Source organism: Squalius cephalus, assembly GCF_949319135.1.
Source record: "Squalius cephalus genome assembly, chromosome: 5".
Classification (NCBI taxonomy): domain Eukaryota; kingdom Metazoa; phylum Chordata; class Actinopteri; order Cypriniformes; family Leuciscidae; genus Squalius; species Squalius cephalus.
In genome coordinates, this window is record NC_137126.1 from 23,235,463 (window position 1) to 23,296,410 (window position 60,948).

General features: G+C 41.5%; 1 protein-coding gene across 1 annotated transcript; it reads left to right on the forward strand.

The window, feature by feature from the left end:
* The first annotated feature begins 2,922 nt into the window (after positions 1-2,922).
* npffr2a (neuropeptide FF receptor 2a) lies at positions 2,923-57,311 on the forward strand. The gene is made up of 4 exons (XM_079872325.1): positions 2,923-3,233; positions 4,131-4,468; positions 17,924-18,023; positions 53,138-57,311. The coding sequence occupies exons 2-4, from the start codon at positions 4,138-4,140 to the stop codon at positions 53,976-53,978; spliced, it is 1,272 nt and encodes a 423-aa protein (XP_079728451.1). The 5' UTR covers positions 2,923-3,233; positions 4,131-4,137; the 3' UTR covers positions 53,979-57,311.
* Positions 57,312-60,948: the final 3,637 nt, after the last annotated feature.

The following is a 60,948-nucleotide window of genomic DNA, read 5'->3' on the forward strand; positions in this document are numbered from 1 at the left end:
ACATTATCATATTAGTGCAGTGAGGCAAACATTGGTATATCCATTGGGATTGACTTTGAATATGCACCTCCTGAACTTTCATTTGCAACCAGATAAATCATAAATCTTAGAAATCATAAATCTTAGAAACATTATAGAGAATGAGATTTATGCTGTATGCAGTATATACTCACACACTTGCTCACTTTTAGATTATTTGGTATGAATGAATCAACATTGTTGCAAAAATACCATATTTACGTACATGGTAACATAGCTAAACCATTTATTTATTTGTTTAGACAAATTAACAAATACATTCTATGACACATTAGGCTAAAATGAGAAGAGTCAATACCAGTTTTCTCATTAGTTTGTTTTAGGCAATTAAATTAACTAAATAAATCTAAAATGAAAGAAATAATGTTCAGACATAATAATCATAACTGATGTGTCTGTCTCTCTCTCTTCTCTGGAAGCCCATTTTCAGCTAATTTCACTGCACTGACAGACACTTAAGACTTCCTTACACTTAAGAGTTCCTTACAGACTGTGAATGATGTAGAACACTTTTGCTCAATATTTATATCTTTAGCACATTCTATCCCTCTATTCAGTAATAACTATGTTTCCACTTTTAGATAGTTCACTTTAGACATTCTAACTATAAGTAACTTTGCAACTACATGTCAACTAACTATCATTAGAGTATTAGTAGACTGTAGACTGTCAGTAGACTTTTAGGTTATGGTTAGGTGTTAGGATTTGGGTTAGTAGAATAAGTTGACTTGTAGTTGCCAAGTTACATACAGTCAGAATGTCTGTTGGGGGAACATCACAATAAAGTGTTAGCAGATATTAAGCAGACAGTCTACTAATACTCTAATGAGAGTTAGTTGACATGTAGTTGCAAAGTTACATATAGGTTAGAATGTCTAAAGTGGACTATCAAAATAAAGTCTTACCATAACTATTATTGCAAATATTATTTTTTTATGGAATGTATCAGTATTTATTGTAAATAATATAGGCTATTCCTGCATGTCATTATTTTTTTAATTCATGTGCCCTCATAATATTTAATCTAAACAACTGCCTCCCTCTTGCAACGCCATCTCTTCTCTTCTGATTACATGGGTAATTCTATAATTGCAGTTACATGTGTCCAGTAATTTATTCCCTGCCATTTTCAAATGGTTATATTTGTAATTATTTTAATAATGTGTTACTAATTGTCATGGATCACAAGATTTACAGGCCATAAATATAATATTTTCTGTAAAAAGCATCTTATATAGCTGAAAATCATGATTTCTTGACATTTCTTGGCAGTATACTTTTTCCTTCATGTATCATTGTGTAATCAAAATATCTTATTTTACTTTTGGTAATATTTCATTTATTTTATTTATAAAAGCCCTAAATAGTCATTTTCCTAATTCTACAACATTAAAATGTTTTAAAATAACTTTTATCTTATAAAAATGTGTGCATAAATCTTGCGTCAATTCTATTACTGTACCATACTTTGAATTTAAATTGGTATCTCCCACAACTAAGATACAGGAAATTATGTCATTACCTCACTGATAAGATCCGAAGCACTGAAAGGTATGTGTGCTCTCTCTGAGGAAATATTTTAATCTAAAAAGTTCTTGCTTCAAGAGTTATTTTGTAAAACGTCAAAACTGTTACCACAATATCAAAAGGAAAACAGAATGTATCACTGATCACAACATGGCTTGTTTAAAAGTCTTTTAATCATGATTTCATTAGTGTCACACTGCCATGTGCTCTTAGCATTTATGCTAGCAAGTGGAGTTTTTAAAAGTTTAACATGGTCAATTCTGTTACCTTGGTTACTCTGTTGCCATTGCTTAATTTGTCTGTAACAGAGTTGACAAAAAATACTAGAAAGAAATCAGTTTTTTCGTTAAAAGAGAAAAAAGAAATAACGTTTTTTGCAAGCAATGATTAATTAAAATGGAATATGTTTTCAATAAGATACTGGAAAGAATTTCTGATAGTGAACAGTTTTTTTTTCTTAACTTTTTTGAAATGCAAAATGTATCTCCAATTATAGAATCACTCACATGTTTTTCAGTGTGAGGGAGGGACAACCTGTCACTTGTCACATGAGATCACAGCAAAGCAAACCACAATGGTCCAACGATCCAGTTAAACAAATTATAATATCCTTTTCACTTGGATATATAGCGAAGAAAAGACCATCGCAACTTCTTTCATGCAGATTTTAAAACAATTAGTTCACCCCAAAAGTGAAAACTCACCTCACCTAAAACACAAAATCAAATGTTAGACAGAAAGACAGTTACCATTCACTTTCATTATCTGGAAACAGATCCAGTGAAAGTGAATGGAGACTGAATCTGTCTGTTCCCAACTTTCTACTAAGCATCTTATTTTGTGACCCACGGAATAAAGAAATTCATGCAGGTTTGGGACAACATAAGGGTGAGTAAATAATAACAGAATTTACATTTTTGGGGAATTATACCTTTATGTAGGAAGGAACCAGTGGGAATGGGTGCCCTGTTCACAAACACTAGTGAATGGTGCCCCCTATTGCTGATACACATTGCTATGTCAATATAAATACGATCCCAGAACGGTGATAACATGATTATATAGAACCTTAAAAAGCACTAATACATTTGTAAATTAAATTGAAATCAATTGCGCCAAATACCGCGGCTTGATTAAATAAAGCAAGAATCTCAGCTTCAATGCAAAAAGGTCACAGTGCAAAATAAATAATAAAAACACTTTGTGCTTAACTGTTTACCTTTTTGATGTTTTGTGTGTCTGTAGTCCGAAGCTGAAACTATCACACTGGACGCAAGTAGAGCCCAGAGCACAATTCTATGCTGTGTCCATCACCATGCGCGCTGTGACGCTTAAAAGCGCATCATCACTCCGCCAGTCTCTCTCTCCCCTTCTCCATCGTGCTCGCGCATTGTTCACTGACAGTCAGCTGAAGATTGTGGAACTGACACCGGCAGCTTTGCTTCGCTTGGAAAACTTGCTGAAACTACGAATTATGGCACGCATAGGTCGGAGTTCTCTTTAAGAGGAAATGAAATTCATTCGTAAACAATAATTCAGGTGTTACTCGTTATAAAAATCTTTCAAAAGACGATGTCCTATGTCTCTCCTTGGAGGACCAGGCGAACGAGGTGTTCGTTTTTACCTGGAAACAGGTAGTACTTTGGGGAAACTGTGTATATAAAAAGGTAAGAAAGACTGATATTGACTGGTTGGCTACAAGAAGCACTCTGTCTGTGTATGTTTTTATTATTACTTGTTAATATATTTAAAAGTGACACAATGTGTAATGTTGTTGTGGTAAAAATAAGATAATATCAGTAGGGATATGCATATAATTAATAGACTAGCTCTAGTTGCTACTCTGCATTTTAGTATTTACAAGTAGCTGAAGCCCATACTGTATACATACTCTCATTGTAATTTTCTGGTAGATAAAACGGCCTATTATTTGCACTTTAAATGTATGTTTATATGTATTCTGTTCGATTTAATTTATCCTCTGTGAGATGTATGATGATTATGTAATTGAGAAAATAAAATAAATAGAAACTTTACTTCAGTTGCATGCCATATAAACACAATGTGAGTGTCAGGCAGAATTGACCCATGATTATTTGATCCAGACTGTATTTCACAACTAGATGATCTCTGACTCTGTTAATTGTGTGCTTCACAAATGAACTCCCAATACAAATGAAGTAGCCAATAAAATATTTCAGATGACATATAACCAGGCTCAAAGTCATCTGAAGTGTTGATGTGTCTACATTCTTATCATTTTTGAGTGATTACAGAGGCAAATGTGATTGCAGAGTGTAGATAACTGCAAGCCACTTTATGAAAAGTAGGTTAATGGTAGGGTGTTATTTGTCAATAATCAATAGCTTACAATATGCATAATTAATTATAAAACTGGAGGTCGGAGAGATAAATAGATAAACAGATTTGTTCAGTAGCAACTGTATGCGAGAGAGGTTGAAAGCAAAAAAGGGAGACAATACCAGAAAGACAAAGGCTTGATATTGTTTGAGGAGAACTGTGAGAATAAAGCCCATCTCTCAACTCTATTCTATTATCCTCAGATCTAAAATGAATGAAACACTGGACCTGAACTTTACCCTTGTGGATGATGGTAACTGGACTTTTCTCAATGGCTCCGGTGAATTCTTCTTACCTCAGAACAACATTACATATGTTGGATATTACCTGCATCAGCCATCAGTAGCAGCAGTCTTTATAGTGTCCTACCTTCTCATTTTCCTGGTCTGTATGGTCGGAAATGGAGTGGTGTGCTTCATTGTGTTGCGGAGCAAAAACATGCGCACTGTCACCAACCTTTTCATCCTCAACCTCGCCATCAGTGACCTCCTTGTTGGGATTTTCTGCATGCCCACAACTCTTCTTGACAACATTATTACAGGTCAGTGCAATGCCAGGAACCATATATGTAATTATTTGCATCTTCATTAAAGTCCCTTGTTCTAGCTAAGGTTATAAATGCTTGAATATTCAACTGACATTTATGAATCTCCCTAGGGCTGTCGTGACCAGAAAAGTGACCATCTATTCTAGTAGTATTCTAGGCATCAGTTAACACTGAGTTAATGTTGTGTGTGGCAGTAGAGGATGCTGTTCACCATTAGAATGACAGATTTAAGATAGGACCATGAAAAGCTATTCATGACAAGCCGGACCACAATTTTCATAAAGATTTACATTTAGAAGTGCTGCTAGACTATAAAAAAGGTTTTTGGTGCCACCCATTAGTGATAGGGAGTCACCATCAGTTTCTGAAATATAGTCATATGTTCTTGCATTTGTATCACATAACCATAGCCACAAGACAAAACTGCTACAAATTATGGATGCTGAGATAAACAAGAGATATACAGATAAAGTTGGTTCTTTACATAGTCTGTTTATTTCAAACAGACTGTGCCATTGCTTTAACTGCATTGACATGTCTTACAGATGTGTTTATGAGCTATTCTGAAACCGCTTAAAAAAGATCCAGCTCTGAATCTAAAATAAAATGCCATTGCATCTTGATTATGAGATTGTTGCTAGTTATGCAATATTTTTTTGTTGTTCTGGCAAATTGCTAATTTATCTGGTGTGTATGAAGTAACCATAACAAGTTAGTTAATTAGAAGCGAATGGATAATACCAAATCATAACTGATAAACTATACTTCTCTCATCTACTGCCACTATATTTATGTGAACATTACTTTTATGTAAAGAAATTTGAGTGTATATAAATTGAGTTGAGGAGGCAATTTACCTCCAGCACAAAATGAAAGGACACCAAGTGTCATACACATACATGTGTAACAACACAGCTGCTATATTCACTCACTGTCAAGAATGTTGCCTACAAGAACTAACACACATTTTTATTTAATATGCCATTGTGGTTCCAGCAATTATATGATTAGCTATTTATACTTTATTTTATTTTTTTATTTTTATTATTCTAAAGATTTGTTTTATTCTTTTTTTTTTTTTTTTTAAACTGCAAGACCATTGCCATATTAATAACTGATATACTCATGGCAATTTATAACTATGTTACGTTTGGGTGAATTGGTTACGAATTGTATGAAATACTTTCTCTCTCGTATGTGTTAATACAATCTACTGACGGCCATGCACTGACAGTTAGTTTTAGGGGTGGGGTTAGGAGTGGACCTACTAATCAAATCCCTATTAATACAAATTTGCTACCAATTTGCCAAAATGTAAAATAGTTTAAAAAAAAATCATGACAAGGCTGACAAATTCATGAAAATACTTTTAGTACTATTTTAATGCTGTAGGTAGAACCAGACATTGAAAGAGAAACAGATTCTAAGAAAGCACAGTCTTTCTTTGGAACTTCCTGCTGAGTGGTAGGAATTGTGTGTTTCCATAGAGACAAAGTCATTGGCAAGTTGGGAGTAGTGCACATTGGTGAAGTAACAAATTACAAATACAGAAATTGAAATTGTATTTCAAGTAGTTTAAAAATGGTGTACTTTTACTCGAGTACATTTTAAGTGATGTGACTATACATTTACTCTGATATTTTTTGCTCTGTTTGTGGTTGTCACATGCTTGTTTTAATTTTATTTATGCATCCGGGGAAGCATTTGTATCATGCAATGTCTAAATCAAAAATGTTCATTAACTGGAACATTGAGGTTGCATTTAACTCCACTTTTAGACATACTCACAAACTTCACCTCGGGGGAATCGCCACCGCCATTTTGAAGTGTGTTCAATTTCGTCAAGTGGACGAGGGAAGTTTATTTGGACAGAACCTCGACCCCTTGATTTTGACAGAGGGAGCGAGTCTACTCAACATGTACACTTCAGGCAGATCCTTAGACCACGATGCAACATGATTGTAATGTCACAGCAGATCACACTTAATTTACTTCCACCCCACATAATTAGTGTATGATATTGCCGTTATTTTGACATTTAACCGCATTTAATGATTGTACCATTAAGTTGACTGTTCTTTTTTTTAACACATATAGTTTATTGTATTATAATTTTTGTGTTTTTTATTTTATTTAATACAAATATATACATTTATTGATATTTAATATTTGTTTAGATTTCAATTTTTACCAGCCCAAGCATACAGGCCTATATAATGGTGCATAAAACAAATTCCTATGAAAAAAACAAAAAAACAAAAAAAAAACATAGCAGATAACAAGTGATCAAGGGCTTAGGGTGTTCCATTTTAACACATTTCAGTGCTTTCTGCCAGTAGTGAGTGCTCATGCAACAGAAGCAATGACATACATCTGAGTGAATGAGACGGAGGGAAGGGCATAAAAAAATTGGACTTAAACACAGCGTTATTATTTCAAAGTGATTTCCGTCATTCTGACAGACAATACGGTGGCTGAGAGCTCAGTGCGCTGCAAATGAAGAAAACGCATGCATTAGACATAGATTAAACATAGATAAATATTCTTGTTATACCGTCATATTAAAAATACCAAGCGTAATGTTCCCATGATGTCAGAAAATAGAGCATGAAGAAAATTGCACAGTTCATCCAGTCAAACTAATGGATAAGGATTATTTGTAGCGCAACCTTATTTTGAAATGATTTGTTTCAATCTTTTTGAGTGGAACTTCCCCAAACCGAAAGTGCCTCCCATAATCTTTAACTCTGTAGGCTCGGTAGGGAAAATGTGGAGAGAAGCGCAATCCGCCACGTCTCTCACTCACACACGTCCTGCAGATTCAGTATGCACCTTATTGGTGACCCATGTCATTATGTGCATCTCTGTCAGTGCGTGATGTAGATGTGATAAAACTACAGCTCGTTAATAATCAACATTTTTTGTGTGATCCATTTCATACAGTCCATCTTCATTTAGTGAGTGCACTTGCACTAGGGCTGCACGATTTGGGTAAAATGCCATACGATTATTGAGGTAAATATTGCGATTGCGATATAATAAAAAAATGGTTTCATGAGTGGTTCTCAAGGAAAATGCACTCACAGATTAGTGATAATGCTGAAATGTGTATTTCTCAACTCGTAGGCTACTAACAACAACAACAACTGATTGATAACACCTATAATGATCAATAAGCCATTGATGTCTGGATAAAAGCGATTCCGTCATTGCAATTGAAAGCTATCAATTTTTTAAAAACATTTATTAGGCTTAAAAAATAACTTTTAATTTAAGTGAACTTCAAACAATCCTCACATAAAGCCATAAAAAAAAATTAAACACTCACATAGGCTATCATATTTACCTGTGCCCTCTGTCTTACAGGTAGGACATACAGAAATTGAATAAAGTTATCAAACAGTCTGTGCTGCATAATTATAAATTATAAATTATATATAGACTAATCCTTATTAAAGTTACAAAAGTTCTTTAGTCAAGAGCAGTGAGTAATATTCTTTGTTCCATTTGTTCTTTGAATAACTTTAAAGGGGGGGGTGAAATGCTCATTTTCACTCAATCTCCTGTTAATCTTGAGTACCTATAGAGTAATATTGCATCCTTCATATCTCCAAAAAGTCTTTTGTTTTATTAAATTTTTAACAGAAAGATAGGCTGTACCGAGTCTTTCCGGAAAAAAACGAGCGGCTGGGGGCGGGCCGTGTGGGCGAAGCTTAGCTGTGCTAATGCGCCAAGCTAGTGACAACACACAGAGACATTTGTTCAACAAACAGTTTTACTCACCGTCCGGTTCCAACGCACGACCGCGAACCTTTATCATTGTGACTGCTCGATCCTTAAGCATTAGACGATCTGCAAATCCGTGGATCTGGGCTTTGTTTATAAAACAATCATCGTCGAAATGCAGGGAACAACAGTCTTACACAACTCCGTTTATGCTCAGGAAAACAAACTCCATCCACGGGTTCCTTAACGCTGGGTTCTTTGGGAATCTGTGCAGGGTTGTCTTGCCCTGGCAACCAAAAACACACTTCTTTGGTGACATTGACTTCCCAAAAGCCGGGCAGGGCGCTTTGATGGCGAACTGCTTTCACTCTCTTGCTCTAGTCTACGAGTGCGCGCGCGGCCGCGATCTTACCGGAGAAGTGCCCTTAGGACCCGTATAAGGAAATTCCGTTACATCTGACGTCACACATACCCATACTCGAAAAACACTTTCCGAAACTTGTGACAAACCGGAAGGAGTATTTTTGGAACAAAAATACTCCTTCAAACGTACAACTTAGTTTTTGAAACTGTGTCTATGTTTAGCATGGGAATCCAACTCTTTACCAGTGTAAAAAACTCAGTATGCATGAAATAGCATTTCACCCCCCCTTTAAAGAGAGAGATAATTAATGGCTACTGTGTACTGTCCCTTTAAGTCCAGCCGCTGCTGACAGAGACGCGGATCTCACGCGCGCTTCATTCTCTCATGAGTCACAACTCTTTACGTTCATCATAATGCTGCGTTCAAACGCGAATAGAGCGTCTGGCGCGAGTGATTTCCATGTTGTCAATGCCTAGGAGGTCCATCGCGGTGCGGTGGACGCGAATTGAGCGTCTGGCGCGATATTCGCATTATGCGCGAATAATTTTATTTGGTGCCTTTTGTGCATTCACGTGTTTGACGCGAATTCGCGTCTGACGCCCGAGTTGAAAAATCTGAACTTTGGCGTCAGTTCGCGCCGCGTTAAAGGACAAGTTCGGTATTTTACACTTAAAGCACTGTTTACAGATCGTTTCTGATGAAACAGAACGGTTAAGATTAAAATTTGGACACATGCTGTCCCGAGAATTTTAGGTTTCTTTCGCTTCCTGCACAGTCACCCAGATACACTCACACTAACAAAATGTATATGGGTGACTGTGCACCCCAACTCCAGCATTTACTCTCAGGTTGAGAGTGTTTTTGCAAATAATCATGAAGGTTTCCATGTCCTGGATGTTTTCAAAAATTAAGTGAAAGGCTCCATGGCATCGCACTTCATCGACTCCATCAGCACCCTCCACGCTTTCATTTGGTCATCATGATCCATCAACATGTATGATGGTTCTTGCACCTGGCCAGTGAAAAGCCCAAGACTGTTCCTCACGATGTAGGCTATTCTGCCTGGTACAAATGTTTCAGTGTGAGGGGCAGCTCCTCCACTTATAATGGGATTTTAGCAATATTGCAATTATATTTACCTCATGTAAACACAATACTTAATAATGTGATTAAGCTCATAATCGCATCAACTAAAATCGTATTAAAACAGGTGGCGTGGAGGGTACTGATGGAGTCGATGAAGTGCGATATGCCATGGAGCCTTTCACTTAATTTTTTAAAACATCCAGGACATGGAAACCTTCATGATTATTTGCAAAAACACGTAGGCCTACGCCGTTTTTAATCGCAGTATGCGGCCATGTAAACACTTTGATCGCACAAACTGAAGTGCGCGTGTGTTTTTGTCACGCACCTTAAACGCGTATTCATTTTAAACTTGACATTAGGAAGTTTTCCCTGAACTCTGTCAACACGACTCACTGTCAGCAGTCTGCCTTCATCCAGAAACAGCTCAAATAACGTGACAGCAGTGTATAAAACTGTTACAGGCATCGACATAATATTTCTATCTTCATCACGGCAGAGAATAACAAAATACGTCCATAAGAACCCGTTTGTTATTGCGTGGAACAGATCGTGCAGTTTCGTAAATCGTTGCAAAACAGAATTATCATTTGCGCATGTGCGTTTTCTACTGCGTCTACTACGCATGCGTAGAACGGATCGTGCAGGTGGAACGGATCATGTACCGACAGGTGTGTCTATTATTCAAGCTCTCAACGGAAGAATGTACGGGTGTGAGGTGTTTGGAAAAATAGGTCCACAGTTTTACAACGAAAGAAGCGAAAGAAACCTAAAATTCTCGGGACAGCAGCATGTGTCCAAATTTTAATCTTAACCGTTCTATTTCATCAGAAACGATCTGTAAACAGGGCTTTAAGTGTAAAATACCGAACTTGTCCTTTAACCAATCAGGAGCCTGCTTGCTGCTGTCACTTGGTGAAGTCATGTGATAAACGGGGGCAGTCCCGCTTTTCACTTTATAATTTTATTTTATATGTTTTGGCCTCAATAACTTATTTTATATGTTTGGCCTCAATACAATATTTTTGTAAAATAATAAGTCTGCTCTTATGTTATAATACTCGACAAAAAATATTTTTTTTGGCATATTGTGTTGATCAAGCGTGAAAAAGAACTGTATTTTGCCGTGTTGTCTTGTGCGCACGCACGACACTAGCGCGAGTCTTTCTGTGTCCTAGGCTCGTTTCCATTACAGATTAGCAAAAGTTTTGCGATTTTTTTTTTTTTTTTTTTTTTTTTTTTTTTTTGTAAATGTCAACAAAAAACTATTGCGAAATGATAGCGTTTCCATTAACCGATGTAATGCGACTAAAACTTCATTTTTTTTCCTCTTGCGATAAGTCATTACAAAAATTATGGCAACGGACGTTGGTAGGTCTATGCATAGACATGTCTATGGGTTTATGTATATCTCAGCCACTGCACTGGCCATTATTATTATTTGAAGGAGACCTGTGTGTTATCCAATCATTATTGGCAAGGAAAGACAAGGAAAAAAAATATTGTGAGGAAGATCACTAGGATTTATCACTAGGATGGATGACAGAAGAAACAAATCATTTTATTTGCCAGTCTTTGTAAAGTCACAAATCATTTTTGAATCATGGTATGAATATGATTATTTTATGTGTGCTATTGTAATTTTCTGAAATAACGACTGTGTTTCTCTTTAACATCTCTGTGTGAGATGCTCCATAAGGTTGATTTTAGGTTGTTGTAAATAATGTTTAAAAAATTTGCAATTTGAAATGTATTAAGTCAGAACTGCAAGAATGTAGTGCAATTTTCCATTAGCATTACAACACTTTTGTGAAAGTTCCCTTTTACTGGTGACGACTCGCACTACCCTGGTGTTGTTTGTTTGGGATGGAGCGCGCTCAGTAAGTTCTTGAGGGGGGTGACTGTGTTCACAATAAGAACTTCTTCCTCTTCTTGAGGGATCAGAGTGAGACATCTGTGCCCCATGGTTCAGGTCCTGCGTTTGCAGAGGTGGTGCGTTGGCTTTTGATCATGAGGATTGCAGGGTGAGTTGGTTCAAGTGAAGCTTGAGCTGAGTGTCCCCCCTTTCTCTTGCTCTTTCTTCCGACTCTGTATACCATTTTGAATCTGGAAGCTTGCTCTGTAAATTCTTCCGATCCCAATAGAGACTGTTGATAAAATGGATAATAAATGTAAGATTTGTACTGCCACACCCTTACTAATTTATGAGGGATGATGCTTACAATATGATGTTTTAAGATAGATAGACTGATAGATTCCAGCACAAGAAGAGGCAAAAGAGAATTTTTATTTGGTACTCGCGCGCTGTTATCAGTCCTCAGATTTGATCTGTGGTACGATTTGTCTCAAGGTTAACATTTAGAATTAGAGCTGCATGACTGACTGGTTTAGATGACGCAGATCCAAAATGGGACGCAACCCCCAGCCTGCTTGGGGCCTACCACTGTCAGTGGGCAGGACCCCAATAAATCTGGGGAGGCGAGACCCGAACTGAATTGTGTAACCCTTTTCAACTGTGCGCAGGACCTAAGGTTTCCTAACAGGTCAGCCTGGTAGACTTTCAGCCGTGATATTGTGTGAAGACCAGCTGCTGAATAAGCCTTACCCACCAAAGGTTTGGTTGGTTATGTCAGGGCCTTTAGGGACAATGCAGTCTGAGAGGAAAGATACCTGGCCAGCGTCTCTTCCACCTTAGGCATCTCCCCATAACCGTACTCTTTGTAGTTTAATATTGATGAATAGTGTGATGTTTGTGCACTATACACACAATAAGAGACTGGCTTCTTCCATGAACTCAACACCTCGGTGTGGAAATTGGGAAAAAACGGCAGTCCCAACGAGGAGGCTGTGACCTAGAGGGCGGGAAACGTGCATCTAATTTACTTTTGGGATGCATGTTCTGCTTCTTGGCTGGTCAGTCGATGTTTAACCTGGCAACAGCGCAAGTCACAAACTCCACCAGCTCCTCATATGCAGGAGAGTGTGGTGGCGAATCCTCAGTATCTCTTGCATCGATGATTAAAACATCTAACTCCTCAGAGCTAGAACTGCAGAACCGGTGCCTTACTTGGGGCAAAAGAAACCACAGCGCGTGCTTCCAAACCCTGAGAAAATCATTGGACTGATTTCTATCACGCGTTCCCACAGTGTCATTCAACGCAGCGCGAGTTCCCTTGAAAGGGAATTTCATTCAATATATATTTTAAATATAATACATATTCATTTAATTCAAGTGTTCAATTTGCACTTAAGTATATTATTTTGAAGTATATTATTTCTGTAATAAGTACTCTTTTTAAAAGTGTGATAAACTGTACTTTTTCACAAGGGGTATGACCTCATATAGATGACCTCAAAGATAAATGGATGACACAGAGACTAAAAGCTACAAAACTCAAATTCTGAATTCTAAATTCTGTTTTTATAAACATTTAAAATCCCCCTGTAGTCAATAATTTTATCACTTAAAACTCATGTTTGATCACCAAAATTACATATTTAAATGCTTTTTTCCTGTGAAAATAATTTATTCATGCCTTAAAACAGCTTGAATGTATCTCTGCACCCTTGCTTCAATTAGTATACGCAGTCCATGAATATGCACATTAGTCCCCGCCTCCACTTAATCACAGCAGCTCGGACTACCTGATCCACTCGGTCAACTTTACTGTAGTAAACACTGCAATACTGGTTTAATTTAGCCATATATGTTTGAACCAGAAACCGATTCAGAAGAAGAAGAGGAAGAGTTAGGCTCGTCTACAAGTCGATGTTTCAGAATGGTAACACGTTTTATGTATCGCTCTCAATGTCGCACACATGACTAATTGATATGAATAGTCTTTGACTACATTATCAAACATCAAGTAATGTGTTGCTAATGTTACACAAACGCTTTGAACAATTTAGAACGTCAGTGAAGAAAGGCATATAGTTCATCATAACATCGTTATATACATAATATACATATTTTACCAGCTATATTGCTAAATCCAAATTTTTCAGATCAACAGAAAAATATACTGGGATAACCTGGCTTCTCTTGATGCTATAAAAAAACGGGAATGTGACGTCATGATTGACAGCTGTGATTGACAGCTTCTGTAAACGAAGTAGTCACTGAGACACCAATGGACATTTTTGGGGATTTTTGGGAGGAGATTGGAGTTTCAGCTTTAATTTCTACATGCCCATGACTGTTTATTTCACGCTTACATAATGAGTTGATCTGCAGTAAACTGATTGATATCGCGGCTCCACTTCACGCTCACAACTGCGCAGACTCTGGTCCTGTGTTCACTACTGCACAGAATCAGGTCCCAAATCTGCGAAAGATGTCAGATGGACTTTGGCGGCTTCACTTTTCACCAATGGAAAAGAGTGAAGGGGCGTCGTCCATCTTTTTTTAGTCTATGATTTGCACATAATTTGTCTTAAAACATTAAAAACACCACATAGTCATATAAACAATGTAAGGCTGGTGCCAGTATGTCTGGTCGACCCCTTGATGAAACAAAAGGCCCTCCTGAAAATTAACACTTGAACTATCTCCTGCATATGTAACAGGGATTTCTGAGATGCAGCACACAGTCCAGTTCACACTTCACACACACTATCTCCCCTTCATGTACAAGAAGTATCTATGCATGTTTGATATCATTTTAAGTGTCTCAGTGCGCCTGGTAAAATGGTCTCATTCTCCCAACCAGAATGAAAAGCTAAAAGAAGTTATAAAATATGAGAAAAGTGATGTGTCCCTTAAAGGTGTTTCCCTCCCCCAGATCCTCCATTCAGACTATACCTCCTGTATGTAAAACAAGAACCTATTCAAATACAAATTCTGATCTCACAGTGTGAATCCCTGAATAGGGAAGCAAAATCGAATTATAATGACAGACGCCACCATTTGGTAAGAATATTGAATTATCTGGGTATATAAGGAAAAGGTGTAGAAAAGTTCGAGGAGTCTGTAGGTTGACTGCCCACACAACGCTGTGTGTAATTTTGTTGACAGGTCATTTCTACAAATTCCGTGATTTCTTAATTATTATTATTGGTATGCTTCACTGATGATTTTATTCTTTTAAATTGGATTTTGAATTATTACTTCATTACCTGGTCAATAAATTGGAAACGTTTGATCTTATTCTGACTGACTCTGAGATTGTTTTTTCCCTTATAGATTATAGGATCCGTATATTTCCACAAGCCTGCGCTAGACATTAGTGACGACTAATACTGATATCAGATTCAAGTGTACTTGAATGAGGGGGATGAGTTATTTCCATCTAGAATCAGCAAATGCTGTTTGATCAACCTGGATTCGGGTGTGTCCATAACCTCTGTTCTAATTTAATGTTCCTTAAGTGTACGTGGAAATACCATGGGCTTGACTAAACTAAAGCCATTTTAAGAAAAGTAAGTTGATCGACTAACGTCTTTTAATGGTGGTCATGACCTCTACTAAAGTGAAACGATTTAATTAAGTTCCTGAGGTGGCATTCAAGGGGGCTATGTAAGTGTCTTGTTATTTTGTACGTGTGAATACGGCAAATCTCAGATATTTAGGCAATTACCTCTGTTTTGATAAATCAGACTGGCGAGATTGTGATCGTGCAACCTCGAGAGAAGGACTGCAAAGCGATATAGTTTACTGATCTAAACGGGTAAAATATAATCAGAGTTTAAAATAATAATCAAATATTCGTTCACGTTTAATGATGCACAGATATCATTAAAACCTTTTCATTTATGGAGTCAGATGAAATAACGAGAAAATACATATGAGAATTGTGTTCCATTTAATCTTGTTGTGTTGCGTAAAAGGAAAGACAGTAACGCGCAGAGAAACCTTCCCCGTACTATTGGAAACCCCCATTGGACCAATAGACGGGCTTACAACAATGTTAAAAACATGACCACAGGGGGTCTTTAAAAAGCAGTTCTATCATAACTCTCAGAGTGTTTGGTCTCGGAATACATCTGCGCTGCTGCTGTTGCTGTTGGTTATTGCTGCTGCAGAGCAAGTTATGGGACTTGCGACTGCCAATTTATGCACTGCTGTGAGCAATTCATACATGCTGTTGCTGTACAATATAGTGCACATGAATTGCCCACAGCAGATCTATACTGGTGCAGCTGGGGAATATGGAGGGCTTCTGAAAGCACGCTGCACTGCTAAGGCAAATGCTAACCAAGTATTTCAAGGTTTAGCGTGCAAGCTCATTGGCTACTGATACAGCGGGAACCAATCAGCTGTGCCCTATAGAGAATGATGTAATTGCAATCAGGTTGTGTTAAAGGTCCCATTGCATGGATTATTTTATTATTTTAGAATGTTTCCTGGGGTGCCCTTATAATGTTAGTATGTTTTTAGATCAAAAGTTGTTATAATTTAGAAATAAAAGGCATATTTCCTAGCCTGATTTTAGCCTCTGATTTGAACGCTCTGTTTGAAGGGGCGTGTCTGCTGTGAGACTTCAGTGTAAACGCCCACTGCTGTGATTGGCTGACATGCTTGCATATGAATTATCTAGCATTACATATGGAACTCTCTCGAAAACTTTTACTATTACAGCTATTATATGTTTTTACTATTACAGCTTATCGGGATTAACAAATCGTGAGAAGTTTTTTAAGTATTTAGATCTATTCCCATCACATAAAAGGTTGCAGTGATGAGCATTGAGCAGATGACAGTCTGTTGATCGTGAATGAAGACTGCACTCTCATTAATGCTTTCACCACTGCAAACATGAGGTAAGTACAGTAAGAGCTTCGTTGTGCAGTGTAACAGCATCATTGATTTCATAACGAGTTTTGGCAAGTGTCCAGATAAACTCGCGCTATGTGATTGACAGCTTGGGTGATTGGAAAGGGATTGTTCTTTGATCGCTTTCTGTATATATATTAATCACAGTTTAAGTAAGATTATTTTCATCCTACTAAGAGAAACGATGTGAAGTTGATCGTTTAGTCACTGGCTTGATTTACTGATGCATAAACGGTATTGAATGATTTTGAGAGAAAGATTATCTGTCTGAACTTGAACAATTACACATCAGAAATTCACATAACCCACTGGTTCTTCGGAGGCTCAGATGAAGGAACTAAAAAAATACTTTTGTGTTCATTTGTACATCCAAACACTGAGCAACTGCCATGCTTCGCTCGTTTGCAAGCCATGATGTCTCTCGAGGAAAAAACAATATCGCGCTCGCATATATTGTCATATTCTCATGGGCGGGCCAAATTCTTTTTGCGGGCAAAGAAGAGAAAGGGGAGGTAATCTTTCCCCTTATGACAACATAAAGGGAAGATCTCTAGATTCGCCCGTCTGAGCTTTCATTTTCTCAAAAATACCCAGGGCTTGGTTTACACCCATCAAAACGACTAGCCACTGGGGGACCATAGGCAGGCTAGGAAAACTCATATTAAGGTTAAAAAATCTCATAAAGTGACATTTTCATGCAATGGGACCTTTAAGGACCTATTAGCTTGCGCTATCTAGAGTTTCATGACAGAACTTTGTATTTCACATTGACGCAAGAACATATCCTGTGTGAACGGTCACTATAAAACACAAATGAATTCTGTCTCCTACACACACACACTCCCCACCTCCACAGTGAAATATAGTTAAGCCTTTCCCTAAGCCAATTCACCTCCTCCAATCATACACAAAATGCATCAAATCCCACCAGATGGTAAGTGTGATTGCAGCAACTGACCCACATGCTGTATACTGAGGCAAATTTGAAGGCATCTTGCTGTTCTGGCCCACATCAGTGCGTTGTTTAAACCCCAGTCAAAAATGAGCCTAATTTTAAAGTCAAAACTTGCTAAATTAATTGAAATGATATTCAGTATCGTTAACCATGAATTAGATTTTTATGTTTATAAGGTTTTTCAATCGGTCATAGTTTCCACACAAATGTTAATTATTACCTCAGTCAAAAATGGATTTCTAATATCTGTATTTCTGATTTTTTTTTCCTACATAAAGTGGCATTTTGTCAATCTGAAAAATACCATCCACTGTACATGAATGTACCCCAGCTGCTTGGGTGACTCAATGTGTCCCAAATAGATGCATGTCAAATGACACTCAACATGATGAACTGCATCATTGTAAACGCTATGAAAGTGCATACATTATTGGACACCATTTACAATAATTTTAACTGACATTAATGTTATCCAATTAATGTGTAAATGCCTGTATAATTTAGCCAGGATTATCTCTTATTATGTGATCTCACTCTTCTCCACAGGTTGGCCATTTGGGAGCATGGTCTGCAAAATGAGCGGTATGGTCCAGGGCATTTCAGTCTCAGCATCAGTTTTCACCTTGGTTGCCATAGCGGTTGACAGGTAATGTCATGGTAATATCACCTTGTCCCTCAGCTAAGGCATTAATGATGCACACTCAAAAGATCAAATATTTAAATAGCATTTGAGCTTGAATATTTAAAATATTTAAGTGGTTTCTTAACCTTTGTGACTCGAAGGCCCCTCATTATCCAACACAATATATATAAAGGCTTGGACATTTCTGGCGTTTCTGCTGTAATCATGTAATCAAAGCCGCTTGTTTTCAAACTTTTTTTATTAACAAATCGTGAGTATTGATGTATTAAAAAAACAAAACTATGTGTACTTTTGTGTTTTGTGATTTTTATCTTGTTTTCTTTTTTACTTTTTTTTTTTTTTGCATTTTAATTAAGATTAGTGTTAAATTCTTTGGATATATTAATAATAATAATGTCTTCATTTAAATACTTTAAGTTATCCTGCTGCCCCCTTGGTGTAACGTGTATGTTCTGTTTAGTTCCATTTAAGCCTGCCTGAGTTTGTACAGTAGTTTGTTTCCTTGGTAACTCGTTAGTTAATAATTCTGTTCAACTGTGTCTGTTTAGTTTCCTCATTTAGGGCACGTTTACACAACAACGATATGCTTAAAATGGAGAAGTTTTTACTTTGAATTTTTCACATACAGATGACACCATTGTAAAAAAGCTCCCCATTCACACGGATCTAAGAAAACGACTAAAAACGTCTCTGGTTACTTGCGTAACCTATGTTCTCTGAATAGGGAACGGGACGCTGCGGATAGCGCAGTGGGATATTCTCTGAATGTGCCGATTGTCTGAAGCCCTATAGAATCACGCCAATTCATTGGCTGATGGCGCTCGCGCAGTCTGGCTCTGCCCCGACGTTCTTACGTCGCATCATCATGTATGCGCGCGCGCCATCTTCTCCTCAGATTTCTCTGCCGAAAAGAAAAACTGTCAGCAGCGCGAGGAGCTTGGCAGCTGACGCAGCGTTTCGTTCCCTATTCAGAGAACATAGGTTACGCAAGTAACCAGAGACGTTCTCTTTCATAGGTTCACTCAACGCTGCGGATAGTGCAGTGGGAACGGAATACCAAACTCGCCAAGCAAAGAGCGCTGCCATGACTGGCACCAATAAAACAATAACCATGAAAGGTTCAAACAGAAAGAACCTGGGAACCCGGAGTCATGTCAAGATCCAAATTGTAGAATCTTACAAAAGTGTGCGGAGAGGACCAGCCTGCCGCAACACAAATGTCCTCCAAAAGTGCTCCTCTAAAAAGAGCTTGAGAGGATGCCACACTTCTGGTGGAATGTGCTCTAATGCTAAGAGGTGAAGGCAAACCACGCACCTCGTAAGCCATTGAGATAGCTTCCGTGACCCAGTGAGAAATCCTCTGCTTTGATGCAGCAAGCCCATGGCGGCCAGCACCAAAGCAAACCAGAAGCTGGTTAGATTTTCTCCAACCGCCTGAGCGGTCTACATATAACTTCAAAAAACGCACTGGGCAGAGCAAGTTAAGCTTCCTATCTTCCTCAGAAGAAAAAGGAGGAGGGTGGAAAGCGTTAAGTTTAACAACCTGAGAGCGGAACGCTGTGGAGAGAACCTTGGGAACATACCCTGGCCTCGGCCTCAAGGAAACCTTGACCAGGCCGGGAGCGAAGTCCAAGCATGACTCGCTAATAGAGAGAGCTTGTAAGTCCCCTATACCCTTTAAAGAAGATAAAGCCAACAAAAGAGAAACCTTAAGAGTCAGAATCCGTTCCGGAGCTGACTCCAAGGGCTCGAAGGGGGCCTCCGTCAAACCCTCTAGGACGACGGATAGGTCCCACGAGGGAACTCTAGGGGAGCGAACCGGTTTCAGGCACCTAACCCCACGCATGAAGGCCGAAACTAACCTTAGTTTACCCAGGGGAATCTCGTCCGATTCTCTATGTGCCGCAATAGCTGCAACGTAAACTCTGAGAGTGGTGGCAGCCGCTCCGGAGGTAAACTTCTCCTGCAGGAATTCCAGCACTGAGCCAACAGGGCAGTTAACTGGGTTCCTATCATGTGCTAAGCACTATGTCTCGAATACCTTCCATTTGGAGGAATATAGCCTCCTTGTAGAAGGGGCTCTAGCACTTGCGATGGTCTCCTGAATGTCAGTTGGGAGATCAAAACCTAATGCCGACGGCCTCTGATCGGCCAAATGTACAGTTTCCACATGTCTGGGCGAGGATGCCATATCCTGCCCTGAAGTTGGGAAAGCAGGTCCTCTCTGACTGGAATCCTCCAGGGGAAGGATTCCAGCAGAGGAATTAGCTCCGAAAACCATGGCTGAGACGGCCAGAACGGGGCTACCAGAAGGAGGTGGACTCCGCTCTCCCTCACTCTGGCCAGAACCGCCTGGATCAGTTTGATGGGCGGGAAGGCATAGAGTTTCTGCATTGGCCAAGGGTGGGCGAATGCATCTATCCCCAACGGAGCTGGAGGACTCAGGGAAAACCAAAGCGGGCATTGGGACGACTCCTGCGAAGCAAAGAGGTATACTTCCGCTTTTCCGAACACCTCCCAAATCAAGGCCACTGTCTGGTGGTTCAACATCCATTCCCCCGATCGGAGTTTCTGCCTCGACAGGAAATCTGCTGTGAGGTTCAGAATCCCTGGGACATGAACTGCTCTCAGAGATAGGAACCTGTTCTGAGACCACAGGAGAAGGTGACGCGCATGCCTGTCCAGGGTGCGCGACCGAGAACCCCCCTGTCGGTTTACATGGGACACTACTGCCATGTTGTCCGTTCTGACAATGACATGGTGCCCTTATAGAAAAGGGAGAAAGTGATGTAAAGCCAGGAAGACAGCTCTCAGCTCCAAGCAGTTTATGTGCCAAGAGAGGGTCTCGCCAGTCCAGACCCCACACGCTGGTCTGCCCTCGAAAACCGCTCCCCAGCTGGTCAGAGAGGCATCCGTCGTAATCATCTGGCGACGGAATACCGCACCCATGCTGACCCCTTTCCGAAGAAAAAGGGGGTCCCGCCAAGTTGACAGGGCGCGAAAGCAACTGCGCGACACCTTCAAAAGGCGAAGGGCTGGCCCCGTGGGCCGAACCCCTGATACCCCTTTTCCACCAAGGCAGAGCTGGTGCTGGTTCGGAGCCAGAGCCTAGTTTCAAATCGGTTCTTTGTTTTTCCACCGCCAAAGCACCAGCTCCGAACCAGTAAAACTGGTTCTTAAGTAGCACCAAATCATTGCAGGGTCTAGAACGGAGCCAAGAAAGAACCGCTTGCGTCAGGGGCTGGGGGCGGGGTTACCGTGACCAACAAGACGAATAGAAACTTGTGACCGCCATTTTTAAATAGCAGCAGCTCGATTATAATATCCGTCTATGTAAGTTACGGCGAGCTGCACAAACGCGTTGGATTCCGATGTATTGTTGCAAACCCATGAGCATCCATAGTATTGCAACGTCCGTTATTGTTGATGGCTTGTTCGAGATGCATCGGAGCGGCGAGGACCGATCGGAGCTGCGGGAGTGTTTGGAGAGCATACGACTCCTTGTGCTTTTAGATCGCTATCGCAGTGCTTTGATGTCATGCGGCGATCGATCTGCGAGAAGCCGATGCATCTCAAACAAGCCTGGCGTGTTTGTGTTTGGCGCTACCGCACTAGCGGTTGCTGGGCAACATGAGACGTATACAGTGACGTAAGTTCTGGCTCTGTTGTGGCTCTCTAGCCGGTGGAAAGGCAAACCGGTTCTTAGTAAGCTCGTCAGTCGAACCAACTCTGAACCAGCTTTGGCTCTGGCTCTGAACCAGCACCTGGTTCTTGTTGGTGGAAAAGGGGTCTGAGAGCTTCATCCACCACAGGAAAGGTCTCATGTGGAGCAGACCCAGGGGTAGCACAGGGGAGGCTGCGGCCATTAGGCCTAGTAGCCTGCGGCAAGTGCCCACAGAAACACGATGGCCTAGCGTGAAGCGGGCCAAACATGTCGTCAAACTGGAAATTCGTGCAGGAGCCAAGCGGGCCTGCATAAGAACGGAATCCATGTGCACCCCCAAGAAAACTGTGCGCTGAGCTGGAGTAAGAACACTCTTCTCCGAGTTCAACCTCAAACCGAGAGACTGAATATGACGCAGGACAATGTCCCTGTGGCGGGTAACTAACTCCTTGGACTGGGCTAGAATGAGCCAATCGTCCAGGTAATTGAGAATACGGATGCCCTGGAGCCGCAATGGTGCCAGAGCGAGGCCAAAGGGAAGGACCCTGTACTGGAACGCTCTTTCTCCAAAGGCGAACCTGAGGAACTTTCTGTGTCACCGTACGACCTGGATGTGAAAGTAGGCATCCTTGAGGTCTACTGTCACGAACCAATCTCCTGACCGAATCTGAGATATGATGACTTTCAGCGTCAACATCTTGAATTTCCTTTTGTAAAGGGCGAAATTTAGCCGGCGGAGGTCAAGTATGGGACGCAAGCTGCCACCTTTCTTCGAGACCAGGAAATAACGGCTGTAGAAGCCTTGTTCGATTTCCCCCGAAGGAACCTCCTCTATCGCTCCCTTGAGAAGGAGGGAAGAAATTTCCTGCTGTAGTACAGAAGCCTCTGTGGCGCTGTCGACTACAGTAGGAAAGACCCCGTTGAAGCGGGGGGGGGGAGGGGGTTGCGGCAGAACTGAAGTGTGTAGCCGAACCGAACTGTGCAAAGAATCCAAGGCGATACCCCCGGTAAGCGCTCCCATTCTTGAAAGAAATGTGAAAGAGGAAGAGGGGTGATGCAATGTAGACGACATACCTGAGTGAGGGTGTCGTGTTGATGACCGTGGGGTTGAGTGGTTGGCCGTGTAGGAGAGCACCTGGCATCCTGACACGTGATGGGAGGCATCAATGCTGGGGTCGGGGTGACCGGGCCTGTCTGCTCCAGAGGAAAACGAAAAGTGTCTCTGAGGATGCGACCGGTAGTTATAAAGTGTGTCGGGGGTGAGGGGAGAGAGCAAAAGGTGTCTCCTTCCTCCCGCGCCGGACTGAGCAGAGACGGTAAAATAGGGCCTGCACTTCGAAACACTCTGGGTGGCGAAGGTGACAGGGTAAGTGAAGGAGAGCTGGTTAGAGGTGGGCAGAAACGCTTGCGTGGTCTGTCCCAACCTCGAGGATGTGGAGGAGCTCTCCTTTTTCTGACCAGAGGGTCAGGAACGGCTCGAGGCAGCTGGGGCGGTCGGTTTGTCGGACCGCTTCAGCTGCAGACGCTTGTGAGGCCGTTGACGGGGGAACGGGCGACCGCGGGCTCCCCAAACCGTGGAAGGTGGGAGATGCGCCGGGTCACTTCTCCTAGAAGGGAACTCCGCTCTATGAAAGGGACGTTCTCTGGGTCAAGCAGGGGAGGGAACGGAGGATTCCCTAACCCTCCTCAGCATGAATTGCTTAAACGCGGCCGACTGAGACTTGGAGGCACGGAATTTCTCGACCACCGTGTTGACCGCCTCCCCAAACAGACCCGACTGGGAGATAGGGGCGTCAAGGAGGAAAACTTTCTCCTTGTCGCGGATCTCGGTGAGGTTAAGCCATAAGTGGCGTTCCGCAGCAACCGCACCTGCCATCGAGCGGCCTACAGCGCGTGCGGTATGCTTGGTGGCCCTTAAAGCCAGATCCGTAGCCTTACGAAGCTCTTTCACAGCTTCAGGAGTCACACCACTACCCTCATCCATTTCTTTTAGGACATCTGCCTGGTAGGCCTGAAGAATGGCCATAGTGTGCAGGGTCATGCCTGCCTGTCCAGCCGCCATGTAAGATTTCCCGATAAGAGAGGAAGAAGTCCTACATGCTTTAGAGGGAAGGAGGGGACGTGACTTCCAAGACGGCGCAGACGACGGAGCAAGATGGCTGGCCAAAGTATCCTCAACCGCTGGAATGGCGGAATAGCCCTGTTCCACAGAACCTACTAGGTTGGTGAAATCAGCGGCTGCCGCATTAGTGAGACGGAGACGCAGAGAAAGGCTGCTTCCAGGATCTGGAAATCTTGTGATGCAGATCGCTGAAAAACGGCAGCTTTCTCCGTTGTGGCCTAGAATTAGGGCCACTGAGAAATCTCTCGTTGAGTTTCGACGACTGTGACTCGCGGGGCTCGTCAGGCCAGTCGATGGCGAGCTTCTCCGTAGTCCGCGAAAGCACGTCCATGAGCTCTGTGTAGGCCGCAGTAGCGTGTACCGCAGTACCGCCTCGCGTGCTCCCGGGCTGGGGCATAAATAATCGTGAGTGAACTCGACTGGCATGCCACGCGTGTGCTCGGGAGAGGGAGGGAGAGAAAGAACGGGGCCCGTCTGCTCATACTCCACATCCTCGAGCTCTACATCCGAACCCCAGGTCGCGGATCCTTGAGAGGCCTTTTAATGGAGTAGGGCAGCATTTTTTGTGCTAAATGACAATGCATTATATAAGAACATACAATAGCGATTTTAACAGGCAAGACAGAAACTGAAAAGGTGGAGCAAAATGTAGAAAATCGAATCCAAGCAGAGTCATACACTTTTAATGTAGAATTGGCTAGACCGGATCTCATGTACAGAGAAGCTGCGGAAAGATAAGACTGCAGTGTGGCGTTTAGTCGAGAACAGTCGGGGCGAATGCTTGGTGTTGGAGCCATTCTTTGTATTGGGATGGGTTAGCGCTGTGTTCTGCCACAAGTCTACTTAAGACAGGGGCTAATTAGTGCAGGTGTGGCGCACAGCGAGGTGCATGGTTTTTGACCGTGAGACACGGCGTGTAATCATGGAGACTGAATTGAGTTAAGTTTTATTTAAGAAATGTTTCATTTTTCGTTATATTAATAAATGGATTGGCATATCCGACTTTAAGTTCAGACTTTTGAAAGTTTATTATTTGTACCTTATTTAATTATTTAAGCCACAAGGAAACAGCACGTCGAAAACACGCGTGCAAAACAACTTAAATGTGCGCCAACATTTAGTCAAAAACCACCTCTGTATGAGGAAAAGACTGATCAAGTTTAAACGACACGGTCCTTGTGCTGTTTGTTCACCTTGACGAGCGGAGGTCGGTGACGGACAGCGGTGATCGGTGCCGGACGAGCGGAGGTCGGTGACGGACAGCGGTGATCGGTGCCGGACGAGCGGAGGTCGGTGACGGACAGCGGTGATCGGTGCCGGACGAGCGGAGGTCGGTGACGGACAGCGGTGATCGGTGACGGATGTCGGAGTAAAACGCTTTGGGCCTCACAGTGGATAGTTAGGCGGTCCGGACGCGGTGAGGACGGACGCCATAGACGACGGAGGTTGGTAAGCGCACCTCACAGTGGACAGTGAGGATTGGACACTTTGATGCAGACACGTCACCAAGTGCAGGAAAGTTCTTTTGGACCTTGAACGAGTAAAACGAGGTAACGGCAGTTAACACACACATAAGAAGATGTATTAATTTTAAGAGCTGCAGTTATTAAAGTGTAAACAGCAAGAGTGACAAGAGAATACAATACATTGACATTTAATGCATTTTGATGCATGGCATTTGACAATACATTGATGCAAAGTTTGAGAAGCCTACCAGATTGATGATAAATAAAGGCTTACCTGTTGCAGTTGCAAGATCCACTGAAAATGTTGCACATGTGGTTGACAATTCTAGACGACAGATTCTGCAAAGGCAAAATGAAATATCCGAGCTGCTCATACAACAACACAGAGCAAGCCAACTGCCACCAAGACAAATGCCTGTTTTTGAAGGTGATCCACTGAAGTTCAAAATGTTCATGCAAGCTTTTAGGCACTGTGTGGAGGAGAAAGCTGCATCTAAAGGTGATTGCATGTATTTTTTTGAAAGGTACACCAGAGGGCGACCACTCGACCTTGTACAAAGCTGTTTTCATATGAGTGTGGAAAGAGGCTTTGAAACAGCTAAAGCCCTCCTAAAGGAACACTTCGGTAATGAAACAAAGATCACGGCAGCATATATGGAAAAGGTTCTCAACTGGCCTGTGGTGAAGGCTGAAAGTGTTTCGTTACTACAGGACTATGCATTATTTTTACGTGGATGCAATAATGCAATGTCAGATTTACAGGACATGAAAGAGTTGGACATGTCTGCCAATCTCAAAATTATTGTTTCGAAATTTCCTTTTAAATTGAGGGAAAAATGTAGAAGTTCTTCATGTGACATTCGGGTGAGACACAACCGCAGACCTAACTTTAATGACGTTGTACACTTTGTGGAATATCAAGTCAAAATCTTGTCTGATCCTATTTTTGGTGATATTCAAACTACTGAAAGAGAAAAGCAGGGTAAAAGGGATGTGTATACAGCAAAGTCTAAGTTGAAGCGAGACAACTTTGCTACAAACGTCTGCCCTGTTAGCAAAGTACAACACAAGGACACACAAGAAGGTAAACAGAGGGACAGCAACATCAATTGTTTACTCTGTTTACAAGATCACAGTCTGGATGAATGTCAACGATTTGCCAAAAGCGTAAAATCTGTGAAAAATGCAAACAGAGCCATCAAACAGCTTTACACATTCACGTCAAACAAGTGGACAAATCAATGAACATCAGCGGCATCTACCCCAATGAACCTAAACCACCTGTAAACCATACGCTTGTGTCAGCTCAGACATTTGGGAGCCAAACCGGGGCTGGGAGCCAAACCGGGGCCGGTAGCAATGGAACGCTCTCCATCCTGCCAGTTCAGGTAAAAGCACAAAAAGGCAACAAGGTGATTCAGACCTATGCATTTCTGGATAATGGCTCAACATCCACATTCTGCTCTGAAGCTCTTATGCATAGGCTTAATCTCACTGGGACAAAGTCAAAAATATGTTTGTTAACGATGAGCCCAAAGACATCAGTGTCAACATACATTGTGAATGGACTTGAAATAGCTAGCCTTAATGGAACAAGGTACTACAGTCTTCCAAATGTTTACACACAGAAAACGATGCCAGTAAATACAGCAAACATCATAAAACAAAAGGACCTTACACAGTGGCCTTACCTTGAGCACATTGAAATCCCTGAAATTGATGCTAACGTGGAGTTATTAATAGGTACTAATGCTTCAAATTTGCTGGAACCATGGGAAATTGTGAATAGCCAAGGTGAGGGTCCTTTTGCTGTTAAAACCCTATTAGGGTGGGTGATCAATGGCTTGGGAAAGGATTGCAAAGACAACATGAATGACAATGGCTGTCATAGTGTTGCTGTAAACAGATTATCTGTGGAATCACTTCAGCTGCTATTGGAGAAGCAGTACCAAAGTGACTTCAATGAAAAAATTGCTGACGACAAAGAAGAAATGTCAAGGCAGGAGGCAAGATTAACTGAAATAATGGATCAATCTGTAAAATTAAAGGACGGACATTACAGTTTAAAGCTGCCATTCAAAGCCCAAGAGGTAACACTGCCAAACAATCATTGTATTGCTCAACAGCGCCTCATTGGACTAAGAAGGAAAATGGAAAGAAATGAGAAGTTCCACCAAGAATACGCAAGCTTTCTTGAGAATGTCATCAGCAGTGGCTATGCAGAAATAGTACCACAGGATGAATTGCGTTGTGGAGAAGATAACCTGTTATATATTCCTCATCATGGAGTGCATCACCCACACAAAGGCAAGTTGCGAGTTGTCTTCGACTGCGGAGCTAAGTTTAAAGGAACTTCTTTGAACGAACAGCTTCTGCAGGGTCCGAACCTCACAAGTTCCTTAATAGGAGTGTTTTTACGATCCAGACAAGAACCAGTTGCTTTTATGTCTGATGTGAAGTCTATGTTCTATCAAGTCAAAGTGGCTGAGGAAGACAAAGACTTTCTATGGTTCCTATGGTGGCCTAATGGTGATCTGTGCAAGCAAGTTGAAGAGTACAGAATGACTGTACATCTCTTTGGAGCAGTGTCGTCGCCTAGTTGTGCATGTTATGCTTTAAGGAAGACTGCAGACGACAATCGGAACAGTTATTCGGATGAAGTGATTGACGCGGTACATAGAAATTTCTACGTGGACGACTGTCTGAAAAGCTCACCCTCTGTGCAGAAAGCGGTACAGATTGTCCATGACCTGGCTGACCTTTGCCAGAAAGGAGGTTTTCATCTTACGCAATGGATCAGTAACAGTCGCAAAGTCCTTCAAACAATTCCTGAGAAAGAACACTCTAAAAGTGTGAGTGAACTCAATTTGGACATAGACCAATTCCCGGTAGAAAGGGCACTAGGGCTACATTGGTGTATGGAAAATGACAAATTTAACTTTCGTATGAACTGCAAAGAACTGATGCAAACACGACGAGGGATTCTATCAGTCATTAGTTCAGTGTACGATCCCTTAGGGTACCTTGCGCTAGTCCTTCTTCCAGCCAAGCACATTTTACAAGAGTTGTGCAGAATGAACTATAGCTGGGATGAAGAAATTCCACAAGCCTTAAAACAACAATGGATAAATTGGTTAACTGACCTGAAAGAGATCTCAGAGTTCAGAGTGAGTAGGTGCTTGAAACCACACAACTTTGGAACACCCGTCCATGCCCAGTTGCACCACTTTGCTGATGCCAGCGAAAGGGGATATGGCACGGTAACATACCTGAGGTTACAGAACAAAGCAGGTCATGTACATGTTTCCTTTCTTCTTGGAAAGGCCAGAGTAGCACCTCTTAAACCCGTAACCATTCCTCGATTGGAACTCACTGCTGCTGTTTTGGCTGTTCGGATGGACAAGATGGTCAAATCAGAGTTACAGCTTTCTTTGCCAGAATCCTGTTTCTGGACTGATAGTAGTACAGTCTTGAAGTACATCAGCAATGAAAACCAAAGATTTCGAACATTTGTGGCCAACAGAATAGCCATCATTAGGGAAGCTTCAGACCCTGACAGTCTGACAGTCCATAAGCTTCTGAACAGCAAAACATGGATATCAGGTCCAGAATTTCTGTGGAAAGCAAGAGAAACATGGTTACAGTATGAAGTAGAGTCCACAATTGAAGAGGATGATCCAGAGGTCAAACTGGAGATCTCTACAAACACAATAACTATTCAAGAAGATAATGCAACCAATCAACTCATCACATATTTCTCTGACTGGAAAAGGTTGAAGGTTACAGTTGCGTGGTTACTCAAGGTCAAAAAGACTCTATTGGAATTGAGTCAAAGAAGGAAGCAACTTGTGAAGGTTGAAATGGCTTATCTTTGTTGTGTTGACAAGAAAATGTTGGAAGCCTGAAAGTCGTTGCCACGAGACAGTGTATCAACTGAGGATCTATTAGCAGCAGAACATGCTATCCTTCAGTTCTGTCAGAGGGAAAGATTTGACAAAGAGATTTGTGCACTAAAGACAGGAAAACCCGTAAAAAGGTGTAGCCCAATCTACAAGCTGAATCATGTTCTAGAGGATGGACTGTTAAGAGTAGGTGGAAGATTGTCCAGGACTGCAATGCCTGAAGAGAGCAAACACCCAGTCATCCTGTGTAAAGATCAGTACATCTCCATGTTAATTCTTAAAAATGTTCATGAACAGACGAGGCATGGTGGGAGAAATTACATCCTCTCCAAATTAAGAGAAAAGCTCTGGGTCACTCATGCCAATGCAGCAGCAAGGAAAATCTTGTCAAGTTGTGCTTTTTGCAAACGCCACAAAGGAAAAATGTGTGATCAAAAAATGGCTGATCTCCCAAAAGAAAGGATTACTCCAGACTTACCTCCATTTACTAACGTGGGAGTGGACTATTTTGGGCCCTTTGAGGTAAAACAAGGACGTTCCTATGTGAAATGTTATGGGGTTATCTTTACATGCATGGCCAGCAGGGCAGTTCATTTAGAAGTGGCACACTCATTAGACACAGACTCTTGCATCAGTGCTATTCGTCGATTCATATGCCGAAGAGGACCCGTAGCACACTTTCGCTCAGACAATGGCACAAATTTCACAGGAGCAGAGAAGGAGCTAAAAAGAGCAATTGCAGAGTTAAACAACGAATCAATTGAGAAAGCTTTAATACATGACAACATCAAGTGGACGTTCAACCCACCTACAGCTTCACATCATGGTGGTGCTTGGGAAAGCATGATCAGACTGGTCAGGAAGGTCTTAGTATCTGTTTTACATCTACAGGCTTTAACTGACGAAACCTTAGTCACAGTCTTATGCGAAGCCGAAGCAATCTTGAATGACCGACCAATTACGAGAGTTTCTGAGGATCCTAATGATTTAGAGCCACTGACACCTAACCATCTTCTTACTTTGAAAAGGAAACCAGTTTTGCCTCCAGGTCTGTTTGATCAAAGGGACCAGTACGTAAGACGAAGGTGGAAACAGGCTCAGTATCTTTCAGATTTATTCTGGAAAAGGTGGACAAAAGAGTATCTTGTTACTCTACAGGAAAGACAAAAGTGGAACAAAACAAAACGTAATCTTACGGCAGGAGATATCGTTTTGGTTGCAGATGCTACAGCACCACGAAATTCTTGGATGATTGGAAGGATTATTAAATCCTTTCCAGACAAATCAGGCATAGTCAGATCTGTGCAAATCAAAACCAAAACAAACGTAATTGAAAGACCAGTGACAAAATTAGGCCTATTGGTAGAACAGTCAATGTAAAATTGAACAAACACACAAAAGAGGGGTTTATTTGTTTGCTTATTTGTTTGCTGTTTTTATTGTAAGATGTTTTTTGTTATATTAATGTCTCCATTTATGTACATGTTTATAATTGTTATGTCTTGTAGTGCCATGAACAATTAGGGGCTGGTTGTGTTGGAGCCATTCTGTGTATTGGGATGGGTTGGCGCTGTGTTCTGCCACAAGTCTACTTAAGACAGGGGCTAATTAGTGCAGGTGTGGCGCACAGCGAGGTGCATGGTTTTTGACCGTGAGACACGGCGTGTAATCATGGAGACTGAATTGAGTTAAGTTTTATTTAAGAAATGTTTCATTTTTCGTTATACTAATAAATGGATTGGCATATCCGACTTTAAGTTTAGACTTTTGAAAGTTTATTAGTTTTACCTTATTTAATTATTTAAGCCACAAGGAAACAGCACGTCGAAAACACGCGTGTAAAACAACTTAAATGTGCGCCAACACTTGGCAAAGCAGGCTCGATGGAGAGGCATGTGGGCACATAGTTTTGAACTCCTGAAATTTGAAACGAGACAGACAGTCAGCTATTTTGTTATCAAGGCCAGGTATGTGAGCAGCACGGAGAGTAAAATTGCTGATAATATTTGTCCACATAAGACACCTCAATTTTATTAATGAAGGGAACTGAGAAGCGCCCTTTATTAATAATGAAAACCGTTGCTGCATTGTTGCAGTAAACGATAATTTGTTTTCTGGACCACTGATTGCCCCAAAGAATGCAGGCAACGACGATAGGATATAATGCTAACAGCGCTGTTGATAGTGTGTTAGTAAGAAGAGTCGACAATTCTTTTGGCCAAGCGCCAGCGAACCAATGATTATTGAAATCTGATAGAAGGATTTCAATAATCTGGATTTCAATAATCCTTCTATCTCTGTATCGAATAGAAGGAGTGGCGTCAGTAAAGAACCTAAGGTCGATAGAAGTCTCTACTAAATTGTTATTAAAAAAAGAAATCCCGTTCCACCCTTTACATAGAAGAGACCAAAAATGCAGCTCGGATTTGCAGCCTGAATCTAGTTTGATAGAATCGTGCAATTTCTCAACTGTTTTTGATAAATCCACAAATGAAACAACGACCTTGCAGGAATGATTCGCATCGCAAAATTTAAATGCCCTAACAGAGATTGTTTAAAAATGTTTTAATAACCTCCCTGATACGATCAAGTTTATTAAAAGGTAAGAAAGCTTGCATGAGATTGCTGTCTAGGATGATGCCAAGAAATTCTATTGTATTTGATGGCCCCACAATTTTTTCTTCTGAGAGAGGTATACCTAGCGTATTAAAAGTTTCTTTCAGGATATTAATACATCGCTCGGATTTAGATTTTGGATAGTCCACGACCAAGAAATCGCCTAACAAATGAAGCACGAAAGGCAGCTTATACTTATTTAAAAGAATCCAATAGAGCGCTTCCGATAAAGTATCGAAAATACGAGGGCTACTGCAGCAACCGAAAGTAAGTCTAACAGAATAAAAAATTTTTTTACGTCATTGAACTCCGAAGAGGTACCACTGAGATGGGTGAAGCGGCATGATTTTAAAATCAACGACGATGACGGCTTTGCCCAGCCAAGCGCCCTTACCAGCTGTTTTAATTACCTGAATGGCATCTACTGAAGCATAAAACAAAGAAAAATTGGGAAGAGGAATCAAACTGTTAATGCTAGGTACATGAACGTTGTCATGAGGAGCTGACAGATTTATTATTAAACATTTTTTCCCGGAATATTTCCTTGTAGCTACACCTAAAGGATTAATGCGAAAAACTAGAAAGGGTTATGTTAGGTAAAGTGATATCAGAAAATGTGAGAACGTGAGAGGGATCAAAATTATTATTGCGTGTAGTAATTTCACCCTGAGAAAACCATAAAAAGCACAAAGGAAAACGGCTTCTAAAAGTGAATCCACATAAGGACTGAAGCACCCCTGTTATCCCTTTGATAGTTCCCAACTATCAAAGGGACCAATCAAATAGCCTTTCTTTACCTCTTTTGCCAATAATCTATCGACTAATTCGGGCTCTTTAATGCCTGACCGAAGATTATTACAAAAGAACAATGTTTTTGGGAGAACCAGCCAAGAAACCTTGAATAAGTCTAGATATCAAATAATGCACAAAACAACGATTGGGATGCTTTCTCAAAGCCTTGTCAAGTTCAGGAACATTGACAGGTGGAGAAGGCTTTATTTTCTCTTTTTTGATATGTGCATTCTCAGAGGACACACTGACTTGGGATGTCCGTCTCCGCAATAACTGCAAGCATGAATAAATTTACAATTAGAAAACCTACACACATTTTCGTTAAAGTTATGACACAATGGAGTATGAATCACTGGGGTAACCTTTTCTGCTGCTTCATCTTTAGGTAAACGGCCTGCCGGAGGTTTAGCACTTCTCGGGCACAGAGAAGGAGTATGTGCAAAAGAACCACACAAGGAGCAAGACAAATGTAAAATGTCTGCTTATTAAAGCCAAATCTACTTCAGACCAGTCCAGTCTTTGGTTGAACCGCTGAATGTACATAGCTGCCTTTGCAGAGAAAGATTTATGGTACTCGTAGAAAAGAGTCCCACCGTAAGTCATGGCGAGGTCTGAGATAATGGCTAAATATTATTGCAAAATAACTGTTGCCTTTGGCTTGCTCAGTTGGGGATATTTTGGGGATATTTAATTTTAATTTTATCAATCAATAAATTCCACTAGAAACAAACCTTGTTGTATTATTTTAATTTAATACTGTGAAGCTGCTTTGATACAATCTGTATTGTGAAAAGCGCTATACAAATATACTTGACTTGACTTGACTTAAATAGGTGTCTAATTCTGATCTGTGCTCTGGATAGATTTCACAGATTATGTCTCTAAAGACTCTGAAAGCCACTTTAAACTCGGGGATAGTTAGACAATTAGACAGCCAATGGTCATTATCTTTTAACATAACAAATATGTCTCCGTGGTCAAATATGCGTTTATCTTGGCACTCTGACCACAGCAGGATTTTTACCAGATTAATATTGTTACCTGCGGGGATCTGAGCGCACAGCTGGGAAGAGATAGCAGCGGCTGATGGGAAAAAAAAGGGGTTCTGGTGGTGGACGCTAGGAGAGCCGTGGCTAAGGATCTCCGCGGTAGAAGGTCAGCAGGTCCCATGATGAATGATGTGGAGAGAGCAACATCTGCAGCAGCAACGGGAGCCATGGGAGCAGACGTCGACAAAGTTGTGTGGAAAGAAGAAGGCTGATTTTCCAGGGCTTGGATCCTAGCATCTAAGCTGGTTAGGGAGATTTGAATGTTCTGAAGGGCTGACAGCACAGGATCCTCTGTAGACTCGAGCAATGCGATGTTGCCGGATCTCTGTTCCATCCATTTTTTCAGAGCCGGTGGGTTGGTGGAACGGGAGGAGTGCTTTCGTTTGGCAATGGCTTTCCTGGATCCGGATGGTGTTGGAGTCGATGGAGTTGCGGGTGTTTCTGGGATGTTTTCCAGGAAGAATTGACATTTACATTTATTCATTTAGCAGATGCTTTTATCCAAAGCGATTTACAAATGAAAACAATAGAAGCAGTTAAACTAACGATAGGACAACAATATACAAGTGCTATGACCCTTCCCAGTTTAATCTAACGCAGTACGTGTACTTTTTTCATTTAATTTGTAATTTTTTTTTAGAAACATAATAGATATAGAATAGAAGATAAAGTGTTAGTATTAATGGATCAAGTGTTGCCGAAAAAGATGCGTCATCAGCCGTTTCTTGAAAATGGTCACGGACTTAACAGCTTTGGTTGAGTTAGGCAGGTCATTCCACCAGCATGGAACAGACCAGAAAAAGGTCAGATAAAGAGATTTTGTGCGTCTTTGAGATGGCACCACAAGACGGCATTCACTTGCAGAGCACAAGTTTCTGGTTGGCACGTAAGTCTTAAGTAATGGATTTAGGTAGGAGGGAGCAGAGCCAGTTCTGTAGGCAAAAGTCAGTGACTTGAATTTGATGCAAGCGGCAACTGGCAATCAGTGCAATTTTGTGAGGAGAGGAGTGACGTGTGCTCTCTTCGGCTCGTTAAAGACCACTCTAGCTGCAGAATTTTGGATCAGTCGCAGAGGTTTGACAGTGCAAGCTGGAAGACCTGCTAGGAGAGCATTACAATAGTCCAGTCTGGAAAGAACAAGTGCTTGGACAATGAGTTGTGTAGTATGCTCTGATAGGAAGGGCCTGATCATCCTAATGTTGTATAAGGCAAATCTGCAGGACCGGGCAGTTCTAGCAATGTGTTCTGTAAAGTTAAATTGATCATCAATCACAACTCCAAGGTTCCTGGCTGACCTTGATGGAGTTATTGATGACGAACCTAGCTGAATGGAGATGTTGTGGTGTGGTGTATTGTTGGGTTGGCCGGGACCACAAGCAACTCTGTCTTCGCAAGGTTTAGTTGAAGGTGGTGGTCCTTCATCCAGCCAGAGTTGGATGAAGTTCAATTGAAAGAGTTCTTCGTGAAAATTGAAAGAGTTCTTAGTGGCTGATTCCGAGAGACGACTGGATGTTGTGGCTGTACAGCGTCACAAAAATTTTCTCAGCAGGCCTGACAGCTATAATAAGCAGAGTTTTAAGCAACATTGTTTTGTTGGCCAGTTGCGAACTTCTGCGCACACTTGGAGCATTGTCTGGATCAAAATTCTCACCAGCGTTTTCTAAGAAAAGCCGAACTTGTTCTTTGTCTGAATCCAGATCAGACATGGTCAATAATGTAATAATGACTTGTGCTAAGAATAGCAGTTTCCTAATTGCCGATGTTAAATTAACTTGCAGCCATACAATAGTTATCTAAATTCAGCAATGACAGTTTAAATGTGAGCAGCGATGCTATGGATGAAATGCTGAAGGAATGGAAATGTATATGTGCCGCTGTGATAGATGTCAACACTGGATTGGTACACTTCAGGAACAGCTGGCTATTAGCTGATGCAAGCTTGGCTGACGTGGCCTGCCTGAACTAACGTGATGCTTGATATTCTGCTGCCAGGCCATTAGATGGCGCTGTAACACAGACTGAACACGTAATATGCATGTGCATGACGTCATCGTCATCAGAGATTCACATTTTTGTTGTTTACACGGAGACTGTTTTCAAAAACTTGCTCTTTGAAACCCGTTTTCAAAACTTTGCATTTTCAGGGACCCAACTTGCCGTTGCCGTATAAACGAACGGCCGAAACGCCTAAAAGGTGTGACATTTTTAGTTAAAAAGAGTGTTGTGTAAACAGCCCCTTAGTATATATTCTCCCAATTTTGTTCAGTTCTTTGTCCGTTCTCATCGATGTTAAGTGGTTGTGTTATCTCCTTAATTTCTATGACCTGTTATCTGTTGGATTATTGGATTAAATACTGTTTATTTGATCTACTCCTGTGTTGTGTGATTTATATCCGCAAGCCACACCTGTGACAGAAGAAAGAACCCATAAAGATGGACTTACCGGCAATCCAACTGTTTTGCCTTAAGCAAAAGCAGCAAAGCCTTGAGGACCAGTTTCGTGGATTTCTCCATCTGGCGAGCCTTACGGACTATCCTGGTCCTGTCCCTGCTGGTGCCGTCTAGTTCTCCTGCGTCTACACTAATTCCACCCAGCTCAGAATCTCTTGCCTCCTTGCTGGTTCCGTCCTGCTCAAAGTCTCCAGAGTTCCCACCCAGCCTCCCTCTCCTACCTCCTCTTCACTTCCTCCTCCTCTGCCTCCCCTCTGTGACATGGATCAACCTTGCGCCTTCCGGCATCCAGCTCCTCCTGGACGAAGGTATCCCCTGGCTCTGCCTCCAGCCATTGATCTCGTCACTCCACCTCGGCCCATCGTCCAGACTCCTCCACCTTGCCTCCTCTCTCTTTCCGTCGGCTCCACCTTGGACCATCGGACTTATGGCTCCACCGGGCTCCCTTGATCCTCTGGCTCCACCTTGGTCTGACATTGCGAGCCGTCCGCTGCACTCCATCTCTCCACCCCTATGGCTCTGTCTGGCTCCGCCTGTCCTTGTTTTTATTTAATCTGTTGAACTCAGTTCACTGAGATCATTTAAGAAAGATTTTGTTTTACATGAGTGATTTACACAGAAATTCAGCTTGTTTCATGAATGAGGTCCGTGAATAATTAAATTGAATAATATTTAATTATTAAATATTAATAATTAATATTATATATTTTTTATTAATAATAGAAATATGTTTTTATTTTTAATCCAAAAGTTGTTACTAAAAAAATGGTCAGAATTGCAATTCTCTTTGTACACAGTAGCCTACAGTTATAGTCTTTCATAGACTTATTCACGTTTAAACACACTAAATTTAAACAACTTATTATTCAATGCATTACTTCTATATAGATTTATATATTAATTTGCTAAAATTACTTTTCTTATGATAAAATCTTAAACGCTAAATTAAAACTTACAATTGACAAAAACAGCCCACTCTCATGCTTTTTCTTTAGCATTTAAATCTTCATATAAAAAGTCCTGCGGGTCATACAGAACTTTGTTTCTCCACTTCCTATCATCCATTGTGCAGCCTTCTTGTACCATGTAATTCTCTGACCACCAGCCTGTCACGTGATTTTCAATTTCTGCAGAGATACAGGGCCCTTGGCCACGCATCTGGCTGTTTTAAACTTAAAAATAATTCTTAAATTGAAAAAAAAAAAGAATAAAATGCGTTTAGTATATAGCTGCGAGCAGGGATGATGGGCCCAAGCCGGTGCAATATTGACTGTTTTTGTTCTGTTTCAGCAGCGAAAATAGTTAAACAAAGATCACAGCAGAACCATCACGCATCTCACAGCAACGTGTTTATACATACATATATATACACTCACCTAAAGGATTATTAGGAACACCATACTAATACTGTGTTTGACCCTCTTTCGCCTTCAGAACTGCCTTAATTCTACGTAGCATTGATTCAACAAGGTGCTGAAAGCATTCTTCAGAAATGTTGGCCCATATTGATAGGATAGCATCTTGCAGTTGATGGAGATTTGTGGGATGCACATCCAGGGCACAAAGCTGTGAACTCATTGTCATGTTCAAGAAACCAATTTGAAATGATTCGAGCTTTGTGACATGGTGCATTATCCTGCTGGAAGTAGCCATCAGAGGATGGGTACATGGTGGTCATAAAGTGATGGACATGGTCAGAAACAATGCTCAGGTAGGCCGTGGCATTTAAACGATGCCCAATTGGCACTAAGGGGCCTAAAGTGTGCCAAGAAAACATCCCCCACACCATTACACCACCACCACCAGCCTGCACAGTGGTAACAAGGCATGATGGATCCATGTTCTCATTCTGTTTACGCCAAATTCTGACTCTACCATCTGAATGTCTCAACAGAAATCGAGACTCATCAGACCAGGCAACATTTTTCCAGTCTTCAACTGTCCAATTTTGGTGAGCTCGTGCAAATTGTAGCCTCTTTTTCCTATTTGTAGTGGAGATGAGTGGTACCCGGTGGGGTCTTCTGCTGTTGTAGCCCATCCGGCTCAAGGTTGTGCGTGTTGTGACTTCACAAATGCTTTGCTGCATACCTCGGTTGTAACGAGTGGTTATTTCAGTCAAAGTTGCTCTTCTATCAGCTTGAATCAGTCGGCCCATTCTCCTCTGACCTCTAGCATCAACAAGGCATTTTCGCCCACAGGACTGCCGCATACTGGATGTTTTTCCCTTTTCACACCATTCTTTGTAAACCCTAGAAATGGTTGTGCGTGAAAATCCCAGTAACTGAGCAGATTGTGAAATACTCAGACCGGCCCGTCTGGCACCAACAACCATGCCACGCTCAAAATTGCTTAAATCACTTTTCTTTCCCATTCTGACATTCAGTTTGGAGTTCAGGAGATCGTCTTGACCAGGACCACACCCCTAAATGCATTGAAGCAACTGCCATGTGATTGGTTGATTAGATAATTGCATTAATGAGAAATTGAACAGGTGTTCCTAATAATCCTTTAGGTGAGTGTATATATATATATATATATATATATATATATATATATATATATATATACACACACACACACATACACACACACACATATTTATATTATGGCAGTCCACTCTGCTTATTGTTTTTCGAGAATGTTGCATTGGTGTATCATCCAAACGTGATGTATCATCACGTTTGCACAAGAGAAACACGAAGTGGTATAACTTCTGCATACATTAACTGATCTTGATGAAACTTCAGCTGTGTGTGCATGGTAAGAGGCCGATCAGATGGATGCAACTATTATGAGTCAAAGTTATAGCGCCACCTACTGGCAGCAGGAAGTGTGTCACTTTCAAATGGGCATTAGTCCACTGGAAGGTCCAGACTGTGTCCAGACTGTTGTTCTCGGATTGGTTCTGTTCCTTTAGATTGGACAGCTGGGTTTCCATACCCACCTGATGTCATTGTTATATCATCACGACATGGGGCCTTTGGGGGAAGCAGTGAAATGAAAACTATCACTGCTGGATTGGGTGTCTCTCTCTCTCTGTGTGTGTGTGTGTGTGTGTGTGTGTGTGTGTGTGTGTGTGTGTGTGTGTGTGTGTGTGTGTGTGTGTGTGTGTGTCATCGCTGTAGTGCATCTGTTCCTGCTTAATACTGCCAGACGGTGAATCAGAGTGTTAAATTAACCCTCATCTCCTCTTACATTTTTACACATGGAATCACATTTAATTATGTGTTAAGTAGTCATCTGAGGTCATGTTTTACAGTGTTGTTGTATGTTTCCTGTCTGTATGATTCCTTCACTCCAGCATAGTGAGTAGCCTGTCTGTAGTTTGTAATTGATTGTTCTGGCTAACAATATAGTGTGGATATCTATTTATAGACAATAAGGCATTATAACAAATACTTCATAGTACACCACAAAGCTTAACTATTTTAGATTCATCCATTACTAAGTAGTGCATAAAATCAATTATACACTAATTTAGGCAAACATTTTAGTCTGACCTCAGTTTTCAAGTTTGTTTTTTTATTCTGACCATTCATATGAAATGTGAAGGATGTATGGACAAGTCATGGACCCCCTCAAAATAAATTGATTTCATGGCCAATGTGCCTGTAATAGGGGAGCGCGGGGCACAACCTAAAGCGGGGTTAAATCTAACACAGACCTTTTACATAGTTAGTCAGGGTCAAGCAGATTGTGTTTCCGCTCTTTTTCTCTCGCTGCCAGAAGACGGTCTCCCACGGATTTGTGGAAAGTTTTGATAAGATTTCGTGAAGATTCTGGACAAAGAGTGTTTTGACACCATGCAAGTAAATTTTTTCATCATACGTTTTTTTTTTTCGGTTTCTGAGTTGGGTGTGTATGTCACCAAATCTAACTTTATATTACCTTAATCTCTGTCTTGTTGGCTAAAACATAGCATTTTGAAACATATCAGCAACTCCTAGCAACTGTTAGCTAGGCTTAAAATATTTTTTACACAGCGGGTTAGTTGTAGCACAGTGTTACAACTAAGCCACCAAGTGTACAACGATAATGAAATGAAAACAGGGAGCCACACAGCTTTTCAGGTTTGAGTATTTATTTATATATTTATTTTGCCACATTTAGCTTTGTTGGACTTTCACAAACAGTGTTGGAATTTAAATGTCAAAGTATGATTTTTTTTTCAATTTTTTTTACTATGCATCGATCATTTGTTTATTTGTTAAAAATCTAGCCTGTTTTCATGCAATAAACCATTTAAAATGTGATTTTGAGCTCGTTTTTATTATTATTAATAATAATTTTACATGCAGCTGCCACACACAAATATAATTCAATTGCGATTACAATATTTGATGATTTTATTTATTTATTTATTTATTGCAAAAATGTGCAGCCCTTTCCTATATCTCTATCCATGATATTGATCCATAAAAGAAGGATGATTGGATAAGTGATGGATGTATGGATATCTATCTATACAGATGTACAAATAATATCAAACTCTACAGATAAAATAGTACTGAATTATGTGTGTTACACACAAGTGTTACAACTAACCCCTCTGTCTGTTACAATTAACCCCGCATTTTGGGTAAGTTGTAACATTTGCACTTCTGTCACTTTCAGTGCAACTGTACGAAAATGGTAGGTCCTAGTAAAAAAACTTTGTGTTCATTTGTAGCAGAGATGTGTATGTTGCTTGTGTAAAAAAAAAAAAAAAAAAAAAAAAAATCTAACTTAATTATTTTTTTAATAATTGAGCCAAAACCAAAATGTGTTGTGCCCCGCCCTCCCCTATGCTGTAATAATAATACTGTAAATTTTGTTTGAAGGTTAAAAAGGCAAAACTTTCAAATTCAATTCAAAACCAATCTGTATAATTTTGGTTTGTAATATATCTTTAATTTTTTTTAATCAACCAGTACAAAATAAAGATTTCAGTCCTTTTGCAATATGGGTAACACTATATTGAAGTGAATACATGTGTGCTATTAATCAGAGTGCATTATGGTTATAAATGAGTGTGCATTATATAGGGAATGAAATTTTCAATTAAAGCCGGGTGCACACTGTGCGATTTTGGCCACGATTTGGACGTCTGAGACAAATTTTTCAAATCCTAAAAGAATCCTCTGATCCTTGCCTAAAATCTAAAGTCATTGATCGTTAGTTTGAAATGTTCACCGACAGCCGATTAATGACCGTTTCGATCAAATTTGACCTCAGACCTCAAGATTTTGACTCTCCTATGACGACCATCAAATTGTCTTTGTTTTTCAAGACAAGCCGTGACCAAAATTAACATTAGATTTCTTTGTAGTCACAATTTCAATTCCGCGTGTAATGCAGCTCACTGTCACTGAATGTGTCATTGATTGATTGATGATGTAAAACGTACTCGATTACTAACGTAACCTCAGTTCTCTCTAGAAGAGGGAACGAGTATTGCGTAAGTTGCTTACGCTACGGGTAAAGTCATCTTTTCTCGAGATATTGAAGCCAAAAATTATCCTTAATTTTGTATTTATTGTCAACGCGTTGCAGCAGCTAGCAGACCTAGAGCGGGCTTACTAGCGCGCTCATTGGCTGCCCTGCGGCAACTGCAGCAGCCTATCGCTGAGCCCTGCGTGACGTCACGCCCCACGTCAAAGCCTGCCAGAATGGGTGTGGCTTAGCATATACAGTGCCCTCCACAATTATTGAACCCCCTGGTAAATATGATCAAAATTGGCTGTAAAAAATAAATCTGCATCGATTATCCTTGTGATCTTTCATTCAAAAAATGTGCAAAATTCTAACCTTTCATTGAAGTAAAAGAATTGAAAGTGGGGGGAAAATCACATTATGAAATAAATGTTTTTCTCCAAAACACGTTGGCCACAATTATTGAAACCCTTTTATTAAATACTTTTTGCAATCTCCTTTTGCCAAGATAACAGCTCTGAGTCTTCTTCTATAATGCCTGATGAGTTTGGAGAATAACTGACAAGAGATCAGAGACCATTCCTCCATACAGAATCTCTCCAGATCCTTCAGATTCCCAGATCCATGTTGGTGCTTCTCCTCTTCAGTTCAGCCCACTCATCAGGTCAGGGACTGGGACGGTCATGGCAGAAGCTTCATTTTGTGCTCCGCAACAAATTTTTGTTTTGATTTTGATGTTTGTTTTGGATCGTTGTCCTGATGGAAGATCCAACCACGGCCCATTATAAGATTTCTAGCAGAAGGCGTCAGGTTTTGATTTTTTATCTGTTGATATTTGATAGAATCCACAATGCCATGTATCTGAACAAGAAGTCCAGGACCTCCAGCAGAAAAATATGCCCACAACATTAAAGATCCAATGGTATATTAAATTGTACACATGGGGTACTTTTTATCCTTGTGTTCACCAAACCCATCTAGTGTGTTTGCTGCCAAAAAGCTCTGTTTTAGTCTCATCTGACCACAGAACCCTGTGTTGTTTGAAGATCCAGTCGTGTCTGACAATTAAATTTGCTGGAATTTGTTTTTGGATGAGCGAGGAGTTTTTTTTTTAAACCCTCCCAAACAACATGTGGGGATGTAGGGGTTGTTTGATAATTTTTTTTTTAGGCTTTCTGACCCTAAGACTCAACTAATCTCTGCAATTCTCCATCTGTGATTCTTGGAGAGTCTTTGGCCACTCAAACTTTCATCCTCATCATCCATTAAGACAGTATAGACACACGTCCTTTTCCTGGCAGATTCATAACATCTTTAGTTGATTGGAACTTCTTAATTATTGCCCTGATGGTCAAAATGGGGATTTTCAATTCTTTAGCTATTGTCTTACAGCCACTTTCTAGTTTGTGATGCTCAACAATCTTTTGCTACGCATCAGAACTGTATTCTGTGGTTTTACTCATTGTGATGGATGATTAAGGGGATTTGGCCTTTGTGTTTCCTCATATTTAAACTCCTGTGAAACACGAAGTCATAGCTGGACAGTTTCATGTTCCTAGTCACCCTGGTGTACTAAAAAAGGTAAATATTAATGGGAATATACTTCAGAGATATTTTACTCGTAAAAAATTCTAGGGGTTTCAATAATTGTGGCCAACATGTTTTGGAGAAAAACATTTATTTCATAATGTGATTTTCCCCCCACTTTCAATTCTTTTACTTCAATGAAAGGTTAGAATTTTGCACATTTTTTGAATGAAAGATCACAAGGATAATCGATGCAGATTTATTTTTTACAGCCAATTTTGATCATATTTACCAGGGGGTTCAATAATTGTGGAGGGCACTGTATAAGGAAGGGCTCGGGGGCTGCTCACCTGGTTTTCATCGACTGAAGCGATACCAGCTCGAGGCAGGCACGGCAGGTTACGCAATACTCGTTCCCTCTTCTAGAGAGAACCGAGGTTACGTTAGTAACCAAGTACGTTCTCTTACGAGAGGTTCTCTCGTATTGCGTAAGTTGCTTACGCTACAGGAACCCCTTGTCAATGCCGTGCGCGCCAGCATCAACCACATATAGGGCCCTATCTTGCACCCAGCGCAATTGACTTTGTACACCGACGCATGTTTCATTCCTATTTTGCACCCGCGCAAAGCGCGCTTTTCCCTCCACAGAAGCACGTCGCTAAACTAGGGAATGAACTTGCGCTCCCTGGGCGGTTCAGCGCAAAAAAGGAGGCGCAAAAAACAATCCCTGGTGCTATTTTACTGTTCCATAAAACAATTGCGCCACTGGCCAGAAAAAACCTAGTCTAAAGTCAGTGGCGCGTTGCGCGTTGTTCATTATGCTATTTTAAGGGCGCATGCTTGACCATAATGTATAGCGTGCACAACGCGCATACACTTTGATTCTCTAATCTACACAGAAGCAGCAGTTTTCATTTTTGCAAATCATATTATTACAAACGATAGATAGATAGATAGATAGATAGATAGATAGATAGATAGATAGATAGATAGATAGATAGATAGATAGATAGATAGATCGATATATAGACAATTTATTATAAAAGCATACATCTAGCTTACACATTTACCCACATTATTATATGCCTGTTTAACCGAAGCTAATTTGGGTGTGTTTCTCCATCCCCAATGTCACTTCTCTCTCTTTTACGGCCGTGACGAGAGCTTTGCTCTCCTCGGCTGTGAACCGCTCCTGGCGCGCGCCTGGCATATCCGCCGTTATAATAGCAATACACCAAGGAAAAAGCGCGTCTGCTCTTAAAGGGAATGTGAGATGATGCTCTGATTGGTTTATTTCACGTTACGCCCAAACCACACCTATGAATAATGAAGCTACTTCAGACCAACCCCTTTTAGATTTGCGCCGGGCGCAAGAGTCATTTATCCCGCCGGGAAAATAGCAACAGCGCCGAGACCCGCCCACAAAGTTACTTACGCTTTGCGCTTTGACACTTGCGTTTCAGATCGTTAAAATAGGGCCCATAGTCCCAAGGGCACACCCGAGGGACACAGATCAGTGGGAATAAGACGGCCAACCTGAGTGGGCCAGAACATGTACATAAGCACACCGTATCACAGTGTAGATCAGCCAGGGAAGCTAATATTAGCGTGAGAGCAGCCTGCGCATGATCGAACCTGAGCAGAACATACTCGCAGCTTAGACTGACAGAAGTCTAGCCTGCAGGGTGGGAACTTCTAGGTTGTAGAACATAACAAATGTAGAGGGGGAGGCCCAGCCTGCCGCCGTACAAATGTCGTGAATAGAAATCCCGCTGGACCAAGCCCACGAAGAGGCCATGCCTCTAGTGGAATGAGCCCTAATGCCCAAAGCGCACTGCAGGTCTTTGGAATCATATGCTGCCGCGATAGCGTCAACAATCCACCTGGACAGACTCTGTTTCGAGGTGGCGAGACCCTTAGTGCGTCCACCGAACGAAACGAAGAGCTGCTCCGAGCGCCTGAAGGCGGCGGAGCGCGTGATGTAAATCCTCAGCACTCTGACAGGGCAGAGGAGGTTAACATCAACTTCGCTTCGGGAGCCCGGCACCGCTCTGAAAGGAGTGCCGAGCACTCTGGGGACATAACCATGTATCGGCTTGAGGATGACTTTAGAGTCATTAGGCCCAAACTCGAGACACGCGGCGTTAACAGATAACACGTGTAAGTCACCCACGCGCTTAACTGATGACAGGGCTATCAGAAAAGCGGTTTTGAGCGAGAGGTATTTCAGATCCACGGTCTGTAACGGTTCAAAGGGATGTGCTTTCATGGCCTCTAGGACCACAGAAAGATCCCAAATAGGAACCGACGGGGGTCGCGGGGGATTCATCCTCCTGGCTCCTCTAAGGAAGCGGATGACGAATTCGTTCCTTCCTATTGCCTGGCCGCGCGTTGACTCAGCGAACGCCGCAATGGCCGCAACGTAAACTTTGAGCGTGGAAGGGGACCTGCCCTTTTCCAGCAGCTCTTGAAGGAAAACAAGTACCTCAGAGACCCCACAGGTTTGTGGGTCCAGGTCTTTCCCCGCGCACCAGTTAGTTAACACAGACCATTTCGACGCGTAGAGCCTTCTCGTGGAGGGAGCTCTAGACTGCGTGATCGTGTTCACCACCCCTTCTGGCAGGACAACGGGTACCCGTTGATTATCCATGCATGCAGAGACCAGCGCTCTGGATGAGGATGCCAAATTGAACCGCCGGCTTGAGAGAGGAGATCCCTTCTCACCGGGATTGGCCATGGGGCTAGATCGGTCAGCTGCATCAGCTCTGGGAACCAGACTTGGTTCTCCCATCGCGGGGCCATGAGGAGCACCGAATGGCCCGCCTCCCTGACTCTCCTGATTACCTGTGGTAACAGCGAGATCGGGGGAAAAGCGTACAGCGGGCTTTGAAAAGAACCGTGGGCAATGAGCGTTCTCTTTCGACGCGAACAGGTCGACTTTCGCTTTGCCGAAATGGCGCCATAGCAGCTGGACTGTCTGAGGATGCAGGGACCATTCTCCCGGGGGAATGTTGTCCCTGCACAGTCTGTCTGGACCATCGTTTAGGCGTCCAGGCACATGCGCGGCTCTCAGCGAGAGCAGGGAGTGCTGAGCCCAAACGAGGAGGCGTTACGCCAGAGCATTGAGATTTCTGGATCTGACACCGCCCTGACGGCTCACGTAGGCTATCACTGACATATTGTCCGTGCGGACCAGCACGTGGTAGCCCCGTAGGTGTGGGAGGAAGTGCCTCAGCGCGTTCTCGACTGCCATCATCTCCAGACAGTTTATGTGAAGGCATTTTTCCTGGTCTGACCACTGGCCAAAGACCGGTCTGCCCTCGAACAGGGCACCCCAACCTAGGTTGGAGGCATCTGTCGAGATAACTTTTCGGTACGAGATAGCACCCATCGTCACCCCCAACTGGTACCACTCGGCCACTGTCCAGGGCTCCAGAGCTGAGACGCTGCTCTGAGTCACTCTGATACGCAGACTGCCGGAAGCCCAAGCCCGGTGTGGTACTCGTGCACTCAGCCAACGCTGTAGTGGGCGCATTCGTAGCAAACCCAGCTGAACCACTGCTGCGGCTGAAGCCATGCAGCCTAGCATTCTCTGAAAAGTTTTCAGGGGAACAAGGCTGCCCGTCTGGAATGAAGCGGCCAGGTGTCGAACGCGGCGCGCCAGCTGTCGACAGGCGGGCCGTCATAGACACAGAGTCCAGATCTATCCCCAGAAAAGAGGTAGTCTTTCTTGGCAGTAATGAGCTCTTGGTCCAGTTGACCGTGAGACCCAAACTCTCCAGGTGGCTGAGAAGCCGCGTTCTGTGAGATATCAATTCTATCTCTGACTGCGCTAGAATCAGCCAATCGTCCAAATAGTTCAATATTCGCATGCCCTGACTTCTGAGGGGAGCGAGAGCCACGTCCATGCACTTCGTAAATGTACGGGGTGCTAGGGACAGGCCAAATGGGAGGACGTTGTATTGATATACCTGACTGTCGAAGGCGAATCTCAAGAATGGCCTGTGACGGGGTATTATCTGAATCTGAAAATATGCGTCTTTCAGATCGAGAGATATAAACCAGTCCCTCGGGCAAATTTGTGCGAGGATTTGTCTGGTCGTAATCATTTTGAACGGTCGCCTCATAAGGGCTTTGTTCAGGTGTCTCAGATCTAAAATGGGTCTGAGAGCCCCATCCTTCTTTGGAACGAGGAAATAGCGGCTGTAGAAGCCTGACTCGCTCTGAGAAGGTGGTACTGGTTCTACAGCTCCTTTGCATAGCAGTTTCGCTATTTCTGCGTGAAGTAGGTGTGCTACTTCTAGATTCACTTTCGTTTCGGTCCGGGCTCAGAAGCGCGGGGGGCGACGAGTGAATTGCAGCGAATAGCCTTGCTTCACTGTCTTTAGCACCCATTCTGACACTCCCGGGATAGCCTCCCACGCCTCTGCATGCATGGCTAGGGGTAGAATGGTCTCTTGGTCTCGATCGCCGCACAGTGTGGGCTCGTGAACCTGAGTCTGAGGCATTGGCGCTGTGAGTGCGCTCTCGGTGCTTGTATACAGCGGCGTGCTGAGAACGGCGGTTGGCCAGTTTGCATGTAACGTCCCGGTCAGCTTGGATGGGGAACGCTTCATGTGAAAAAGCCCATGGGGTGTGTGTAGCGCTGGGCGTGGTGTGTTTGTCAGAAAGCGTGAGTGCCCGCGAGCAGCCGCAGGTCTTATGACATAGCCGGTGTGTGTCGGCTTGATATTTTCTGTTCCCTGGGACAAGGGTGTAACAGAGCGGGCAGTGAGTAGGTGTGGGCACTGTTCTGTGGGCACATTTCCTACATTTAACATTCGAGCGGCATACGCCAGCTTCATGAGAGTGGGCTCTGCATGAGTGAATGACACCAGGGGAACCGTGCTTATGTGTTGGGGTGAACACTGGGAAGCGGGCACATTTTCTACACTTAAAACACCATCGGCGTGAGCCGGATAACCAGAAATTGTACTCTTTATGAGATTTCTCTGGGTCGCTGTAAAAACGGCGTTTGTGTGCAGGTGAGCGGGTTGCGTGACGCGCATGTTGGCTGCAGAATACACATCTGCAGTCGCCTTTGCTAAGGGAACTGACAGAGCGGGATGTTTTGATGGCGGTCCGGCCGCAGCGGGACTCAACCATCGTTTCCTCCTTGAAGCTAGGAGGACTTCGCTGGCTCAGGTGTCAGCGCGATCCTAGGCCGGGGTCCCCGCGAGGGAGGCGGCCTGCGGTGGCTTGACGAGCGTGATCTCTGGCGCGAGCCTTGGCGTCGTTGCAGAGGAGGAGGCTGGGAGGACTGCTGAGTCGAACTACGGGCAGGCGGCTGCTTCTGGGAGCGGCCTGCGGTGGAGCTCAAGCATCGAGGTAAAAAGAGCTTCATGGCCTGAGTGGTCTTTTGTACCTCAGAGAAACGGTCCACAATCCCACTCACGGCTGGGCCAAAGAGGCCGGTTGGAGAGAGATCCGAAATCCGCGGCCCAGGCCATCGGACGTTGCATGGCCTCGCTCACTGTTAAAGAGAGGCACCTATGGCTGACACTCACGGACATGAGGGAAGCTGATGTCCGTGAGTGTCAGCCATAGGTGCCTCTCTTTAACAGTGAGCGAGGCCATGCAACGTCCGATGGCCTGGGCCGCGGATTTCGTGGCGCGAAGAGAAAGGTCCGTCGCGCTCCTTAAATCCGTCACGATGGACTGATCCGCGCCTTTCTCGTCCCATTCACGGAGGAGATCGGCCTGAAGGATCTGTAGCACGGCCATCGAATGCAGGGCAGAAGCAGCTTGTCCCGCGACGAAGGCGTGGCCAACGAAAGCTGAAGTAGCCCGGCAGGTTTTAGACGGGAGTGCAGCCTTAGCGCGCCATCCAACGGACGGCGGACTGAGGTGCGCTGCTACCGCCTCTTCCACGGGGGGAATGGACTTGTACCCCTTCTCACTAGCGCCGTCCACTTGGGAGAGCGTCGAGGAGATAGAGGAGTGAAGTCTAGTGGAGAATGAAGCGTTCCACGATTTAGTGAGCTCGGCGTGAAGCTCCAGCAGGAAAGGCGCTTGGCGGCGGCCAGGCAGGAAACCCCCGTCGAGTCTGTTAGGCGCGGGCTCTAGAGGCGGGGACCAATCGAGGCCGAGTTGACCGAGTGCCTTGGTGAGGAGGCAAATAAGCTCAGCCTCCACACTGGCCCAGGACCCAGCGGACTCCTGGAGTGAAGGGTAGGGGTCTGGGTTAGAGCCAGACCAGTCCTCGCTTCCTGATGTCAAGAGAGAACAGCTGTCGTTAATGGCGTCCTCTTCCGGTTCATCCCTCGAGGCGTCAACAGTGCGGGCAGCCGCCGGCATCTGTGCATCTGGGAGAGAGCGCGGGGAAAGTGGCGGCGAGGCTCGCGGGGAAGGTTCCGGCGAGCGCTTGCAGGCCACATCCAGCTCCGGCAGCCTCTGGGAGTGACGCTTCTTGCATCGTGGTCCGGCAGAGGCGGGCGGAGGTGCAGTTTCAGCGTCGAACATCTCAAGTCGATCCCGCAGGGTCGACATGGTCAGTTCTTCGCAGTGGACGGCCCAGGCAGAGAGCGCAGATGACATGACGGTCTCCGTTACTGAGTGGGGCTCGGCCAGAGCCACAGGAAAAACGAGGCATTTAAAACGTAAAATGCCTCGCGCTCTTTTAGAGAAGTGTGAGTGTCGCGGCGGCGAGCACACACAAGCAGTAAAGGATATAATGCCGGATAGCGTAGCAGGCACGGATTGCTGAAGGCGGCGAAGATCGTCCGGCTTCCTCAGGCGCTGTCCTAGGCATGCTTTGGCGCTTGAGTCGACGGCGTCAGCTTCTCTCAGAGGATCCAGCGATGCGGAGAGCTTCGCTGAAGAGATGAAAATCAGGTAAGCAGCCCCCGAGCCCTTCTTTATATACGCTAAGCCACACCCATTCTGGCGTGCTTTGACGCGTGAGGGCGCGACGTCAGGGGCGATTTCAGGATTTTATAAATGGGGGGGCACAGGGGGGACCAAGAACCAGTGAGGGGGGGCCCATGGGAAATCAGAAAATTCAACTGGAAAAACTCCTCCTAAAGTAGAACAGTCTTTTTTTTTCAATTAATGATTATGCAGTCTTTACTTACATACATCATTGTTTATTCTTTCAAGCAGATATATTTATTTGTATGAATTAAATATAATTAATCTTTATTAAAGCTATTATTAAAGAGCAGTGAATGCTTTTCTCTTTTTATTTTGTTGTTTGAACAATATTAAGTGTACAGAAGGCATTAGGTTTATTACGCACTGTCACTTTAAGACCGAGTGTGCAGATCCAATTGCACTGCTAATGCACATCCGATATTCTCACAACTGTACGTTCTGTAAAGACATAACCGACTGTGTTTACGTGAATACTCTCAAAAACGGACATGTTGTGTGTATTTGTCCATTCAGACGCGAAAGAGAGCTCAATTCAGTCCTTTGCGCGTAGCGCGCTTAGCTGTCTATGTGCAGGGCTGCACTCTTCGGGTCGCGTGTGTGTGTGTGTGTGTTCGCACAGAAAAACATACCGAATAAAGCTCTCTTTCGCGTCGTCACTCTTATTCAGATCTGTCCATATGTCTGCCCTTTCTCCCAGACGTTTACATTTTTTTAACGATTTGTGAGACATGCAGCATCAAGCGCATTCCAACTCGTGTGCCGCTGAGTAGATCAGCACGTTACAATTCAAATGTGCGCATCTACCACAAACGCAAATCAGTTCTGACTGGATCTCTTCCCCAATCGTCCCTCCCTAAAATTTTCATCTATTTTTTATTCGTTGACGAAAATGTCAATACATTTTCGTCATAGTTGTCGTCATTTAAAACTGTTTTTGATATAGTTATCGTCTCGTGTTCGTCTGTGATAAAATGTAGTTGACGAAAATAATGGCGAACTAATGGCATTGTCATGTTGACAGTAAATCTAGCCCAATGATGTTGGGGGGGCACCAGAGGGGCCAATCATATTCCAGGGGGGGCCGGTGCCACCCCGTGCCCCCCCTCTAGACACGCCCCTGCGCGACGTCACGCAGGGCTTAGAGATAGGCTGCTGCAGTTGCCGCAGTGCTCAGAGATAGGCTGCTGCAGTTGCGCTAAGCCCGCTCTAGGTCTGCTAGCTGCTGCAACGCATTGACAATAATTACAAAATTAAGGATAATTTTTGGCTTCAATATCTCGAGAAAAGATGACTTTACCCGTAGCGTAAACAACTTACGCAATACGAGAGAACCTCTCTTAAGAGAACTCCGGACAAGTTTTCTTGTGTGCGTCCGTTTTTAACGCGTCTTAACTGTCCTACAGTCTGACATTAATGACAACTGAGATCTTACAGTGTGACATGGCTTACAGCGATGATCATGTTCGTACAGTCTGCAAAGCAACAATCGTAAATGACTATTATTAATCGCACAGTGTGCACCAACTAACAGGGTGGTTTCGGACACAGCATACGTTGTGTATGGCATAGAAAATATAGGCTACATAAATGTCCCAGGTGTGCAGAGGAGGATGTATTATATGCTGTACATAAATTCATGGTAAGTACTCTCACGTATCACTAGAGGATCTGAAGAGCTGGAAGGCAGGCATTCAGGCACTTAATACTGGGTAGCATATTTACTTTTTGTAGTAGCCTACTTTTGTTGTGTAGTTTGATTTATATATCCTATATCCTATATCCGACCCAGCATTTATTTGGACAGTTTTGGAAAACACAAGAGTACACTTTTTATATTTGAAGACCTCCGATGCAAAAGATTCTGCCACCTATTTCAAAAATGAGATAATAATATTGAGTGAATGCTCTCCGCACATAGTATACGTTTATCAAATACTTTTAATGTCGGTACTTAGGTAGAAACCTATACATAGGAGCCTGATAAAAATGTTAATATTAAAGAAAAACGTTAGACAGACTTAGAGGCTTTTGCATCTGAAGTCTTCATTTGTTGTCTATTCTGCAGATAATAGCCTAACACTTTACAGTGACAGTCACTATAGTCGTTACTCTTCCACATTAGAGATATCGTTAATATTCTTTCTTCTCATAGCTTCTCATTTGGTTTTGTTTCATTTCTTCCAATTAAGTGTTTTTTTTTTACAGAGTAGTTTTCACTTAAGAGCGTCTCTAAAACATCAAATTAGTATCCTTGTTTTAAACCGTTCTCTAAGAGCGTTTGTTTTTTGGGTTACGAATCAATTGTACTTTAGGACTATTAAGAGTGCTGAGAAATCGAGTGCACTTTTCATTTGTGTATTTTTTTACACTATTCAACACTATTAGGCTGACCACTTCTGACTTTGTAAATATTGATTTATGTTAGATGGAAATCCTATTTGCAGTAACATTGGATGATAATATGATTTAAATTTCAAATAAGCTTTATAAAATGTTAATTGTGACCAGCTCTGTGTGATTGCACTCAATTTGCAGAGATTTGGGGAAAATATTCCGAAACTCAAATTTTAGAGAAAAAAGACAGAATTGCAAGATAATACATTGCATTTAACATTTATATTTTTTATTCCATGGTGGAAATGGGCTTTCATCATTTAGTGGGACAGATACAACTATAAATGGGATAGTATAAATCATACTATCATACTAACCATCTATAGTGAAACAATCTGGTCTATAGAAACCTTTTTCAGATTTCAAAATTATTCAGCAAGTCTAAAGAGTGTTTTATGTTCTATTCAGGTGTGATCTAAGTGAATGTATGTTCTTTTCATGTGTAATGTGTTCTGTTTGTGTGGTGGGGTGTTCTCCTGAAGAACGAGCCTGTGCAGTTATGTGTGGGTGGGAATTGGGGGAAATTTTGGAGTAGGCCGCACAAGTGCTCAAGTTAATAAAACCGTTAAGTGAGTCCATAATTTTCTCAGTTTGCTACAGTACTATTAACCAAGACACATTGAGTTGAGAGAACATGAAATGAGAGCGAAACATCTTTTGAAAAACTGTCATCCTGTTCATCTCCAAAAATACTGGAAAGAGGAAACTCTGAAATAGCCTCAGTCATTAGTGTGACCATGATAAAAACACAACTGTTTCTTCATAGAGCTGTTAAATGTTTAACCTGTTGCCTGTTGCTGTCTTTTGCAGATTCAGATGTATTGTATATCCCTTCAAACAGAAATTGACAATATCAACAGCCACCCTCACTATTGTGATAATCTGGGTCCTGGCAGTGTCCATCATGTGCCCCTCTGGCGTCATGCTTCAAGTGACTAAAGAACAAACCATCCGCGTGTTCCTGGGAGATGGCAACCGAACAAGCCCTTTCTACTGGTGCAGGGAAAACTGGCCCAACCAGGAGATGAGGAAGATCTACACAACTGTCCTGTTTGCCAACATTTACCTAGTTCCTCTGTCCCTCATAGTGATCATGTACGCAAGGATTGGGATCACTCTGTTTAAAACGGCTATGCCAGCGGGGGCCAAACCTGGCCACGATAACCGTCACTCTGTGTCGAAGAAAAAACAAAGAGTGATCAAAATGCTCCTCATCGTGGCCTTGCTCTTCATCTTATCCTGGTTGCCTCTGTGGACGCTGATGATGCTAACAGACTATGTTAAACTTACTGAACATCAGTACAGGCTTATTAACATCTACATCTACCCCTTTGCCCACTGGCTAGCCTTTTTCAACAGCAGCGTCAACCCGATAATTTACGGGTTCTTCAACGAGAACTTTCGCCGTGGATTTCAGGCCATCTTTAAGTTCGGCTTGTGTCCTGTCGGTGGTCAACATCGGACCTATTCTCACAGGGTGCAGGGTAATTCTGTGCAGCCGGTAAACCTGCAACCCTCCACAGAGCCCATCTCTCTTAATAGCCTCGAGAACAACAGCTCGAGGAGGATGAACCACGTCAACGAGCAAGACTTAGTGATGGAAGATTTAGAGAAAGTGTCTGAATGCAGCATGGAAGGAGCTTCTCTTTAAGGGCTTCATAGAGGTGAATAATAATGGGCTGGCGGTTTTTAGATGACAATGATGTAGGATACATAACAGGCTCATTTCATCTAATGACTATTATTTCATAAAAAATAATAATTAAAATTACATATTGTTAAGATTATATAATTGTGTATAAAATGGATTTTACTCACATTTGTTTTGAACAGTCATTTGCTGTTAACATGAATGTACTTTCTGGCACATCTGGGAGTTTATCAACTGTAGTCTTGTAAACTGCAATTTGTAAAGATAAATTCAGTTAAAAAAAATAAGATTATTGTAAAATTATGTATAAACAGAATAATTTTGTGTATTCACTACTGTATACTATTGTAAACATCTGGGATTTTACAGCACATTATTTTATTTATTTATTTCATTTTATATGCAATCTGAAAGTATCAGAACTGCCATAATCCAGAATCATTAATTGTTTCTGGGATTTTAGGCACAGCACAGGCACATCATAATACTAAAATTAAACATACCTCATTTGTGACAAATCCCTCTAAATGCTGAAATAAATTTCGGTGGGAGTTCTTTTTTTAAATACCATATTTTTTAAACTCGTGCCAAAACTGGGTAAAATGAGCCTTTTAAAATGAGATTTATCTGATTGTTCACTGTACAGAACTTGTAGTAAGTAACTCACACTGGTTGCCCTGTTCATCAGTGTTGACTTTTGTTAAATTGTTTGACATAGATAGATAGAAGTAGGTTTTGTATGGGCAAAAGTTGACGCTCATGATTCTGGATGTATGTAGCACTGTGATTCACTGGCCTAAAGCTAATTTATTCTTCAAGCATGTTTTTTCCCGTCTGTGCCAAAACCAGTCATCATTTAATTATTCATTACCATTTTCTACCCTTTCTGTTTGCATGTGGAATAAACCACTTGCTTTCCTTTCAGGTTTTTTCTAGTATGTTAACTACCCCTTCCTTCGGCCTGCATTATCTTGTGACAGCTTCACAAATTTATCTATAGTGAAACTGTTAAAGTCAGACTGGAATCTCTTTAAAAATAAACCTCAGCTCTCTGTTAAGGATATGCGAAGCAAAAGCCAGGACAAGCACAACGTTTAGGAATAACTATTTCTGTATGTCCTACTTTATACTTTTTATTCACAGTGATTTAGAAGAACAGAACAAGCTGTTTTTGCAGATCAGTTTCAATAAATATTTTTATTAGGTACGCATATATTCAAACTGGTAAGGATGTTCTGAAAGTTAACTTTTTACTTATTTACACCCCCACTCCAGTTTGCTTTGGATGAAGTTCCAGAAAAAAATGCCATGCAGTGTTTATTTATCCCAGTTTATTTTTATTTATTTCAACTTGAATGAATGAATGTCCTACATTCAATGTGAATGTCAGCAGAAAAGTCTTTTCTCTCCCTCAAACAGAGCAAAACATTTCCATTTCCTATAGTATTTTTCATTCAAATACTGTGACAGGAGTTTGTTGGATTACTTATTTGAACCATTAAAGGCGTTCATACAGAGGATTTGTCTTCAAGTAATTCTAGAATCTGTTGTTGACAGTAGATTAAATCTGTCGGCAGTCAGGGCTGTGTATTTGTGATTATCATAACAGATGGGAGATGAGTATGTTAATTCTGCCCTCTTCTTGACAGCAGACACAACATAAACCAATGTGATCTCAACATGATTAAGGCAGCATCACCACTGTATAGTGAGATTGAAAATTAGTTGAAGGAATGTGTGATAGAAACAGACAGAATATAAAGAAAAAAAAAACAGGTGACTCTAACGTTATGGACTCTCTAGGTCTTGAAGAAAAATGTCTAGAAGAAACAGTCATTTTTATCTCACTGTTTACTAAACATGAATATGCTGTTTATGAACAACAGAGTACTTACTGTGAAAATGTTAATTTGTGTATTTCTAATGATGTATTTGCAAAAGCAATGCTGTAAACTGTCAGTATTTAAGGCTTCATGAGTCTTGTTATATTAGTGTTGGCTACATGATAATAGTGAGTACAGTTGTTTCAAAAGTAATTATGACAGACTAATTTTGATTTTATAAATGCACTTTTCAACAAGGAGTAAAGCAATCTGTGTTCAGGGTTAACTTTTGGATATGGACTAAAATGGTCTGTCTTTCAGAGTGCTTTTTATATTGTGGAGATGCCATCATTTGATGTAGATTAATAAAGCAGTGTAACTCAATTGCTCTTTTTGATTTATTTATTTTCTTTTTACAATGCAAAGAAATGTTCTTGTTTTAAGCATAAACTCACTTAATTTAGATACTTGTTTTCATAATGAATATCTTATGTCATTTTGCTTCTCAAGTAAATGGATCTTGATTTAAGAATGCTTAGATATTTGTACTGGAATATAACACAAAAATACTAAGAAAGAAAATGATTTTTGTACATCAGTTGTTGTCTTGACTCTTGACACACTAGAATCATCACTGATTCTGTCACCGTTTCCTTTTCCTGAATGGCTGAATGGGTGCAAATCATTCTTTATATGTGCAAGATAATTGCCATAAGCCTGCAGACTTTAGTGTTGAAGTATACAGCATTTCAATGTAAAGCAAGAAGTGTCTGATCAAACTGCCATGTGATTCATCACTGATCTATTCAAACTGAACTTTCTGCTGTAACCAATGAGGGAGCTGAGATCAGCTCTTGGTAATGTAATCAGGCGTTGCATGGCCCAGGGCCAGGACCTCTGACGTCACTGGAAACAGAACAATTCTGGCCATGATTCAACCTGCTGTGCTTTCAGTTCGCAATGAAGCACTGGTTCACAGTGAGCACTGGTGCGAATCTAGTGACGTGTGAGTACGATGTTCCAAGTAGCAAGACAAAAACTGTCACAAAGAGTCAAATCAGAGAGTATAGAGGAGACTGGAGTGAATGACGAATTCATTCAGGTCACTGCTGGGGAACTTGAGAAATGACTCATCATACTTACGATTTTAATGTAATGTGTTAGTGATGTAGACGTGATGTGGTCACAACTCCGAGTGCCAATGAGGCAAGTCATTTGTCATGATCCGGTCACTGACCTTAACTGCATGTGTAAACATTCATCATGTGCAAAACTATAGCAAAACATGTTGGCCGAATTGATGGCACTGTTGAAAAGGACATCAATCATACAGACCTGTTATTTTGGCAACATTTTAAAATTGAGGGAAGTGAATAAAAGAAAATGACTGTACTTATATTATATGTTTGTTTCCAGTGATTGTTGTAATTTGTCAGAATGGAGTCCAAGGCTTGTGAGTTTCAGAGTTATGTAATACAAATGTGCTCAGGGTAATAAATCAATGTGAAAGGGCTTGAATACAAGTCTCTTCTTCATTTGCCTCTGTGTGCTGATGTGATGTGATGTGATTCTCATTTTTGTCTGGATCCGATTTCCTATGTTAATACATTAAAAATGCCATTCATATATACTGTACGACTTGAATACACATCTTCTATTATAAGCATGTTTTTTATTTCTGAATTAAAATTTTTAATTTTGGGGGCATAAAGTAGAACGTCAAGGTGATACAACTGTTCTAAAATCATAATGTTGAAAAAAAAAATCTTATTAAAAGGACAAAATTCACGACAAGAAAAAAGTAAGTTGTTTGGCACAATCTTTCATCTCAAGTTCAAAGTACAAGTTTCTTTAAAAAAAAAAAAGATTTGAAAAACGTTTCTGTCATAGTCATGTGGTGCGACCAACATGCATTAAACAGCATTAAAAAGGTAATGGTATAGCAAGGATCAAATCAATTAAATAATTTGACTTTTTTATGATGAGATAAGGTTAGTTGTCATGTCATGTGATCCATCCATCCATCCATCCATCCATCCATCCATCCATCCATCTAAACCATTTGTCCTATGTAAAGTCACAGGGATGCTGGATCCTATCTCATAACGTAAACTAACAATGAACAATACATTTGTTACAGCATTTATTAATCTTTGTTAATGTTAGTTAATAAAGATACAGCTGTTTATTGTTTGTTCATGTTAGTTCACAGTGCATTAACTGTTAACAAATACAACTATCATTTTAATAACATTATTAAATGCTGAAATTAACATTAACTAAGACCGATAAATGCTGTTGAAATATTGTTGATTCTTAGTTCATGTTGTAAAAAAAAATTAACAGCACAATAATACTGTAACTTCTGAAACTTATATATTTTTCATTTTCTTTACCTTGAATACCTATATTTGTCACTGACTCTTGTAAAAAGATAAACTTTAGTATTATATGAGATAACTGAAATATGAATCAACATAAAAGGCCAGTTCTAGCTTTTTGAGTTTGCAGGAAGGATGTCAAAAGGATTTGCACCTACATGACACTGCAAAACATTCTCAGACATGTCTAAGATGGAGTTGTTGTTGTTCTCTTAAAGCCATGTTAACCAGGAAGATCATCTTTTTTTCTTGCTGTCACTGTACAAACACTACAGAGTCAGAAATCATAGTCACTAAAGAGATCACAAAAGAATTAAAGACACACTTATTCATTGTAAAATATTCTCAGTGATGATATGTGATCCCAGATTTATGTCTGAGTCCTTTATTTTTTATATATCCTTTATTTTTTATATATATATATATATATTTTTTTTTTTTTTTTGCTCAGTCGCCTTTGAAATCCACTTTTCAAGTATTTGCTGAAAGTTGCATTCAAATTACTACAATCTAGTACACTTCCAAGAATGAAGAAACACTCCAAGAATGATGGAAATCGAACAAACCCAAATAACTCATAATGACTCATGTTTTCATTAAATATGTTTGATTCATTCAGAACTGATTGTACTTTTTCTTCTAAACAGCAATCTGAATGTTTTGAGCACAAGAAGCCTATAGCATGCACAATCTTTTACCTCTGAAATTCCCTTTCCATAGTCTAAATCCAGCACGAAAAGGCTTATCCTCTGCTTTTGTCCCACTTGGTTGCAGAGTGTCAAAGCCTATTAGTGTTCTGGACGTGATCATTTAGACAACAAAGAAACCAGCGCTCTGAAATCTTGGCCTTGGACTTGGATTGTTTGTTCTGCCGAATAGCTGCAGAAGTAAGTGGCCATGACATCCATCAAACGTTTCCTCTGCAGGCTGCTCCACTGATCTCTTATGGGATCATTCAAACCTTGACAGAGTAATTCGTTGTGGAATTAGAAGAAAGAAGAATTTAGTGCATAACGGTTCAAATTCTCACTTGTATGCACAAAATAGTAAAAACAAGGGTGAAGAGACATTGTGGCTTTCACTGAATGTTTTTTAATTGGAGCATGAGGAATATTACATTGAGGTGCAGACAGATGACCATAAGCACAGTTATGGTTCAGTTCTGAAAAAATACATTACCATCTGATTCTCATTCTATTCTACTATCTCATCTCTGAAGCCTCAAAAGCTTAACTCAGGCTGCAACAACAATGGAGTTCAGTTGTTAAGCTTGACATTCAGGCATCTGAGGCATAGTTCTGTCATTATTTGCTCTCCTTCAAAAAACAAAAAACAAGAAAAAAATCCTAACATGATTTAGAGGTGAAGAAAAATGGGAGTATTTATGGGGACATTTCATAGACATAATGTTTTTTATACGGTGCAGCTTTTCTGTATTTTTTACAATTTTTATACAATTGTTATATCTCTAGCTGGCACACATTTAAACAAATTTATAAAATCAAATGAACGCACACACAAGCATGCACAGACATTGATTTGAACAGATGCAATCCAATCATACAGTATTAATGATGACTATATGCAGACATGCCCATGTTTTGTATGGAATTGGATATTATAATTGTATGGAAAACAGCAGTGAATATTTGTGTGTGTGTGTGTGTGTGTGGTTTATGAGGACACAAATATGTATAATGACATGGGTATTACAACGTAAACATTCTGTGTCACTTCCTGTGTCCTCATAAACCAAATGGCTTAAAAGAACATACTAAAGGGTGTTTTTTTAAATAAATAAAAAAATGCAGAAGGTTTTCGATAATGGGTAGGTTTAGGGGTAGGGTTAGATATACAGTTTGAATATACAGTTTGTACAGAATAAAAATCATTTTGTCTATAGAAAGTCCCCATAAAACATGAAAACCCAACATGTGTGTGTGTTCAGTGGATATAGGTGTGGAACAACTAGAAGGTGAGTAGGCCTACATGATGATTCATTTTTGAGTTAACTATTCCTTTAAAGGAGTCATGACATAACTCAAAATTCCATTGATCTTTTGACATACAAGGTCAAGGTTTTGACATACAAGATCATACGAGGTCTTTGTACCATTAAAACATCCTGCAAGTTTCATCGCTTAAAACGTCCTCCTCATTATAAAAAAGCATTTACTTAATCAAGCTCCAAAAATGGTTCATTTGGATATTGTGGGAAATTCATGTCATGACCCCTTTAAATTATGCGACTGAATAACTTTTTTACCCCCCGGTAGTCCCAGACTAAAATGCATGTTTTAACTTATAGCAACTTGCACTGACATATCTTAAAATACGTCAGTGCCATTGTTTTGTCTCAAGATGCACACCAGTACTTTTTTTCCCCCCAAGGTATGTTTATAAAAGCTACTTAAATAACCTAATTGAACTGAGGCCTAATTCTGGCTTAATCTAAGCCCTGTCTGTGAAACCAGGCCATTATCTCTTTGTGACATTACAAACAGTTTCCTTAATTTTACATGTATCTTACACAAAGGTTTGAAATGCCCCTCATTTCTGTTTGAATAAACATTAGAAGTTCATCATATGATTCAGAGTAAATTAATTATCTTGGTTTATCTTAAGAGTCTGTATAATACAAAGGGCAGCAGAGAAGGAGGTCAAGTTCTCTTCTATCATTACACACACCTGATAAAGTTGTGGCACTAGAAACTGCTCAGTGCGCACAGGTCTTAACATTGCTCTGAATTTATATTACAAGTGTGG

Coding starts and splice junctions, on each gene's coding strand:
- npffr2a (XM_079872325.1), top strand. CDS start 4,138: ATGAATGAAACACTGGACCTGAACTTTACCCTTGTGGATGATGGTAAC. Junction 4,469..17,923: donor TCTTGACAACATTATTACAG/GTCAGTGCAATG, acceptor TCTTCTCCACAG/GTTGGCCATTTGGGAGCATG. Junction 18,024..53,137: donor GTTGCCATAGCGGTTGACAG/GTAATGTCATGG, acceptor TGTCTTTTGCAG/ATTCAGATGTATTGTATATC.